At 37.8% G+C, this 72,089-nt stretch overlaps 2 non-coding genes across 2 annotated transcripts; both read right to left on the reverse strand.

Moving 5' to 3' along the window:
- Window positions 1-31,114: 31,114 nt before the first annotated feature.
- LOC112768741 (small nucleolar RNA R71) lies at window positions 31,115-31,222 on the reverse strand. The gene has a single exon (XR_003186135.1). It is a non-coding gene; the product is annotated as a small nucleolar RNA R71 (small nucleolar RNA).
- An 11,203-nt stretch (window positions 31,223-42,425) lies between these two features.
- On the reverse strand, window positions 42,426-42,529 carry LOC112768877 (small nucleolar RNA R71). The gene has a single exon (XR_003186257.1). It is a non-coding gene; the product is annotated as a small nucleolar RNA R71 (small nucleolar RNA).
- Between the last annotated feature and the right edge of the window lie 29,560 nt (window positions 42,530-72,089).

Here is a 72,089-nt window from a genome sequence, read left to right on the forward strand (position 1 = left end):
CCCAACCTTTGTGAGTTTGAAGCTCGTTACAGTCATTCAATCCCTGAATCCTACTCAGAATACCACAGACAAGGTTTAGACTTTCCGGATTATCACGAATGCTGCCAATGGATTCTTGCTTATACCACAAAGATTCTGATTAAGGAATCTAAGAGATACTTATTCAATCTAATGTAGAATGGAGGTGGTTGTCAGGCACGCGTTCATAGGTTGAGAATGATGATGAGTGTCACGGATCATCACATTCATCATATTGAAGTGCGAATAAATATCTTAGATAGAAACAAGCGTGTTTGAATGGAAAATAGAAATAATTGTATTAATTCATCGAGACACAGCAGAGCTCCTCACCCCCAACAATGGAGTTTAGAGACTCATGCCGTCAAAGAGTACAAAGTTCAGATCTAAAATGTCCTGAGATACAAAATAAATTTCTAAAAGTTGTTTAAATACTAAACTTGTATCCTAGGTTTACAGAAAATGAGTAAACTATGATAGATAGTGCAGGAATCCACTTCTGGGGCCTACTTGGTGTGTGCTGGGGCTGAGACTTAAGCTTCTCACGTGCCTGGGCTGTTTCTGGAGTTGAACGCCAGGTTGTAACCTGTTTTTGGCGTTGAACTCCAACTTGTAACCTGTTTCTGGCACTGAACGCCAGACTGTAACATGGAACTGGCGTTGAACGCCAGTTTACGTCATTTATCGTTGAGCAAAGTATGGATTATTATATATTGCTGGAAAGTCCTGGATGTCTATTTTCCAACGCAATTGGGAGCGCGCCAATTGGACTTCTGTAGCTCCAGAAAATCTATTCCGAGTGCAGAGAGGTCAGAATCCAACAGCATCAGCAGTCCTTTTTCAGCCTGAATCAGATTTTTGCTCAGCTCCCTCAATTTCAGTCAGAAAATACCTGAAATTACAGAAAAATACACAAACTCATAGTAAAGTCCAGAAATATGAATTTTGCCTAGAAACTAATGAAAATATACTAAAAACTAACTAAAACATACTAAAAACTACATGAAATTAACCCCAAAAAGCGTATAAAATATCCGCTCAACACTCACACATCGGCAACTAAAAGATAAAGCGTGAAGTCGAGGGCGATATATTGATAAAAGCATAAAGGAGAGTAAGAGAAGGACGAGATATAGATATATAATATAATTAAATAGCCACTAGTCGTGACCCACAAAGTTTAGGCCGGCTAGGATACAGTATGAAAGTAGTTGACAACGGTACCTCCAAATCTCTCCCAAATAAAACATGAAAGCCTCTATAGACAAGTTCAAAAGAGTTCAATACATAATATAAGCTTTCCAAAATAAAGGTGGAGAGATCCTAAGCAAAATATAAAGTAGATAATATAATGATCTTTGTCATCTCTCAAATGAACCACAGCTCACTTCTGAGCACCTGGACCTGTATCTGAAAAATAAGAGATATATATAGAATGAGAACCCCCGACCCATGGGTTCCCAGTACGGTAAAAGTGCCAAATAAATACAATGCATTGTAATAAAAACTCACTAAGCATCCTAAACTTTTTTTCACCAAATATCCATCCTAGGTTCTCGCTAATTCATGAATAGGCAACTGTCATAAGGGAATGCTAAATCTAATTCATATTTCTCATGCTTCCCGACTTTTTAACTCTCCAACAAACCAGGATCAGAATTATAAACAAAACCATTCCCAGCTATTCTGTCTCGATAATATCATATCATTACTTCATATCCTCACCTTGAGCAAGTGAAATCACTTCACTGCGTCTACCCAGGGAGCTCAAATTATCTCATTATCAACCTGGAGCAGTGAAATCACTTCACTGCGTCTACCAAGAGAACTTAATTTATCTCATTCAATAATCATCATTTCAAATTAATCATATCATTATTCTATTTCAATAAGAGCAGCCCTCAGCGTCAACCGACACCAACATGAGGGACCTCTCAGTTGTACAAACATAAACAATGCAGACAAGTAATACACAATTAAGGTACAAATAGAACAGATAGCATATAGTTAGGTAACATAGCATATATGATATAGCAATCTAAAACAAATAGGTAAACCCAAACAATTCAAACATATGCAAATGATGTATGCCTGGCCTATGGCTGATGAGTCTCATCTGTCGGTTATAAAGCCAACCCGACAAGTCTTGGTAGCTAACCATTGGACTGTCCCACTGTCGTGCATCCCTAACTCGAGTTATTCACAATCATAATCATAATCAAACAACACCCACATTAGTGTTTATCCACGGGGGCGAGCTAATCCGGAACTTTCACAGTGTCCGGCCACACTTACGACATAGGGTCAACAGAATCTCAGATCTCAACTTGGAGCAAGTGGAGCCGACCCACTGCATCTACCCAAGGAAATCCGAAACTCAGATAATTTCAATCTCAAATCATACTCGACTAGGAGCAAGTGGGGACTAACCACTGCATCTACCCCAGGAGTTGCAAACCAAACCCAGAACAAGTGGATCAATGCCACTGCATCTACCCAGGCAGGTATATCTCACCACATCCCGGAGCAAGTGGACCAATGCCACTGCATCTACCCAGGCAGGTATATCTCACCACATCCCGGAGCAAGTGGACCAAAGCCACTACATCTACCCAGGCAGGTATTTAAAAGCTCAACCTGGAGTGAGTGGAGTCACCACTACTGTCACTACTACCCAGGCATCACAATCTCTGAACCAGAGCAAGTGGGACGAACCACAACTTTTGCGTCTATCCGGGGAGCCTCTATACTAACCAACCTGGAGCAAGTAGGGCACAACCACAACCCTTGCATCTACCCAGGAGGTACGTTCTCATATGCCCAGGAGGAACCAAGGAAGGGATCCTAACCTCCCACCATCTTGTTAGGGGCAATTTTACAATACCAGGAGGAACAAAGAAGGGATCCTCACCTTCCTTCATCTCTCTCGGGTCGCACTTTCGAGAAAGAGAGCTTAAGATAACAATCATTCAAAGCCATATTTTCATCTCCAGCCATAAACCAATATTTATCATAGCCATCTGGCTCATAACATAACCCATGTCCAGCCAATAATCGTTATTAAATAAAGCCCTTCGGCTCACGGCATACACCGCACTTCCATCATCACACTCAGTAACTCATACAATCATCATTACTCATCATTCATCATTGACTCCCTCTTTACTTTATCCATAAGTTGCCACATTTCCTAGCTTCTTTTCATTACTAGACATACTATAAAGATTTAGGACTTAGAGGATAAAAATGGAGGCTTAGAAGTCTGAAATTCGTCTTTAAAAACTCAAAATCAACCTTTGCCAAAAATAGGGTCACGCGTGCACGTCGCCCACGCACACACGTGGAAGTCAGAAAAACAAAGTGATGCATGCGCGTCGCCCATACGCATGCGTGGTAATCAGAAAAGCAGAGCGACACGTATGTGTCAGCCACGCGTCTGCAAGGGTGCGTTTTATGCTCCTCGCACAAAACCGACATAGTACCCGATAACTCAAGATTTTCTATGGGGCATTCGCATCAGTGCAGCGACGCGTATGCGTCGGCAAGGCACACGCGTGAGTGAGTAAAAGTCGAGACTGACGTGTGTGCGTCGGCCACGCGTGCGCTTGGAAACACAATTTTCCAAAATTTTACTAAGTTAAAAAGCTGTAGAATTACATTTTCAAACCCCAAACTTCCAACACACATAACTTCTTCTACAAAATTCCTTTTTCAACCATTTCTGAACCGTTGGAAAGACCGTTGAATACACTTCCATAAAAATCTAATTTTGAAGAATTCCAAACTCCGTGGACCGAGTTACGGACTGCCAAAGTTGGTCAAAAATTAGTTTTTACACAAAACTAGAGATCACCAATTTTTCTAATGTTCACAAGCCAAATTTATTTTTCCTCATCTAAATGACCACAACCCAACCACATTGACATAATTACACTCAACCAGACCAAACCTACCTCCTCTACACAATTTCACCCAAAACTATTAAATTCCACACCTCAATTTCTCGAACCTTATTATTCAATAACCAAACCAATTATTCACACATTCAATATCTAAAATCCATCCAATCTCTTATATCATCACACAATACAGATATCAACTTACCTTTCTTGCCTCTTTTCGGCCTCCGGCCCAAATTCACAATTTAAATGCATATTCCACAAACCAATATTCATTATTCAATTCATCAAATTCTCAACACACCAAACATACAAATTCACACAATTCTCAACTCAATCATCAATTCTCATTACATAACAACTATACATATTAGTACCAACCATTTGCACAATCTAAACTTAATCCTAGGGGCATCTAGCCTAGGAATTCTCATCACACCATATGGTACTTAAATGAAAATTAAACCGTACCTCTTGTAGCCAAAATAATTGAGTTTCTTCTTGAGAGTCTCCACCAACCCTTAGCTCCAAGCCTCACTAAGGCCCCACAAGCAATATCAATCTTCCAATTGTGTACCAAAATCACCCAATACTCTAACATAATCAATTTTCACACTTATAATCAACCTAGGGTTCATGAAATTGATAAATCACAAGGGTTAGAAGGTTCCTTATCTTAAACCATGGAATTGGTTGATGGAACTCACCAATGGCTCATACTAGAACACTTCTAAACAACCAAAATCACAAAATTTTTTCAAAACCCAGAACAAATTCGAACTTAAAGAGAAAAATGAAAAATGGGCAGAGGACAGTGGATTACTCACTACAAAACTTAGATAGAATTGTAGAGGATGAGAAGAGCGATGCGTGGCCACAAACGTCTCATCAATCGGAGTTCCGGATCAAAAGTTATAGTGATTTGAAGTTTGATGGAGTTAGGATTTTCTCTCTTCTTCCTCCCTTCTCCATTTCAGCGCCCCAAGCCCCTTGCTTTAGGGTTAATGAACTGAAATACTCATAACTAATGTTTACATATGTTGGGTCTTGGGCCTACTTGGGCCCGGTTCGCTTATTTTTGCTTGTTGGCCCAATTTTCGGCCAAAACCTTTAAGGTTAGCGCTTTAAATCGCATTTTAAATATTTCTACCTTCTCTAATTATAAATCCTAAGTTCTTAACCTTATTTACTTGTAATCAATTTTCTCAGCTGCAGTACCAGACAAATCTCAGCCGATACTACCGGTCAAAATTCTAATGCGCGTTTTTACGCAGAAAACTATGTTTTCCGACTCAGAAAAATCTACTAAGTCCAAATATCATATTTAAATTATCAAATTCCTATTGCTAGATTTTCTAACCATATTCGATCCTATTTAGTTTATTATTTAATTAATTACGATTTGACCAGATTTTACAATATGAGTACGTAGACTAAAATTAAGAAGGAAGGCCTCCAACAAAAATCGTCGTGTGTTGTATGTCACATTACACAAATGATTAGGAGTTAGTAGTTTATTTCAAGTAAAGCATACTCATGTGTGCCCAAAAAATGCCCATGATAAAGAAATACCAACACAAATTGTGATTGAGATGGTAATTGAATGATAAAAGTAGGTAATGGGATAGACAAAACAAAATCAACCTGCTTTAATTCTTGCAGTCCAACATCCAAAACAAATTCTTACTTTTTATACTCATTATCTATTGGAGGCATCGCAGAATCTCTCACAATAGAGTCATCATGAAGCAAGTCTAAAACAAAACTACCATCCAAGGCAACAAAGGAATCTAGGGGCTCCATGTTTATTAATTCTATAACTATCACCACATTGTCTTCTATTTTACACTCATTATTTGACAAAAATCCTACATCATCACCATTCAAGCATGATTTTCTTTCAGTATAGAAGGTAACTCCATCATGGTCAACACAATCAAGAAGTGTTTCTTTCTTAGCATGGCTTTGATGATCATTAGGGTCTTCCATACTGATTATAACATCAGATGAAAAAGATTCTATATACGCTTTCTTGACATGGTCAGAAATAAAAATTTTATGCTTTATGGCATTTTCACTCTCTAATGTTACTTTTTTTAATCTGATCTATATTCCTTTGAACTTTAGATACCATTTTCCTGATGTTATGCAATGGTAGTTCAGATGTTGGAGGATTAGTTGGATATTAAAAAAATATGGTTCATGTTCATGAATTTGGTATGGCAAAGGTGGCACATTTATTGAATATTGGTTTGGGGTTTAAGGTGGATGTGTATAGTCTTGAGGTGGTGATAAGGGCTAATTTTGGTAGTATGATGAAGATTGTGGCTGGTAAGGTGTTTCAAATTGTTGGTCATGTAGTTGACAATGGTAAGGTAGATCATAATATTGGCTTGGTGGTTTGATGCCTTGGCATTTTTAGTAGGTTAATTTTTAGCATTTCTTTAGTAGTTTTTCTTAAGTTAATTAAGGTTTTCTTAGCTAATATATTTCATTTGGAGTTGTTTTAGAGCTGTTGTGTATTTAGGATATTTTTCAAGGAAACTTAGATGACGAAAAGAAAACTAGATGTAATCAGGAAAGGTGGGCGCCAAACGCTAACACACTAGTGGCCAGCGCCCAAGATGAAATAAGGTGGTCACCCAACGCCCAAAAGGAAGCAAGGTGGGCACCCAACGCCCAAGGAGAAGCTATGGTGACCCAGTGCCCATGAACTTAAGATAAGGGTTGCCCAGTTCCCAGCATCCAGTGCCCAGTGCCAAAGAATTCTTCACATCCAGAGCTCTAGCACCAAGCGCCCAACTTTGGAGCCCAACGCATTCGAAGAATAAAAAACACTAGCGCTTAATTCCCATAACTAGAAACACAACAAAATCCATGGTGCCTAGCGTTGCGGGCCGGCGCCTAGTGCCCATGCCTTAATTCAGGGCCTAGTTTTCCTTCAAGCTCAAGTGGACACTGACTCATCCCACAAGCTCTAAGAATTTAAGATTTGATTACAGTTAGTTTAAATTTAAGATATTGTTAGGTTTATCTTATTCTTCTATAAAAGATATGATTAGGTTTATTTAAATTTGAAATTTTGGTTAGGATTTAGATTATAAATAAGCTGGAGACGAACAGTCTCGGGATCATCAAGCATTCATTAGCATATTTGATCTTTTGTTTAGGCTTATAATAAATTCTTGAATGATACTTATAAAAATGATACTTATAATGAAATCCCATATGTGATCACATAAATTATTATAACCCCACTACAAACTTACTCATATATTAGAATTGAATTTCATGAAAAAAAATTTCAATTTTTATCACTAAAACAATCTCTGTGCATTCTTCTTTTTGCTTGGAGACAAACCAAGTTTTGAGTTTGGTGTTGTGATGCATTGACATCTTTAGTAGTTTTTAGCATTTCTTTATTATTTTTTCTTAGGTTAATTGAGGTTTTCACAATTCATTTGGAGTTGTTTTAGAGCTTTTGTGTATATACGATATTTTTCAAGGAAACTTAGATGACAAGAAGAAAAGTTAGAAGTAATCAAGGAAGGTGGGCACCAAGCGTCCATACACTGGTGCCCAGCACCCAAAAGGAAGCAAGGTGGGCACCCAGCGCCCAAGGAGAAGCAAGGGGCGCCCAGTGCCCAACAATTGGCACCCAATGCTCATGAACTTAAGAGAAGGGATGTCCAATGCCCAGCATCCAATGCACAGTGCCCAAGAATTCTTCACGTCTAGAGCTCTACTGCCAAGCGCCCAACTTTGGCATCCAACGCCTTCGAAGAATAAAAAAGACTAGCGTTCAACACCCATAACTAGAAACTCAACAAAAGCCCTGGCACCAAGCGCCACAAGCCAGTGCCCCAGCAGCCATACCTTTATTCAGGGCCCAATTTTTCTTCAAGCTCAAGTGGACATTAACTTGGCCCACACGCTCCAGGAATTTAAAATTTGATTGCAGTTAGTTTAAATTTAAGAAATTGTTAGGTTTATCTTATTATTCTTGAAAATATAAGATTAGGTTTAGTTTAAATTTGAAATTTAGGTTAGAATTTAGATTATAAATAAGTTGGAGATGAGCAGTCTCAAGATCATCGAGCATTCATTAGCATATTTCATCTTTTGTTATCTTTTGTTTCCATGAGTCACTAATTCTTTTATGTTAGGATTAGAAGCTCTATTTAATTTTATGGATTGGTAATTGATTGTTCTTTTATTTTAATTAATGTATTGATACTTTTGAAAATTTGGATTTTGTTTTATTCTTAATAATTAGAAGTATTGAAAAATATTCTAGTCTGTCTTGAATTCCTTTATTATCTTGGGAAAGTAAAAATTAGGATTAGCGCAAAATTCATTCTTGTAACTTTTCAATTGTCTATGAATAGCTTTGAATGTTATGTGACCTTAAATCAAAATTGTACTAAACCTCTTCTTGCTAACTAATTTTCCAAGGGATCAACTATTAGTTAGGATAAAGAGAAATCAAATCACCAAGGGATTGAGATTTTATACATACGATTTGTCGTGAAATTATCTTTGGATCAAGCAAGGTAATAAACGTGAATGTTTTCTTTCCTGAGAATTAAACATTTTTAAAACCTTAACATCTTCATTCATTATCCATTTATCTCATGATTCATCAGTTTTTAGTGTTATTATTTTAAGTTTGATTATCTCTCACAAAAGCTCGTGAATCTGATTAGTGTTTCAATTAGACATTGTCTGCTCAATCATTTAATCCTAGTAGAAATAATACCACATACGATGGTATTACTTGAATCAATTTGGTACACTTGTCAACGCCTCCATCATGGTTGTAATTGGAATGGTGGTTGCTATTGTGGGTCGAAAGGTTGGTAATATAGTTGATGTTGGTAAAACAGGTCATAAGGTTTATAAGGTGGTTGATATTGGTATGAGTGAGGTGAGTGTGATTCATATCCATAGCTAGCATTATCATGACAATTTGGCAGGTGTGTCTCAAAAGATAAGTCTTGTTCTCTTTAAGATTGTGAAACAAAATCTCCTCAATACTGCTACTCAAATTAGTAAGGTGTCTCTATTTGATTTCTTGTCTTTTGGTAGGGATCTTCCATAGTATCTCTTATTCCTACATTCCAAAAAGATTTAGTACTAAAGTATGAGCTAGAATACATGGAACTCATGTTGAAGAATAAAAGCAAAAAGGGAAGTAACAATATTCAAGATTTTTTTGTTTTTTTAAAGAAATAAAAAGCCAAGCAATTATTCATACATGTTTTACATATATCACAAAATCAACTGGTAATTGCCTTCCTCAACAATGGCACCAAAATTTGATGCAACGAAAACAACGACGTCGTATTCACCGTCCCACCAAATTAGTTTTGAAAACAAATTTATGAAAAATGCTGGTAGCATTCTATAAGCGTAGCTCTAATGGTATGCCTAGGTAATACCTTAAGAAAGAAAATCAATAGCTGATCAAAGGCTCAATAGAAAACAATCCTTCATAAGTAATCCGCGTCAAGTACGACACCCCACGCTGAAGGTCAGCCAAAAGGGATAGTGACCTTCTGTCAAGAAAACTTTGAAATACACCTCTTTGAAGCCATTGAAAGAGTCCTCGAACAGGCCAAAAATCTAGCGATTTGGATGAGTTCAGAATGAGACATAACCCTTCCGATGCTTTCCCTCCTTAATTGGGATAATGCAAAATGAAAAAGTACAAAAATACCTCGACCCAAGCAGGGATCTCCAGATATTCCCACACTAACTTGAAAGTCCAGATCGCCGCCTAGCTATTCGGATGCAACTGGGAAGGTGCCACCAAACAACTATTCAGCAAGGCTTGAACAAACTTAGAGAAGGAAGGCGCAACCACAGCTTCATAAACATGGTCTCGTAAACCCACATACAATCAATGACTCAGGGAGAATCTGGATTAATATAACAAACCTGTTCGTTAGTGTAACACCCTATTACCTAAGCCTTACCTCATGCCGTAAAACAAAGGATAACAAAGCGCCACGACAGTTCTAATGCTCACATAATAGTATATATAGAAGGAAGTAATAATACTAGAAGCCCGAAGAAGAAATAAAGCTCAAAATAGAGATACAAAAACACAAAGTGTTACACACGATAACTAAACGTGTAAAGGATAAGATACACAAGATGAAGATACAAGATCACAAGGTGTGTGTATGTGTGTGTATATATATGCATGTGTGTGCATGTGTATAATAGCCAAAAGAAATTAGAAAATTAAATTTTATAGTTTAATGAGGTAGAAATAATTAAAATATGAATTTTAATACTATTTTAAAAAGTTTTGGCTCAAAATTGGCCAACGAGCTAAATTGGATAAACCGGGTCCAAGTGGGCCCAAGCCCACCTACACACCCATATATATATATATATATATATATATATATATATATATATATATATATATATATATATATATATATATATATGAGGGTGGGACTCGTGGAACCCTAACTTCATATTCTTCCAAATCTTCAATCTCACATAACTTTCAATTCAGAGCTTCGATTGACGAGCTGTCAGCTGCCACGTATTTATCTCAGAATTCTCTACAAAACCCGCAAATAATTTGGTAAGAAAATCATGTTTTTTCACCCAAATATCCCCTTTCCCTTTTGACTCATGGGTAAGGTAAGAACCTTCAAATCCTTGTGCCCTATTCGAATTTATGAGCCTTATGTTAATTTTAGATATAATGTGTGGAATTAGATTGAATTTTATGATGATTAGAGTCATATTGATGAATTGGAACGAAGTTGTGGCGAATTGAAGCTTGTTATATTGGTCCGGAGACGTTGAGATTTGTGGAAAAGAGACTTTGGGGTGTTTTTGCATAGGGAGGAATCAACGAAGGTATAATTTTGGTTTCTCGTATATAATGTTTAATGTCACACGAAATATTAGGCTAGTTGACCGTAGGATAAGTTGAATTATATGAATGACTGGGGATTAGTGATTTTGTTGGAAATTGTTAAATGAGTTGGTTGATTTGATTGAGTATGTGTGGTGTATGTATATAACGAGAAAGTGTTAAGTTATTATGAAAATGTGATGATTATTGATGTTGGTGATGACTTAAGATTATTATGAGTTATGATGATGATGATATGTTGAAGAATATTGATTGTGTTATTTTGATCCTGGCTTATCTGGAATGAAATTTATAAAATGGGATGTTGGTGTATTGTGGAAGTGTAGGAATGTGGTTTGAATGCAGTTGGTGTTGTTTTGGGGTATGAACCCTGGTTTTAAAATTGAGAGTTCAGAAAATAGAGGTTTTAAACTCTTTTAGTAAAACTAGATTTTTAACAAACTTTGGCGGTCCATAACTTGAGCCTCAGATTTGGGATTTGAATGAAATTTTTCAAATTAAAGATAATTTCAAGAGCTTTAAAACGGTGTAAAGTTTGTGAAAATCAGAGTTTTGTAGAGGAAGTTATGAACGTCGATAGTTAGGTATAGAAAACTGATTTTTATTATTTAGCAGCTTTTTGAGAAAAAAGGAGGGGGCGCATATGCGAGCATGCACACGTGACGTGAGATTTACTCACTATCTTGATATCTCGTGTATGCGGACAGGGTCTCACATACGTGGACCTGAAAATTTGGACGCTCGCGTATGTAGTACACGCGACACGAGCCCCCTATTTTAGCCAAAAATGAGATTTTTGAATGTTAAGCAAATCCTCTATCTTTCTAAATTTCCCTTACACTTGTTTAAGGTCTGTTAGTAAGCCTTTAAGGCTTAGAATGAGGATGAGTCTGTTAAATACGAAGGAGGAGACATTTGGAAGGGTAGTGTGAAGTGTTAACTATAATAATGAAGGGTTGGTTGATTGAGGAAGTGCGGAATATTGAGACTATTATGAATGAAGGCTAACTTGATAATGATTGATTAATATTGAATAATAAATGAGATATATGTGACCGAATAAGATGTAATGGCATTGTCCACTTGCTCTGGGAAAGAGATGAGTAAAAAGAATGATGAAAACTGAGTTTGATTATGAAATTGACTGAATATGAAAGAATATGATAATTGAGGATGATTGATGATGAGTATATTTATGTTTTCTCTCTGTTATAAAGTGTGTCGGGCACTATATCACATGAGTGTGACGGGCACTATACTCCAAGAGTGTGACGGACACTATATCCTAAGAGTGTGAGAACACTTTACCCCGGAAAATGCCACGGGCATTATATCCCATGAGTGTGGCGGGTACTGTATCCCGAGAGTGTGACGGACACTATATCCCAAGAGTGTGGAGGCATGTCAGAGAGACGATATCCGGGTGTGTCGGGTTCTGGCAAAGTAACCTACATGTGAGCTCATAGCCAGTAGGAAAGGAATACATCACATGCATTTGTTTGTCTTGTTTGAGTTTGTATTACTTGGGTTTGTCTATCTGAATATCTATGCTTATTTGCTATATGTTCTACTTGCGGTAACTGCATTCTATCTGTATTTTCCTTGTTTGTATTGTATGTCTGTGCAACTTAGAAACCCCTTGCCTGGGCGGAGGAGTGATGAGGGTAGTTCCACCAGAGTTCGGAAGGTTAGAGGAAGCAGGATTTGAAGCATTAAGTTAGAATTTGAGTTATAATTTGGAAACCTTAGATTATATACCCAAAATCTTGTTAAGCTTATTCGTTAAGTTTAATTTTGAGTGTCGGAGTTCTAGGATCGCCTCTGGCTTTTCCGGAACCTTATATCTTATGTACGTGGGTACCTTTACCATGCTGAGAATTCCCAGTTCTCATTCCATACATATTTTGTTGTTTTTCAGATGCAGGTCGAGAGGCACCTCACTAGGCGTCTGGAGTTTCTGAGCAAGCAAAGTTTAGCTTTGGGATGTTATATTTCGGACTTTTGGTTATGTATTTATGTTTATAGACTCTCCTATGTGTGTATATATATATAACTTATGTTTAATCCTCTTAGAGGCATTTTGGAGAACTAGGTGTTTACTTTATGTATGTCAGGATGTTTTAGGATATACTTATATACATGTATGTATGTACATATTCTCTGATCGGCCTTGGCTTCGTAGGTCAAGCCTGGAGCTTGCTATTATGTATTTTGAATACTTTGCCCTATGTGTATATGTATAAGTATATATTCTTACTTTCTTCTTGTTCAAGTTTCTGATCGTGAGTAATGCGCTTTCTGTTTCGTTTTTGGTTAACTTCCTCTTCAAAGCTCCTAGTTAATTTCCTTTTTTCAATATATCTATATATGTATTTTATTTTTAGAGGTCATAGGGCCTTGCCACCTCTGATTTACGTCTTAGGCATAAAGCTCTATGTGGTAGGGTGTTACAACTTGCATCTAAAAAAAAAAACAACATATGGTATGAGAACTGGAGGTTCTTAGTATGGTAACAGTGCCCAAAATATAAGATATAAGGTTCTGGGACGCCAAAGGTAATCCTAGAACTTCACATTGATATAGAAATTTACAACTTAGCAACAACTTTAATAAAATCCTTAAAGGGTTGTCTACTCCTAAGAAATTTCTAACTAACAGTTCACTACTGTCCCACAACCTTCGCCAGCCTAACTTCCATGCGATCTCATCGCCACCTAAATCCCAGTAGAAACACAAGTAATTGCAAACAAGTAAAACATAGGTAATATACATATATAGCAAGTAATTCAGGAAGCAAGTAAGCATATTATACATATAAGTAAAAGATGCAATTAGGCAAAGCAAACAAACACATAGACGATGCAAATGATGAATGCCTGTCCTATTGGCCAAGATATCACGTGTCGGTTCAACTACCAACATGCACATCCCATGGGATGTCGCCTTCCGGTCACGAATAAAAATGTACCCCAGGGATATAGTGCCCGACTCACTATCCAGCAATATAGTGCCCAGCACACTCTTGTGACTCGAAAGAAGTGAGCAGGATACTTAGCCTCAGACCTCACATCTCAACGTAAGCGAGATTAACCACCATTCTTACGCCGATGCCGCGACCTCGACAAGCAGGATTAACCGCTGTCCTTGTCAGGTGCATAGCGACTCATCAATCTTAGTATATCAATCATATAAAATTAGTCTCAGTGATCTATGCTCATAGCCCAAGTTCATTATTACTCATCTCATTATAATCATTCATTTCCATTCCAAGTCTAAAACTCATCATCAGTTCTCAATATATTATCACATCAACTCTCCACCCATCCACTCAAGTCATTCCATCCACAGTTCATCCTAAGCCTAAGTCACCGTCTTCTAACTTACTTACAGAAAATCTTTAATTTGAATTACCAAAACTATTCTTACTAGTCCTAAGGCCTAGTCACTCATTATAAATGTTAAATAGTGGTTAAGAAAGTTTAGAAAGCTAGGAGAACCATTAAAGATGAAGAAAAACAAGCTTCCATCAAAACAGGGGGTCATGCGTACACATGCAACACTCGCGTATGCGAGACCTCAATATAGCAAAGGAGGCTCACGTCGCGTGCAACATGCTGCGTACACATGCCTTTAAAATACTACACACTAACGCGAGGGAAATTGTTGGTTAGCATTTTTACAAAATAATCTTGTCGATAGTATAGATTCAAACCAATAATCAACCCTCAATCAAAGTTTAATTTTATTTGTCAAAAGTGCAAATCCAATAAAAATCGAGAGTATTTAAACCTCGGGTCATCTCTCAAAGAATTACAGGACAGTGTGCATATTATTGGTTATGGGGTATATTTTGGGGGTTTTGTAATAAGAGGCAAGAAATGTAAATGACAATAAAATAAGCTAACAACTAAGAAAGCTCTTGGCAAGGAGTCAAAATTGAAAGTCTTATCCTCATTATCATCCTCAATTGTGATGGTAAGTGGAAATTGCTCTCACTTAGTTAACCTCTAACAATTGAAGGAAAGTCAAGTGAGTACAATTAACTTGAGTTCACAAGTCCTAGTCAACTCATAGTGACAGACTAGATTTAGTGAAATTCAAGCCTACTAGCAACCTTCAATTACCAATCTACAACAGAATTTGATAACACAAGAGTCTCCAATTACTCAATCACAAGCCAAGAGTATAAAAATCTACTCTAAAATCTAACCAAGCATTTTATCAAACACTTGGAAGGCATAAAAGGAAAGCAAGGTAAAATTACAAGAAATAATAAATTTTACAACTACCCAAGGCAAGAAATTAACAATAACAAGTCAATTAAACAATAAGAAACATCAAACATAAATTGCATTAATAGAAATTAAAACTAACAAGAGTCATGAACATAAAGGAACAAAATAAAGGAAATAGAAAATGAAAGTAAAAGAACAAAGATGTAGGAACAATAAATTGTAAAGAAACTAAATCAAAGCAATAATTAAAGCATAAACCTAAGAGAAATCTAACTTAATCTATCCTAATTCTAGAGAGAAAATAGAGCTTCTCTCTCTAGAATATGACCTAAAGCATGTTTCTATCTATACCTAATTGCTCTCCCCCCATCCTTCTAAAATTTGGCCTATAATAGTGACGATCGTATCTCTGTCGGTAGAGAATTTAACAAATAAATTCTCGTTGTAAGTATAGTTTCTAAACCAATAGAGAATCCTTTCGTACAAAAGTTTTGGTTGTCACTAAAGCAAACCCAATAAAACTGATAACCGAAGTATTTAAACCTCGGGTCATCTCTCAAGGAATTGTAGGGAAGTATGATTTATTATTGGTTATGGAGAAAGGTATATTTTTGGGTTTTTGAAATAAGGAACAGGAAAATAAATTGACAGGAAAGTAAATTAATTATCATGAAAACCATTGCAAGGTATAAGAACTGGAAATCCCATCCTATTTATCCTTATCAAGTGTGATGAGAATTGTTTATTGCTCCCACTTAGTTAACCCTTACTAAATAAAGGAAAGTCAAGTGGACTAATCAATTTGATTCCTCAAGTCCTAGTCAACTCCTATGGAAAGACTAGCTTTAGAGGGATCTAAATCAATCAGTAAATTCTAATTTTCAATCAACAGCTGAGTTTGATAACTCAAGTGTCACCAATTACTCAACCAAAGCAAAGCGGAGAAAATCTACTCGAATAAAAATTCCTTGAAAATAATAAAAGGGAACATGGTAATTAAAATTCAATTGGAAACAATTAAACAGATAATAGATTTAAAAGAAAAAGTACTCTTTGCATTAATAATTTAAATGAACATTGAACGTGGAATTAAGAAGAAGAAGAAATCCTAATCCTAAAACCTAAGAGAGAGGAGAGAGCCTCTCTCTCTCTCTCTCTCTAAAACTACATATAAAACCTAAAATTGTGAATTATGAATGTTGTATGAATGAATGAATAGATCGATTCCCGAACTTTCTAGCCTCTAATCTGTGTTTTCTAGGCCGCAAACTGGGTCAAAAATAGCCGAGAAATCGCCCCCAACAATTTCTGATATGTCCAGCACGCGGCAAAGTCACGCGTACGCGTCGTCCACGCGTACGCGTGGATTGAATTTTCTCCAGGTCATGCATGCGCGTCACCTATCTTCGGGGCAGCAATGGTAAATTATATATCGTTGTGAAGCCCCAGATGTTAGCTTTCCAACGCAACTCGAACTGCTTCATTTGGACCTCTGTAGCTCAAGTTATGGTCGATTTAGTACCAAGAGGTCAGGCTGGACAGCTTTAGCAGTTCCTTCAGTTTCTTGTATTCCTTCCACTTTTGCATGCTTTCTTTCCATCCTCCAAGCCCTTCCTGCCCTGTAATCCCTGAAATCACTTAACGCACATATCACGGCATCGAATGGTATAAAGGAGAATTAAAATATACAAATTAAAGATCTCTAGGAAGCAAGTTTTCAACCATAGAACAAAACTAGGAAGGAATTGTAAGATGATGCAAATCATATGAATAAGTGGGTAAAGACTTTATGAAAACCACTCAAAAGAGTACAAGATAAACCATAAAATAGTGGTTTATCAACCTCCCCACACTTAAACATTAGCATGTCCTCATGCTTAGCTCAAGAGAACTAAAAGAGTGAAGAGGAATAGTAGAGAGTATGAAATGCAACCTATCTTTGTGAATGCAACTACATGCAAAATGTTTCTACCTACTTGGTCAAAGTAAATAAATCTTCCATGAACAGACATGAACTGGATTTTACTAATTCAAATCATAAAATAAAGTACAAGTAAACTTGTAAGAAGAAAGCTCATGAAAGCTGGGAACAAGGAATCGAGCATCGAACCCTCACTGGAAGTGTATACACTCTAATCGCTCAGGTGTTTAAGGTTCGATTCTCTCAATTCTCTACTAATCTTGCTTTCTAAGACTTGCTCTTCTTCTACCAATCAACAAAGAATTTAATCCACAGATACACATATCAAGAGGTCTTTTAAGGGTTGTAATGGGGTTAGGGTCAACGTAGGATTGTATTTGGTCAAGTGGACTAAAATCTGAATCCTTAATTAACCTAAACTTCCCACCTAACTTAAGACAATCCATGTAATTACGATGCAAAATCTAACTGCCCATTAACTATGTTTACCACATATTCATGCATCCCAACTTTAGTACAACTCATATGCATTGCTACCAACATTCACTTTGGGGCATTTTGTCCTCTTTTTGTTATTTGCTCTTTTTCTTTTCTTTTCTTTTCTTTTTTTTTTTATTTTTTTTTTCATAATTTTTCTTTCTTTTGCTTTTCTCAAGGCATATGATTAAGGTATTGAATGCATGAACATATTCTCAACATTCTTTCACATTTTCAGAAAATTCTAACATGCTCAATTCTCAAACCAAATGTTTCCAAACCTAATTTCCCCACACTTAAATCATAAGCACTCTCACTAGTCTAAGCTAACCAAGGATTCAAATTAAGGACATTATTGTTTTCTGCTTAGAGTTAATGATGTGATAAAGTAAAGAATAAAAGGGGTAAAATAGGCTCAAATTGGTTTGCCAAGGATAATGAAAGGTTAAGGCCATATGGGTATGTAAGCTTAGTGAAACAAGGCCTCAATCACATAAGTGTATGCATACATTAAACAATGGAAATATAGAATCAAGCAAGACAAAGATCACAATTTTAGAGAGAACAATACACGCCAAAAAAATAAAATATTGGTTGATAAGATGCAGCCAATCAAGTAGGCTCAAAATCTCACTGATTTTGTGTGTTCGAGCTCTAAAACCATGTTCCAAATTAAAATTTCTTCAAATAAGTTTTTCAAAAAGTTTAATTCAAATTAGTGAAATGCTATAAAAAGTTTCTTGAAAAAGAAAATATTACTTCAACCAAGTGGTAAAATATGAACAAAATCAAACAAACATGCAAATACAACAACTAATTTAACAAAAAAAAGTTAAACATTGGTGTTGAGTCAGGAAGTACTAACCCGTAGAAGTCGGTATCGACCTCCCCACACTTAAAGATTGCACCGTCCTCGGTGCATGCAGAGATGTACAAGTGGATGGGTGGCTCCAACTGATGCTTTTTCTCCAAAGATTGTTGGCAGACTTGTTTATTCCTCCAGTTAGAAACTTTTCATTTTCCCTCGTGGTGGCCAGCCTGAAAAGGGAGAAAAGTAAGGTAACATGCAATTCAAAGGGATAGAGCAAGGAAGAGGGCAGTACAAGTGATAATCATGCTAAGGTAAAGAAGAATGTCATTAACACATGGTCGCGACTTCATGTAATTAGGACATCAACAAAAATATAGCAAGAAATATGAAGGCAATTAGATGCAAGATGTTTATTAGCAGGCCGGCAAAGGCATGAGTAGCATAGATCAAGCATTAATTGCTAAAATGTATTATCACTCGTAACAAACCAACAATCACGTTTGTATTGACAATTATAATTAATTAATAAAATATAAGAAGGGTTTTGTGAAAAGCAGGCATTAGAGTAGAAGAGTAGAAGAATTAAAAATGCACAATGCTATACGGGCTTATTCACAAACACTTGGTATGCATGTTTAATATGATAGGGAAAGTATTAAATTTAAACATGCAAATAACCCAAAAATAATAATTAGTGATAATTGTCAAATAACTCCCTAATAATCCACAAGCAAATATGGAAGAAAACAATCACCTAATTAGATTTCTAACACCAAGTAAAATAATGCAAAAATAGATAAATAATAAAAAGAAAAAGAAAAAGAAAATAGAAAGAAAGAACCTTGAGAAGAAGGTGATAAAGAGATGCAACGGAGAATGTGAGGTGAAGAAAATATGATGGAAGGGGGAAGAGAAAGAAAAGAATAAAGAAAGAAGTAGGGGAAAAGGAAGAAAGAGGAGAAAGAAAGAGGGAAGAAGAAAGAAATTAGGATTGGAAAAGAAAAGATAAGAAAAGTGGCAGCGCAGGGATCTGGTTGTGTTGCGCGAATGACGCGCACACGTGCTCCACGCGTTCGCGTGGATCGCGCAAATTGGAAGGTGATGCGTAGGCGTCGGTCACGCGTACGCGTGACCGTGTTTGTGCTACTCGCGCGAAGGCAGCCTTGCACGTGCACAACTCTCTGTTTGTCTTGGGATGTGTGCCAAAATAACATACGACACGTGCGTGTCATTGACGCGTACGCGTGAATGTGCAAAATTTGAAAATGACGCGCACGCGTCGGGGACGCGTTCGCGTGAGTGGCTTAGTGCCTTGGGCACAGTTCTCGCGCCAGGTCAGCACAACTTTCTGCCTGACACCTCTTTACGTCGATTTTCCTAGGTCACGCGTGCGAGTCATTGACGCGTATGCGTGAAGTGCCAAATGTTCAAAATGACGCGCACGCGTGAGGGACATATGCACATGGTAATGCTTGTGCGATTGGCACATTTTCTGCATTGTTCCCACGCAACTTGCTGCCACATTTTTTATGCAGAATGCATATGCAAATGCAGACTATATGCATGAACACTAAGAAAAATAGAATAACATAAAACTAACAATAAAACAAAATATAATAAAATAAAACTAAGACTGAAAAAGAACGATCATACCATGGTGGGTTGTCTCCCACCTAGCACTTTTAGTTATAGTCCTTAAGTTGGACATTCGGTGAGCCCCTTGTTATGGTGGCTTGTGCTTGAACTCATCCAGGAATCCCCACCAATGTTTGTAATTCCAATGGCTTCCGGGATCCCAAATTAGGCGCAAAGAGCCTTCAAGCAAGATTAAGCAAGTGATAAGACCCCAAGAGTGTTGATTGCTAGACTGAATTTCGGGGTCCCAAACCTTGCTTTTGCACCCGTCTTCTTGTTGACCATCTTTGTTCCAACCGGGTTGTAAGCAATCCGAATTCTCACTAAGGCATCCAAACAGCTTCCTAGACCCATACAATTTAGTATTCTTCCAACCATGATAATTCAGCCGTGAGCTCCCTACCACAATGAACATAGGATTGTGCTGCCAACCACTGACCATCTCCCTCTTACTCTTATAGCCACAAAGAGCTCTAAGTTGGCCATCTGTCTCAAGTAACCCATATTCAAGCGGGAAGGTAAAGGTTAAGGATAAGTATTTTACCCACTTGAATGTTGTATTGGATGGTAATGGCTTTGAGGGAGAGGTCTCCAACAATTTTGGCAAGGTGATTTCAAGCTCCATTCCCTTGTGCTCTTCCTTGATAACTTCCACCTCTTTGCAAGCTTCTTCAATTTCAACCTCTTCCTCTTGGTAGCTTTCTTCCAATTCAATCTCTTCTTCATTACTCACCAAGGGCATGGGAGGTTGTGCTTCTTCTTCTTTAATCTCCATCTCTTAATCAACCTCTTCAAAGTCTTTAGCCATGATATGCCTTGGAGGTTGTACACCCTCTTCAACATCAAATTCAAACGTCTTGGAAGGAGGTTCTATGACTGGACTTTCCCATGGAGGTTCTGCATCTCCTAAGTCTTCAACCACTTCTTCCTCTTGAATAATTACTGCTTTGTCCAGTTGTTTTAGTATAAAATCGTACTCATCCTTGATGATTTCCTTTCCATGACAACTCCTTTCAACTATTCTTTCATCTTCAAGTACAAAATCCAGCTCCTCCTTGTTGACTTCCACCTCTTGACAACTTCCTTCAAGGGTCTCTCCTACCTCTACCTTTAGGGCCTCCTCTAGCTTCTTATGAAGTATGAATTCGCGAAGATGAATGGTGGAAAGGGGCTTGTGAGTATGGTGGAAAGGGGCTTGTGAGTATGGTGGATCAGAGTTATGTTGAGGAGGGGGTTCATAAGCATATGGTGGGGCTTGTTGGTAACTACAAGGGGGTCCACCATATTCATCATCTTGATATGCACCCTGGAATGGCTCTTGACCACAGTAATTTGGTGGAGGTTGGTTGTCACGAAAAGGTCCACCATAACTATTGTCTTGGTATGCATCATATAATGGTTGTTGGTTATAGCGCATTGGAAGGGGTTGTTGCCAAGAGGGTTGATCAAATCCTTGTGGCTCCTCCCATCTTTGATTCTTCCAAACTTGATGCCTATTTTCATTGTAGTTTCCATTCCTTACAACAACATTGGAACCAAACTTAAAGCCAGAGGGGTGAGAATTCATAGTAGCTAAAGAAAATAAAAATTAATAAAAATTAATGAAAATAAACTCCTAAAACTAGAAACACTAACAAAGAAACGAAAAAGCAAATATTTACAATAACCAATAATAAGGCACACGTTTGTAATTCCCCGGCAACGACGCCATTATGATGAGAGGACTTTTGCTAGTAAAGAATTTTATAAAAATAATCACGTTGTAGGTATAGTTTCTAAACCAACAGAGAATCTTTTCGTACAAAAGTTTTGGTTGTCACTAAAGCAAACCCAATAAAATTGATAACCGAAGTATTTAAACCTCGGGTCATCTCTCAAGGAATTGCAGGGAAGTATGATTTATTATTGGTTATGGAGAAAGGTATATTTTTGGGTTTTTGAAATAAGGAACAGGAAAGTAAATTGACAGGACAGTAAATTAATTATCATGAAAACCATTGCAAGGTATAACAACTGGAAATCCCATCCTAGTTATCCTTATCAAGTGTGATGAGAATTGTTTATTGCTCCCACTTAGTTAACCCTTACTAAATAAAGGAAAGTCAAGTGGACTAATCAATTTGATTCCTCAAGTCCTAGTCAACTCCTATTGAAAAACTAGCTTTAGAGGGATCCAAATCAATCAGCAAATTCCAATTTTCAATCAACAACTGAGTTTGATAACTCAAGTGTCACCAATTACTCAACCAAAGCAAAGGAGAGAAAATCTACTCGAATAAAAATGCTTTGAAAATAATAAAAGGGAACATGGAAATTAAAATTCAATTGGAAACAATTAAACATATAATAGATTTAAATGGAAAAGTACTCTTTGCTTTAATAATTTAAATGAACATTGAACCTGAAATTGAGAAAAAGAAGAAATCCTAATCCTAAAACCTAAGAGAGAGGAGAGAGCCCCTCTCTCTCTCTCTCTAAAACTATATCTAAAACCTAAAATTGTGAATTATGAATGTTGTATGAATGAATGGATCGATTCCCCCACTTTATAGCCTCTAATCTATGTTTTCTGGGCCGCAAACTGGGTTGAATTTTCTCCAGGTCATGTGTGCGTGTCACCTATCTTCAGGGCAGCTATGGCAAATTATATATCATTGTAAAGCCCCAGATGTTAGCTTTCCAATGCAACTGGATCCACTTCATTTGAACATTTGTAGCTCAAGTTATGGTCGATTTAGTACCAAGAGGTCAAGCTGGACAGCTTTAGCAGTTCCTTCAGTTTCTTGTATTCCTTCCACTTTTGCATGCTTCCTTTCCATCCTCCAAGCCATTCCTGCCCTGTAATCCCTGAAATCACTTAACGCACATATCACGGCACCGAATGGTATAAAGGAGAATTAAAATATACAAATTAAAGATCTCTAGGAAGCAAGTTTTCAACCATAGAACAAAACTAGGAACGAATTGTAAAATCATGCAAATCATATGAATAAGTGGGTAAAGACTTGATGAAAACCACTCAAATGAGCACAAGATAAACCATAAAATAGTGGTTTATCGAACAGCTTCAGAAATGATTTGGATTGGGCTTCAGCAAGTCCAGAAATCGCCCCCAACGTGTTTCCTTTAATGAAGTCACGTGATGCTTGTCACGATCCCACGCGTACGCGCCATATTGCAATTTTCCAAGTCACGTGTACGCATGGGTCATGCGTACGCGTCGCATGGAAGATTTCCAAAACATCATTTCTTCATGAATTCTTCACTTTGCATGCTTTTTCTTCACTTCTTTAATCCAATCCTTGCCTCTTAAACCTGAAATCACTAAACAAACATATCAAGGTATCGAATGGAATTAAAGAGAATTAAAATTAGCAAATTAAGAGCCTAAAAAGCATGTTTTTACTCTTAAACACAATTTAGGGAGAATTTACAAAATCATGCTATTTTGTTGAATAAATGTAGGAAAAGTTGATAAAATCCGCCAAATTCAATATAAGATGAACCATAAAATTATGGTTTATCAATTTTCCCACACTTAAACAATAGCATGTCCTCATGCTAAACTCAAGAAAGACAAGAAAGGGGTATCATTATTTATTGAAGGTAAACTATCTATATGCAACCTATCTACATGAAATCTATCTAAATGCATGCAACTACTTGGTTAAAATATATCAATTCCCAAGAATTAATATATGAACATAAGGGATAAAGCAATCACAATAAAATCAAATCCACAATTGAATTGAGTTATTGAAAATAATTTATAAACTTGCACGATACGGGATGATCATAGGTGAAAACATGTAATTGAGCAATCGAACCCCTCACCGGATGTGTGTCCGCTCTAATTGTTCAATTGTATAGGGTTCATTCTTTCAATTATCTTCTAATCTTGCTTTTTAAGATTTGTTTTTCATCTAACAATTAATAATTATTCAATGCATTCATACAAGTATCATGAGGAATTTTCCAAAGGTTTTAATAGGGCTAGGATCAAGGTAAGGATATATATGGCTAAGTGAGCTTGAAATTTGAATCTTTGATTAACTTAAACTCTCACCTAACCTACAACCTATTCAATTCAAAGCAAACCTAACTATCCATTCTTCACTTTTTCACACACTCATGCATTCTTCTTTTTTATCACAACACATATGCATCGTTATTATTTCTTTACTTTGGGGCATTTTGTCCCCTTTTTATTGCTTTTTTTCTCTTTTTCTTTTTCTTTTCCTTATTTTTATTCTCTTTCTTTTTCTTTTTTTTCAAATTAAAATATATACAAGAGCAGCAATGCATATGGTTTAAACATTTAATGTATGAGTATGTACCCAATTCCCAAGATTTTCAACAAAATACAAAAATAAACTTTTATCTCTACCAATGTTCCCAAACATCCCCACACTTAAATGATACAAACTCTCACTAGCCTAAGCTAATCAAAGATCTAAATGAAGGGCATTTATTGTTTTTCACTTAAGGGCAGTGATGTGCTAAAATTAAGAATAAAAAGGGATTAAAATAGGCTCAAAATTGGCTAACAAATGTAGATAAAAGGGTAAGGCCATTTGAGTAAGTGAGCTCAATGAAATGATGGCATCAATCATATAAATACATTCATACATCAAACAATGGACATAAAGAATCAAACAAATCAAAGATTACAATCATAGAAAGAGAATAACACACACAAGAATGAAATAGTGGTTATATGATGTAACCACACATTAAGGCTCAAAACTCACATGGTTGTGTGTTCTTAGCTCAAAAACCATGTTCCACAATATATAATTCAAGCAAGTTTCAATGAAAAGTATTTTAACTCAAATCAATTGGGATGCCAATGTCTTATATAGGTAAATCCCTTGAAAAATTTTATTATTTTGACTAAGCTTATTATATATATGAAAAGAAATGCAGTAAACTAAGAAAAATGCAACTAATAATTCTAAATGACCTAGTAATAGAAGAAAAAGAAAAGATGAAATATGAAAGTATTTGGATTAGAAATTTTCACCCAAAAAATTAGCCGATTGGTCGGACGACCTCCCCACACTTAAAAGTTTGCAGCGTCCTTGGTGCATTTAAAGATGAGCAAGAGGGTACGACGACTTTCCGAATTGCCACCTTCAGCTGGTGGATTAACCGGTTGCTGCGTGTTCTTTCTTCTCCTTCCCTTGTTGCTTATGACAACTTGTCCTGAAGATAGAAAACAGGATAGTAAAGTGAGTAAATGCAAAAGCAAGGAAGCATAGTTGTTGGAATGAGGTGATGATCACTAAAATGAAGCGAGTTAATAAAATTGTGATATTTATGAAATTAGATGTGTGAATTATAAGATTGTGCACGGTTTAGAACTCACACACTAGCATTAAAAGCTATGTCATAATTACACCAAGGAAGTATGCACTTCATTCATTCTAGTGTGCTTGAGATACTTTAAAGGACTTGTAGGTCAAGAGAAACAAACAGGTAATAAAGAAACATAAAAGCATTCAAGCAAAAATCAAGTACATGTGAAATACAGAAATAGATGATGAATGGACATTGATTGATGTGTAAGCAAACTTAATGAACAAAATGAAATATAAAACTTACACATCAATCAATGACACACTTTGAATTTTGCTTGCATCACCTAATTGACATAAAGTGGGACACATGGGTGCTATGCAACTTATTAAAAGAGAGATATAAGTTAAAAATCAATCACATAGCAAGCATGGTCCATATAGCTTGAGAATTTCAAAAAAAATGTCCATAGGGGAGCTTATAATCCAATTTTACAAATGAAGCATTATGCCAAAATGACTAATTTTAAATGTGTGTAGAGCACAAAGTTAAACAATTGAGGGTCAACATGTCATTAAGGCACAAGCATAACATATGGATACATATGATCAAGCAACACAATGCATTAAGATAAATGCACATCATCCAACATCAAAAATTGCCTAGTCAAGGTAAAGAATTCAAATCACATGGTGGCCAAATCATGCAATTCAAAAGATTTAGAATGCTTGGAAGGCAATTCACAAGTACTTGGTATTCACAAATGTTAAGCATGAAGAATTCAATACCAAGCAACAAAGTATAATCTCAATAAAAGAATTCAACAATGAATATTCATAACAATGATGCTAAAATAGCATCCTATCAGTAATCAGCAGCAATAACAGTAAACCAGCAAATTAAATCAATAATCCAATACTTATTACCTAAAATAGAAAATTAAACTAACAAACTAACTAACTAACTAAAGAAAATGATGGTGGATGATAAATGGTGGTGGTGTATGATGGTTAGAGAGGGAGAGAAGAGAGGAGAAGATAAAAGAAGAAAAGAAATGGAGAGAAGAGAAGAAAAGAAGTGTGTGAAACAGGGGTGGTCATGCGTACGCGGAAGGTCACGTGTACACGTGAATTGAGAAAATAGGGTGCGACGCGTATGTCTGGGTCACGCGTACACGGGACAGGAAAAAATAGAAAGTGACGCGTACGGGTGGGTCACGCGTACGCATGGGGCTTATCGTGCCCTCCATACAGTTCTTGCATGGCCCCAGCACAACTCTCTGTTCAGATCATGTGGTAGCACAACTCCAGCACAAAAATTTTACAATCCAGGAACACAGGGGGACGCATACGCGTCGGTCATGCGTACACATGAGGAAGGTTGTGCACCTCGCACTCCACCAGCACGGTCCTAGCACAACTCACTGTCTAGGTCGTGCTGTTGCACAATTTCAGCACCCTTTACGCATGGTTGTTTTTCGATGGTCACGCGTACGCGTGGGTCAGGCGTACGCGTGACAAGCTCTTTTTTTATAAGAAGCATAAAATAGGAACAGGGCACTCCCATCCACTATATACATTCTTAAGACCAACCAAAATTCAAATATAACAAAATTCTTATCTTTTGAAAAATGTTTCAAATTCTCTATTATGCAATTCAAACAAAATCTCAATTTAAACAAAAAAGAAATTCAAAACAACTAACCTACTACTTAAGGCATGAATGTAACCAAACAAACTAACAACCAAGGCAATATATACAAGAGTGATATAAAGAGAGAAAAATACCTAACAATGGCAACTCAATTCATTCATCGACTATATATACAAGAGAATAGAAAGAGGTTACCATGGGGGTGTCTCCCACCTAGCACTTTTATTTAAAGTCCTTAATGGCACCAAAAACTTGACGTGAGGGAAATCGTCGGTCAGAATTTTCACAAAATAATCTCGTTGATAGTATAGATCCAAACCAACAATCAACCCTCAACCAAAGTTTAATTTTGTTTGTCACAAGTGCAAACCCAATAAAACCCAAGAGTATTTAAACCTCGGGTCGTCTTTCAAGGAATTGCAAGGAAGTGTGCATATTATTGGTTATGGGGTATATTTTCGGGGTTTTGTAATAAGAGGCAAGAAATATAAATGACAAGAAAATAAGCTAACAACTAAGAATTGAAAGTCCTATCCTCATTATCATCCTCAATTGTGATGGTAAGTGAAAATTACTCTCACTTAGTTAACCTCTAACAATTAAAGGAAAGTCAAGTGAGCACAATTAACTTGAGTTTGCAAGTCCTAGTCAACTCAGAGTGAAAGACTAGATTTAGTAAAATTCAAGCCAACTAGCAACCTTCAATTACCAATCTACAACAGAATTTGATAACTCAAGAGTCTCCAATTACTCAATCACAATCCAAGAGTATAAAAATCTACTCTAAAATTCAACCAAGCATTTAATCAAACACTTGGAAGGTATAAAAGGAAAGCAAGGTAAAATTGTAAGAAAAAATAAATTCTACAACTACTCAAGGCAAGAAAATAACAATAACAAGTCAATTAAAGAATAAGAAACATCAAACATAAATTGGATTAACGAAAATTTAAACTAACAAGAGTCATGAACATAAAGGAACAAAATAAAGGAAATAGCAAATGAAATTAAAAGAACAAAGATGTAGGGACAATAAATTGCAAAGAAACTAAATCAAAGCAACAATTAAAGCATAAACCTAGAGAAATCTAACATAATCTACCCTAATTCTAGAGAGAATAGAGAGCTTCTCTCTCTAGAATATGACCTAAAGTATGTTTCTATCTAAACCTAATTGCTCTCCCCCCATCCTTCTTGTATTTGACCTCTAATAGCTTTAGAAATGAGTTGGATTGGGCTTCAACAAGTCCAGAAATCACCCCCAGCGTGTTTTCTTTAATGAAGTCATGTGCTACTTGTCATGCGTACTCATGGGTCACGTTTACACGCCATATTGTGATTTTCCAGGTCATGCGTATGCATGGGTCACGCGTATGCGTCGCATGGCAGATTTTCAAAATATCATTTCTTCATGAATTATTCACTTTGCATGCTTTTTCTTCACTTCTTTGATCTAATCCTTGCCTCCTAAGCCTGAAATCACTAAACAAACACATCAAGGCATCAAATGGAATTAAAGAGAATTAAAATTAGCAAATTAAGAGCCTAAAAAAGCATGTTTTTACTCTTAAGTACAATTTAAGGAGAATTTACAAAAAACATCCTATTTCATTGAATAAATATAGGAAAAGTTGATAAAATCCACCAAATTCAATACAAGATAAACCATTAGATTGTGATTTATCATACACCCGTGTATGCATGCCGGTGCCGCGTACGCATGGGTGCTTGGCAGCAGCCAGTCCCCGTGTCGCGTGCAACAGTCGTATATGCATGCCCTGAAAACTTAGAAATTTCAAAAGCTGTAGAATTTGAATTTTCATACCGAACTTTAAAAGCGCATAACTTTTTTGTTTTAAAACATTTTTCCTCTATTATTCAAATGTCTTAAATCTCTCAGACCCAACTTTCATTTAAATTAAGTTTCATCCAAAATGAGGGTTCGGAGGCCAAGTTATACCTCACGAAAGTTCATTAAAAACAAAGTTTTATAAAAACATATAAGGTTCTCTAGTTTTCCAAAATTTCTAAACTAAATGATAAACCACTATTTTATGGTTTATCATGTGTTCAATTGAGTGGTTTCATCAAGTCCTTGCCCACTTATTCATATGATTTGTATGACTTTACAATTTCTTCCTAGTTTTGTTCCATAATTGAAAACTTGCTTCCTAGAGTCTTTAGTTTGTGTATTTTAATTCTCCTTTATACCATTCGATGCCGTGATCCATGTGTTAAGTGTTTTAGGCTGTATATGGAAGGAATGGCTTAGAGAATAGAGAGGAAGCTTGCAAAAATAGAAAGAACACAAGAAACTAAGGAGATAACCAGTGAGCATCAACGCGCAGGCATAGCTCACGCGTGCGCGCGACATGGAGAAATTTGCAGCGACACATGCGCATGCCTGACGCATACGCGTGGAGTGGAGTTTTGCTAGAAAACGCGTGCGCATGGATGACGTGCACGCGTGACACGCCAAGACGACCAGCGAAGCGTACGCGTGACTGACGCATACGCGTGAGATGCGCGATCTGCAGAAATAACAAAAAATGCTGGGGGCGATTTCGGGCCGAGTTTTGACCCAGTTTCCGTTCCAGAAACACAGACTAGAGTCAGTGAACATGCAGACACTCAACACACATTCTCATTAGCATAGTTTTAGTTTTTAGATCTGAATCTATAGAAAAATTACTTTTCCTCTAGGTTTTCGTTACATTCATAGTTTATTTGTTTTATGCTTTTGCTTTTGGATATTGAAGAGTCATCACCTCTGTTGAAGACATTATTCTAGTTTGTTTTCTTACTCCTTTATTATTCCATATTCTTAATTCTTGTTTAGAGTGACAATTGGATTACTTTTAGAATTTATTAATGCAAGCAGTATTTTTCCATTCTAATTTTATTATTTGTTTAATTGCTTCCAATTAATTTGATTATCATGTCTCTTTTCTATTCCCTACTCCCAACAACGAAGATGGTATCCATGTTGATGGAGTAGACTCCCAACTTGACATGGGGGTTGATTAAAAGGAGACACTTGAGTTGGAATGCTCAAGTGATTAGTTAAATTGGAAGTTCTTGGCTAATTCTCTATTTACTAATGCTAGACCTTCCCAAGGGAGAGTACTAGGATATGCGAATAAGAGTTAGCTCAATCACTTGACTTTCCTTTATTTAGTAAGGGTTAACTAAGTGAAAATAACAACCTCTTTATACTACACTTGAGAAAATTCCAACAAGGATAGAACTTCCAATTAATCATTCCCCAGTCAAGGCTTTTTAATTAGAATATATAATTTCCTTTTAATTTACGATTATTTATTTTCTGTCATTCAACTCTCAAATTTCTCGAAAAACCCCTGATTAATAAGATAGCACCCTTTTTGTCAACTCGTTGGGAGATGACCTGGGATTCATACTCCCAGTATTTTTATTCTAATTTTGTGACAACCTTTCTAAATTGATGAGCGGATTTAGCTGGTTGAGAACTATACTTGCAACGTATTTCTATATTGATTTCTTAATTGGCTGACTTCCGCCTCCCATCAATTTTTGGCGCCTTTGCCGGGGAGTTACAATTGTGTGCTAAATTATTAATTAGTGTAAATATTTTTAATTTTCTCGTATTTTATTTTATTTTATTACCATGAGCTGTATGTTTCTTTCATTGAATGACGGGTTCACTGCCTGATCCGAGCTTAGCCGCATTTGATCCTAAAATTGAAAGAACTCTTTCACGTATTAGGTGGGCTCGGCGTAGGTTAGCCTCTGAGGGTGGTAAAGTGATTGTTATCGATTCACCAGTCTCATCTGAGGGCGAATCTGAACCGCCATCTGAGGAAGAAACAAGCTCCTCTACTACTAATTCAGTTGATTTATGCGCAGATAACATGGCGGCACCCAGGAGGCTCACTCTCCAAGAGGCAGGAGGCCCAGATTTTACACTGCAACCGTATCAAGTGCGTCATCCAAATCTGGCTGCAGATATTGAACTGAAGACTACACTAATCAACTTGATGCCCAAGTTTCATGGCTTACCTGCTCAGGAGCCTATCAAGCACCTAAGGGAATTTTAGACAGCCTGTTCTACTGTAAGGCGTCATGGTGCAGATGAAACTTCTATTTTGCTGACCGCCTTCCCGTTTTCTCTTGAGGGAAAGGTGAGGGAGTGGTACTACACTCAACCTGAAGCAACCGTTATTAACTGGGATACACTCAGGAGAGAATTCCTGGAAAAAATATTTTCCAGCTGAAGTTACAGATAGACTGAGAAAAGAGATCTCTTGCATTATTCAAAGTGAATCAGAGACTCTTTATGAGTACTGGGAGCGCTTCAAGAATCTTCTGGATGCATGCCCCCATCACATGATTGAAAAGTTAGTGTTGATCAGCTACTTCACTCAAGGCATGAAGCCTCGGGATAAGACTACACTAGATGGTGCAAGTAATGGTTCTCTAAAAAAGTACAAGACCGCAAATGAAGTGTGGTAACTGATCAGTGACCTAGCTGAGTCCACTCGGAATCACAAGCACAGGAACAGCCACTCAAAGGTTGTTACAGAGGTTTCCTCTAGCATTGAGACTTCTGCTCTTACACAAAGTATATGTGAGATGACCAACCTACTGAAGCAAATACAGCTAAATCAACAACAACCTCAGCCTCCCTCACCACAAAAAAGTCAACAGTTAGTCCCTCAGAGAGAATGCAGAATATATGCTAATTATAGTCATTATACTGATGAGTGTCCGTAGCTCCAACAAGAGGACAACACCATAGCAGCCACTCATAATTTCTATGACCGCCCGAATCAAGGGTACAATCAACAAGGCGGCAATTACAACCAAGGTTGGCAAGACAACTCCAACCAGGGATGGAGAGACCATTCCAACCAGGGATGGAGGGATAATTCCAACCAAGGTTGGAGGGACAACTACAACAGAGGAGGCAGAGACAACAATGGAAATCAGAGGTGGAATAACAACAACAAACAGCAGAACCAAAACTAACCATACAGAGCACCTCACTTAAGGCAGTCCCAAGCACCTCAGAATAACCAACAGCAGGCCCCTCAGATCACTTACCCTTCTTCTTCTCCTCATGATGAAATGCTTCAGTCTATTGAGCAAAGACAAAAGGACGTGGAGAACACACTTAGCTCCACCTTGAACGGTCTGACCTCTGCTGTACAAGCTCTTGCCTCACAGATTAGATCAATGAATAGTTCCAATAATCAGCCTTCAAGCTCAAATGGAATTCCTTCTCAACCCTTACCTAACCCCAAGGGTGGCATCAATGCCATTACTTTGAGGTCCGGATCCATACTGTAAGAGAGGAATTAGGAGGAGCCAAGTCCACACGAATACGCCCCAGTTGAAGACATAGTTGAAGTGGAAGATGCTGAAGAGGAAGAGGAAGTACAAGACATGGTTGAACAAGAAGAAGGACAACCAAGGAATGGAGCACCAAAGGACACAAAAGCTACAAGTGGCGCCATCTCTGTTCCATTTCCACACCTTGCAAGGAAGTCCAGGAAGCAGATGGAACTTGATCCCAAAATGGTAGAAATTTTCAAAAAGGTTGAGGTAAATGTTCCCCTTTTTGATGTTATTCAACAAGCACCTAAATATGCAAAGTTTCTAAAAGATTTATGCATACATAAGGATAAAATTAATGAATTAGAAACTATTCCTTTAGGTAGTTCTATATCTACTTTAATGGGAGGTATACCTGAAAAATGTAGTGACCTAGGTCCATGCATGGTTAACTGTACCATTGGGGGTGTAATATTTTCTGACTGCATGTATGATTTAGGAGCGTACATGAGTATTATGCCTTTGTCTATATATGATGCTTTGAGCATCCCTCCCTTAAAAAGGTCGACAACTCGTTTTGTGTTAGCAGATAAAAGCATTATTACTGTGGTTGGAATCGTTGAAGACGTGCTGGTAAGCATTAAAGGGCTCATATTTCCCATTGACTTCTATATCTTGGAAATGCCCCCTAATGACTCAGGAAGACCATCATCAATCCTACTTGGAAGGCCATTCCTGAAGACTTCGAAGTTCAAGCTGGATGCCTTCTCAGGAACTTACTCCTTTGAGATAGATGGCAGAGCAGTGAGTTTCAGTTTAAATGAAGCTATGAAGCACCCTCCAGAAGATCATTCTATCTTCCAGTGCGACATCATTGATGAAACTGTAGCTGAAGTTCACCAAGAAGAAGTAAAAGAGAAGTACATGGAGCAAGGTCCAAGTGTGGGGACACCCTCTGAACACAATGAGGATACTTTGCCATTATCACTAGCTCCAGATGACCCAGAGCCCAGCCATGAGTAGACATTGGAATTAAAGCCCCTTCCACCCCACCTCAAGTATACTTACCTTGAGGATAATAAGAAGCTCCCAGTTATCATTGCAAGGGAACTCACTTCCCAACAGGAGGAGCAGCTGCTCAGTGTGCTAAGAAGACACAAGAAAGCAATTGGGTGGAGCTTGGCGGATATAGTAGGCATCAGCCCTCAAGTTTGTGAGCACAGAATATTCTTAGAAGAGGGAGCAAGACCTATCCGTCAACCCCAAAGAAGATTGAATTCCACCATCTTAGAAGTTGTCAAGAAAGAAGTGACCAGGCTACTTGAAGCAGATATCATTTACCCCATCTCAGACAGTGAATGGGTTAGCCCAATACAAGTGGTGCCCAAGAAATCTGGAGTCACAACAGTAAAGAATGAGCATGGAGAGCTCCTGACAACTAGAGTGCAGAATTCATGGAGAGTTTGCATTGATTACAGGTGTCTCAACCAAGCTACTCGCAAGGATCATTACCCCTTACCCTTTATTGATCAGATGCTTGATCGCCTGTCAGGTAAATCACATTACTGCTTTTTAGATGGTTATACAGGCTATTTTCAAATTCATATAGCTCCTGAAGATCAGGAGAAGACTACTTTTACATGTTCCTTTGGAACGTATGCATATAAGAGGATGCTTTTTGGCCTATGTAATGCACCGGCTACTTTCCAAAGATGCATGATGAGTATCTTTTCAGATCTTATCGAGAGCTGTATGGACATTTTTATGGATGATTTTAGCATATATGGTGATTCCTTTAACCTTTGCTTGGATAGTTTAGCTAGAGTATTAGACAGGTGTGTTAGTTCAAACCTTGTTTTAAATTTTGAAAAATGTCACTTTATGGTAAAACAAGGTAATGTACTAGGACATATTGTTTCTAATACTGGTATTTCTGTAGATCCAGCAAAGGTAGATGTCATTTCTAGTTTACCTTACCCCTCCTCCGTGAGGGAAGTGCGTTCTTCCTTAGCCATGCAGGTTTCTACAGGAGATTTATCAAGGACTTCAGTAAGGTAGCATTGCCTTTATCCAGACTGCTGCAGAAAGATGTTGAGTTTGAGTTCAGTGAGGATTGCATGCAAGCATTTGATAAGCTGAAAATCGCCTTGACTCAAGCTCCGACTGTGAGAGGACCAGACTGGCGCCAGCCTTTTGAGATTATGTGTGATGCCTCCAACCATGCAGTAGGAGCGGCGCTGGCTCAGTGCGAAGGTAAGGATCCTTTCGTAATTGCTTATGCTTCTAAGACCTTAGACGCTGCTCAGTCTAATTACACCACCACTGAAAAAGAGCTTCTAGCTATTGTTTTTGCTCTGGATAAATTTCGAACCTATTTACTTGGTACTAAGGTGTAGTGTGCTCAGACCATGCAGCTCTAAAATATTTTTTAGCTAAAAAAGAGTCCAAACCAAGGTTGATACGTTGGATACTGTTGCTGCAAGAATTTGATTTAGAAATTAAGGATATGAGTGGTAACCAGAATTTAGTGGCAGACCACTTAAGTCGCCTTGAGAACATTAAGGATGACTCCACTCCTATCAATGATGCTTTTCCATTTGATAGCTTGCACGCAGTATCCGAAGTAGTTCCTTGGTATGCACCTGTAGCTAATTATCTAGTTAGCCATACTTTTCCTCCTAATTTTACTAAGCATCAGAGAGACAAGATGAAAAGTGAATCCAAATATTATATATGGGATGACCCATATTTTTGGAGGTACGGTGCTAACCAGGTAATTAGAAGGTGTGTGCCTCAATCAGAATTCCAGTCCATTTTAGAGGCCTGCCACTCTTCTGAGAGTGGAGGACATTTTGGCCCTCAAAGAACAGCTAGAAAAATCTTAGACTGTGGATTCTGGTGGCCCACTCTTTTTAAGGATGTTGCTAACTTTTGTAAATCATGTCCCCCATGCCAAAGGTTTGGGAATATATCCAAGAGGGATGAGATGCCCCAACAGATTATGCTTTTCTGTGAAATTTTTTATGTTTGGGGTATTGACTTCATGGGTCCATTTCCAAACTCTAGTGGTTACCTTTATATACTATTAGCTGTAGATTATGTTTCTAAATGGGTGGAAGCAATTTCTATCCGTACTGATGATGCTAACACTGTTGTTTCCTTTGTTAGAAACTATATTATATGTCGCTTTGGATCACCACAAGCAATCGTGAGTGATCAAGGCACTCACTTCTGTAAGAGGAGGTTAGCAGGATTACTGAAAAAACATGGGATAGTTCACAAAGTGGCAATAGCATACCATCCCCAGACCAATGGACAAGCAGAGGTATCTAACAGAGAAATAAAGCATATTCTAGAGAAGATAGTAAAGCCTCATAGGAAGGACTGGAGCACCAGACTTGTTGATGCGCTCTGGGCATATCGGACAGCGTACAAGACACTCATTGGGATGAGTCCCTTCCACTTAGTGTACGGAAAGGCTTGCCACCTTCCAGTAGAGGTAGAACACAAGGCTTTCTGGGCTGTGCGGGAGTGCAACATGGGATTCGAGCAAGCTGGTGCTGAAAGGAAGCTGCAACTAGCAGAACTAGAGACCCTTCAACTCGAAGCTTATGATAACTCCAAATTATACAAAGAGAAGATGAAGGTTGTGCATTACAAGCATATCAAGAGAAGAGAGTTCAGACCAGGAAATCTGGTTCTCCTTTACAACTCCAGGCTGAGACTCATGCCAGGTAAGCTGAGATCCAGATGGGAAGGTCCCTACAGGGTGGAGAAAGCAGAGCCATATGGAGTTTTCCACATGCGTCATCCTTCAAGTTCCAATTGCATCAAGGTCAATGGACATCGCCTAAAGCTTTATCATGGTGAGAAGATGAAGGAACACAAAGAGCTAGAGGTCTTCCTCTTGGAGGACCCACCAACAGAAGCAGAATGAGCTTGAAGACCGTCCAACTTAAGGACGTAAAAGCAAAGTGCTAGGTGGGAGACAACCCACCATGGTATGATCGTTTCGTTTCAATCTTAGTTTTATTTTATTTTATTCTACTTTATTTTTCTTAGTGACTCTTCTCATAATCTTTGCATATAGTCTACATTTGCATTTGTATTCTGCATAAAAAAGAGAGAGAGAGAGAGGAGCACACGACGCGCAAGCGTCACTGACGCATACGCGTCATGTGTGCATGCGAAACAAAGAAGAATGAAACAGAGAGTTACGCGGGAGCATGGTTGCAGGCGTGCCTTATGCACAAACAGGCACGTGCGTACGCATCTCTGACGCGTACGCGTTGCTTACAAAATCATCCCTCCACGCGTACGCGGGGCCCTGTAAATCGGCGTAAATGAGTCTATGGCTAGATAGTTATGATGGTGTAGGGCTGGAATTATGCTAGAAGCATAAACCCCACGCGTACGCATCATTTTTCCAATTCAAGCCATTCACGCGTGCGCGTCCATGAGGTGCACGCGTCGCCCTAAATTTTGGCAATGTGCGTATTGAAATAGAGAGTTGTGCGTGCGCGAGACTGCCTCCGCGCCAAACGCACAACCCATGTCACACGTACGCGTCCCTGACGTGCACGCGTCGGTTGAAATTAGCGCGATCCACGTGACCGCGTGCCCCACACGCACGCGTCATTTGCGACGCATAGTTTACCTAGATCAGCGCCAGAATTCTTATCTTTTCTTCCCCAATCCTACTTATCTTTCTCTTATCATTCTTTCTTCTTTCTTCTTCCCTCTTTCTTCTTTATTGTTTCTTACTTTCTACTACTTTCTCCCTCCCTCTTCATCTTCTTCATCAAGGTTTGTTTCTTCTTTCCCTTTTTACTCTTCCAATATTACTTTAATTTTTATTCCCTTCTTCCTTTTCTTCTTAATTTCATAATCTATGTTTTCTTAGTCTTTCTTTTTCTTTTTACATCCTTTTAATTGGTGTTAGAAATTTAATTGGGTGATTATTTTCTTCTATATTTTGCTTGTGATTACATTGAGGCATTGTTTGACAATTAATATTAATTCTTAGGGTTGCTTGCATGTTCAAATTCAATACTTTCAATAACATATTTACCATGCATGCTAAGTGTTTGTGAAAAAGTCCATATGGCATTGTGCATTTTAATTATTCTATCATTCTACTCTAATGCCTGTTTTTCACAAAACCCCTTAAATATTTTATTAATTGAATATGATTGTCAATACAAACGTGATGGCTAGTTTGTTACGAGTGATAATACATTTAAGTTATTGATGCTTGATATATGCCACTCATGCCTTTGCCGGCATGCTAATAAACATCTTGCATCTACTTGCCATAACATGCACTTGCTATATTCCCATTGATGAACTTAGAACATGTAGTCGCGACCATGTGTTAACGACATCCTTCTTTACCTTGGCATTGATTATCACTTGTACCGTCCCTTCCTTGCTCTAACCCTTAGCTTTAAATGTTACTTTCCTTTTCCCTTTTCAGGATGGCCACCAAGAAAGGTAAAGAGAAAGCTACTCCCAAACCACTGGCAAGGAAAAGAACAAAAAGAGCACTAACTGCGGAATCATCTTCAACAGTAGTCAAGCCATCAACAAAGCCAGTCAAGAGGGTCATCAAGGTTGATGAAAAAGAGAAAGCCTTTCCAGCAAAGGACACTTCGCGGTTCACTAACTGCTACTGTGAGCAGATGTTCCCCATCCTGGCTGAGCAGAACTATAACAATGAGCACCTACTAATCCTCCCGACCCACATTCTTGAGTTTGTTGAGCCCCGCATTGAGAGCAGACAATGGAGATTCTTACGGAAACAGCCACGACAGGTTAATCTTTCATGGGTAGTTGAATTTTACTAAGGGAATATTGGCTTCAGCACTCACCTTGGAGGCTCGAGTGTGGGCACAGATTATGTCCCACTACGTCTTTCCGAGCACTCATGAGTCCTCATTCGCTGCAGATATGGCTGTTCTTCTCTGGTGTGTCCTAACAGACCAGCCTCTCAACCTACCAAGACACCTCCGAGACGTCATGGGACATATACAGATTGCGGACAACCTACCCTTTCCCGCCTTGGTTACAGATCTAGTCTCAGCAGCCGGAGTCTCCTACAGAGCTGGGGACACTGATGAGCGGATAATTTATACGCTTTTTGGCATTGTTTTTAGTATGTTTTTAGTAGGATCTAGTTACTTTTAGGGATGTTTTTATTAGTTTTTATGTTAAATTCACATTTCTGGACTTTACTATGAGTTTGTGTGTTTTTCTATGATTTAAGGTAATTTCTGGCTGAAATTGAGGGACTTGAGCAAAAATCATATTCAGAGGTGGAAGAAGGACTGTTGATGTTGTTGGATTCTGACCTCCCTGTACTCAAAGTGAATTTTCTGAAGCTACAGAATTCAAAATGGTGCGCTTCCAAATGCGTTGGAAAGTAGACATCCAGGGCTTTCCAGAAATATATAATAGTCTATACTTTGGTTGAGTTTAGATGATGCAAAAGGGCGTTGAACGCCAGTTCTATGCTGTAGTCTGGAGTTAAACGCCAGAAATACATCACGAACCAGAGTTGAACGCCAAAAACACGTTATAACTTGGCGTTCAACTCCAAAAGAAGCCTCTGCATGTGTAAACTTCAAGCTCAGCCCAAGCACACACCAAGTGGCCCCCGGAAGTGGATTTATGCATCAATTACTTACTTCTGTAAACCCTAGTAGCTAGTTTAGTATAAATAGGACTTTTTACTATTGTATTTACATCTTTGATCAGTTTTATGCTATCTTAGACTCTCATGGGGGCTGGCCATTTGGCCATGCCTGGACCATTATCACTTATGTATTTTCAAACGGTAGAGTTTCTACACTCCATAGATTAAGGTGTGGAGCTCTGCTGTTCCTCATGATTTAATGCAAAGTACTACTGTTTTTCTATTCAATTCAACTTATTCCGCTTCTAAGATATCCATTCGTTCCCAAGAACATGATGAATGTGATGATTATGTGACGCTCATCATCATTCTCACTTATGAACGCGTGCTTGACAAACACTTCCGTTCTACATGCAAACAAGCTAGAATGAATATCTCTTAGATATCTAATACAGAGGACCGAGTCCGAGATATTAGAATCTTCTAGGTATAAGTTAGAACCCATGGATGGCCATTCCTGAGATCCGGAAAGTCTAAACCTTGTCTGTGGTATTCCGAGTAGGATCTGGGAAGGGATGGCTGTGACAAACTTCAAACTCGCGAGTACTGGGCGTCGCAAAAGGAGGGTGAACCCTATTCCAGTATGATCGAGAACCTCCAGATGATTAGCCGTGCCGTGATAGAGCATTTGGACCTTTTTCACAGAGAGGATGGGAAGTAGCCATTGACAACGGTGATGCCCTTACAGAAAGCTTGCTATGGAAAAGAGTAAGACTGATTGGATGAAGACAGCAGGAAAGCAGAGATCAGAGGCACGAAAGCATCTCTATACGCTTATCTGAAATTCTCACCAATGTTACACATAAGTATCTTTACCTTTATTTTTTGTTTATTTATTATTATTATTCGAAAACTCCATAACCATTTAATATCCGCCTGACTGAGATTTACAAGATGAGCATAGCTTGCTTCATACCAACAATCTCCGTGGGATCAACCCTTACTCACGTAAGGTTTTATTACTTGGATGACCCAATGCACTTGCTGGTTAGTTGTGCAAAGTTGTGAAGTTATGTTTGGACCATGGTATTGTGCACCAGTTTGTTGGCGCCATTGCCAGGGAGAGAATGAACAACAAATTTTACAACCTGAGTAACAATTTCACATACCAAGTTTTTGGCGCCGTTGCGGGGGATTGTTCGAGTTTGGACAACTGACGGTTCATATTGTTGCTCAGATCAGGTAACTTTATTTTAATTTTAAGTTTTTGTTTTTATTCCTTTAATTTTCGAAAAACTTTTCCAAAAAAAAAAATAATTCTATGGCTTTAAAATTTTAAGAATGAATTCTAGTGTTTCATGAAAAATGTTGAAGCCTGGCTGGCTGTAAAGCCATGTCTAAATTCTTTTGGACTGAGGCTTCCAAACCATCAGCATAGAGGCAAGTTAATTTGATGACTTAGCTGATGAATGTCTGATTTACATGCTAAACCATGTCTAGTATTTTGAACCGGAGCTTTCATTGAAAGCTTGGCTGGCTAGTGAGCCATGTCTAATTCCTGGACTGAAGCTTTAGACTAAGAGGACAAGATTCCTGGAATTCATATTAAAAATTTTGGAATCCTTATTTTTCTTTTTCAAATAATTTTCAAAAAATACAAAAAAATTATAAAATCATAAAATCAAAAATATTTTTTAGTGTTTCTTGTTTCAGTCTTGAGTCAGATTTTAAGTTTGGTGTCAATTGCATGTTTTAAATTTTGCATAAAAAATTTTTCGAAAAATTCATGCATTCATAGTGTTCTTCATGATCTTCAAGTTGTTCTTGGTAAGTCTTCTTGTTTGATCTTGATGTTTTCTTGTTTTGTGTCTTTTCTTGTTTTTCATGTGCATTTTTCAATTGTTAGAGTCCAAACATTAAAGATTTCTAAGTTTGGTGTCTTGCATGTTTTCTTTGCCTAGAAAAATTTACAAAAATATGTTCTTGATGTTCATCATAATCTTCAAAGTGTTCTTGGTGTTCATCTTGACATTCATAGTGTTCTTGCATGCATTGAGTGTTTTGATTCATAATTTTTATGTTATGAGTCTTTTTCATGTTTTTCTCTTTTTTCATTAAAAAAATTCAAAAATCAAAAAAATTATCTTTCCCTTTTTCACTCATAAATTTCAAAAATTTGAGTTGACTTTTTCAAAACTTTTTAAAATTTAGTTGTTTCTTATGAGTCAAATCAAATTTTCAATTTAAAAATCTCATCTTTTTCAAAATCTTTTTCAAAAAATCAAATCTTTTTCATTTTTTTTATTTATTTTCGAAAATTTTAAAAATATTTTTCAAAAATCTTTTTCTTAATTTTATATCATATTTTCGAAAATATCATCAACAATTAATGTTTTGATTCAAAAATTTCAACTTTGTTACTTACTTGTTAAGAAAGATTCAAACTTTAAGTTCTAGAATCATATCTTGTGATTACTTGTAAGTCAAGTCATTAATTGTGATTTTAAAAATCAAATATTTTTTCAAAACTAATTTCAATCATATCTTTTCAAAAATATCTTTTTATCTTATTTTTTTTCAAAATCATATCTTTTTAATCATACCTTTTCATATCATATCTTTTTCAAATATCTTTTCTAACTTCTTATCTTCTTATCTTTTAAAAATTGATTTTCAAAATTTGTTTCAACTAACTAATTAACTTTTTGTTTGTTTCTTATCTTTTTCAAAACTACCTAACTAACTACCCCTCTCTAATTTTCGAAAATACCTCCCTCTTTTTCAAAAATTCTTTTTAATTAATTAATTGTTTAAATTTTAATTTTAATTTTAATTTTAATTTTATCTTAATTTTCGAAAATCATTAACTCTTTTTCAAAATTTATTTTTCGAAATTCCCTCTCTCTCATCTTCTTCTATTTATTTATTCATCTACTAACACTTCTCTTCATCTCACATCTCTGCTCTCCTCACCCTTCTGTTTGGATTCTCCTTTCTTTTCTCTTCTACTCTTCTTTTCTTCTACTCACACAAGGGAACCTCTATACTCTGGTGAAGAGGATCCCCGGTATCTTTAGTCCTCTTCTTTTTCACATGAGCAGGAGCAAGGACAAGAACATTCTTATTGAAGCAGATCTAGAACCTGAAAGGACTCTGAAGAGGAAATTAAGAAAAGCTAAAATACAACAATCCAGAGACAACCTTACAGGAATTTTCGAACAGGAAGAGGAGATGGTAGCCAAAAATAATAATAATACAAGGAGGATGCTTGGTGACTTCACTGCACCTAATTCCAATTTACATGGAAGAAGCATCTCCATCCCTGCCATTGGAGCAAACAATTTTGAGCTGAAACCTCAATTAGTTTCTCTGAGGCAACAGAACTGCAAGTTTCATGGACTTCCATCTGAAGATCCTTTTCAGTTCTTAACTGAATTCTTGCAGATATGTGACACTGTTAAGATTAATGGAGTAGATTCTGAAGTCTACAGGCTCATGCTTTTCCCTTTTGTTGTGAGAGACAGAGCTAAAATATGGTTGGATTCTCAACCTAAGGATAGCCTGAACTCTTGGGATAAGCTGGTCAAGGCTTTCTTAGCCAAGTTCTTTCCTCCTCAAAAGCTGAGTAAGTTTAGAGTGGATGTTCAAACCTTCAGACAAAAAGAAGGTGAATCCCTCTATGAAGCTTGGGAGAGATACAATGAACTGACCAAAAAGTGTCCTTCTGACATGCTTTCAGAATGGACCATCCTGGATATATTCTATGATGGTCTGTCTGAATTAGCTAAAATGTCATTGGATACCTCTGCAGGTGGATCCATTCACCTAAAGAAAATGCCTGCAGAAGCTCAAGAACTCATTGACATGGTTGCTAACAACCAGTTTATGTACACTTCTGAGAGGAATCCTGTGAGTAATGGGACGCCTCAGAAGAAGGGAGTTCTTGAAATTGATACTCTGAATGCCATATTGGCTCAGAATAAAATATTGACTCAGCAAGTCAATATGATTTCTCAGAGCCTGAATGAAATGCAAGCTGCATCCAACAATACTCAAGAGGCATCTTCTGAAGAAGAAGCTTATGATCCTGAAAACCCTGCAATAGCAGAGGTGAATTACATGGGTGAACCATATGGAAACACCTATAATCCCTCATGGAGAAATCACCCAAATTTCTTATGGAAGGATCAACAAAAGCCTCAACAAGGCTTTAATAATGGTGGAAAAAATAGGTTTAACAGTAGTAAACCTTTTCCATCATCCACTCAGCAACAGACAGAGAATTCTAAGCAGAATCCATCTAGCTTAGCAAATTTAGTCTCTGATCTATCTATGGCCACTCTGAGTTTCATGAATGAAACATGGTCATCCATTAGAAATTTGGAGGCACAAGTGGGCCAGCTGAGTAAGAAGATCACTGAAACCCTTCCTAGTACTCTCCCAAGCAATACAGAAAAAAATCCAAAAGGAGAGTGCAAGGCCATTGAAATGATCATCATGGCCGAATCTAAGGAGGAAGGGGAGGACGTGAATCCCAAGGAGGAAGACCTCCTGGGATTTCCAGTGATCAATAAGGAGTTCCCCCCTGAGGAACCAAAGGAATCTGAGACTCATCTAGAGACCATGGGAATTCTATTGAACCTCCTTATGCCCTTCATGAGCTCTGATGAGTATTCTTCTTCTGAAGAGAATGAGGATGTTACTGAAGAGCAAGTTGCCAAGTACCTTGGTGCAATCGTGAAGCTGAATGCCAATTTATTTGGTAATGAGACTTGGGGAGATGAACCTCCCCTGTTCACCAATGAACTAAATGCATTGGATCAACTGAGATTGCCTCAGAAGAAACAGGATCCTGGAAAGTTCCTAATACCTTGCACCATAGGCACCATGACCTTTGAGAAGGATCTATGTGACCTTGGGTCAGGGATAAACTCATGCCACTCTCTGTAATGGAGAAACTGGGAATCTTTGAGGTACAAGCTGCTAAAAGCTCATTAGAGATGGAAGACAATTCCAGAAAACAGGCTTATGGATAAGTAGAGGACATATTAGTAAAGGTTGAAGGCCTTTACATCCCTGCTGATTTTATAATCCTAGATACTGGGAAGGATGAGGATGAATCCATCATCCTTGGAAGACCCTTCCTAGCCACAGCAAGAGCTGTGATTGATGTTGACAGAGGTGAACTAGTCCTTCAATTGAATGAGGACTCCCTTGTGTTTAAAACTCAAGGACATCCTTCTGTAAACATGGAAAAGAGGCACAGTAAGCTTCTCGCAGTACAGAGTCAACTAAAGCCCCCACAGTCAAACTATAAGTTTGGTGTTGGGATTCTATAAAATTGACCTGATCACCTGTGTGGCTCCATGAGAGCCCATTGTCAAGCTATTGACATTAAAGAAGCGCTTGTTGGGAGGCAACCCAATTTTTATTTATCTAATTTTATTTTTATTTTTATTATCATTTTATATTTTATTAGGTTCATGATCATGTGGAGTCACAAAATAAATAAAAAAATTAAAAACAGAATCAAAAACAGCAGAAGAAAAATCACACCCTAGAGGAAGGACTTACTGGCGTTTAAACGCCAGTAAGGAGCATCTGGCTGGCATTCAACGCCAGAACAGAGCATGGATCTGGCGTTGAACACCCAAAATAAGTAGCACCCTGGCGTTCAGACGCCAGAAATGCACACTGAGGAAAGCTGGCGCTGAACGCCAGAAACAAGAACCAATTCGGCGTTTAAACGCCATAATTGCATGCAAAGGCATTTTACATGCCTAATTGGTGCAGGAATGCAATTCCTTGACACCTTAGGATCTGTGGACCCCACATGATCATCTCAGAATCTGTGGACCCCACAGGATCCCCATTTACCTCCACTCATACTCGACCCCATTCTCAATGTTCATCCTCTCTTCCCAATAAACACCTTTCCCCAAAACCCTTCACCAATCACATCAAGCTCTCTTCCCTACTACTCCTTCACCACTCACATCCATCCACTTTTCCCCATAAACCTACCTCATAAATCCCACCTACCTTCAAAATTTAAAATCACTTTCCCACCCAAACCCACCCTAAATGGCCGAACCTAACCCCTCTCCCTCCACTATATAAACCACTCCATTCTTCTTCATTTTTCACACAACAAAACCCTCTCATCCCCTTTGGTGCACAAAATTGTTACTCTCTTACAATTTCGCACACATGACCAGCAAGTGCACTGGGTCGTCCAAGTAATACCTTACGTGAGTAAGGGTCGAATCCCACGGAGATTGTTGGTTTGAAGCAATCTATGGTTATCTTGTAAATCTTAGTCAGGAAGTCAATTATGTTTATCAGTTGAATTGTGAATAACCAGTAGAGCATAAATTAAAAGTTACTTGTTGTGCAGTAATGGAGAATATGTTGGAGTTTTGGAGATGCTTTGTCTTTTGAATCTCTGCTTTCCTCTGTCTTCTTGTTCAAGCACGCACGTCCTCCTATGGCAAGCTGTGTGTTGGTGGATCACCGTTGTCAATGGCTGTCTTCCATCCTTCCAGTGAAAACTACGCTCACGCACTCTGTCACAGCACGGCTAATCACCGGTTGGTTCTCGATCCGGTTGGAATAGGATTTACTATCCTTTTGCGTCTATCACTAACGCGCAGCCTTCAGGAGTTTGAAGCTCGTCACAGTCATTCAATCCTTGAATCCTACTCGGAATACCACAGACAAGGTTTAGACTTTCCGGATTCTCATGAATGCCGCCATCAGTTCTGGCTTATACCACGGAGATGCTGATTAAGAGATCTCAGAGATACTCATTCAATCGGATATAGAACGGAGGTGGTTGTCAGGCACACGTTCATGGGTTGAGGAAGGTGATGAATGTCACTAATCATCACCTTCATCACAGTTAAGCGCGAATGAACATCTTAGATAGGAACAAGCGTGTTTGAATAGAAAACAGAAATACTTGCATTAATTCATCGAGACACAGCAGAGCTCCTCACCCCCAACAATGGGGTTTAGAGACTCATGCCGTCAGAGAATACAAAGTTTAGATCTGAAATGTCATGAGATACAAAATAAGTCTCTAAAAGTTGTTTAAATACTAAACTTGTAGCCTAGGTTTACAAAAATTGGATAAACTATGATGGATGATGCAGAGATCCACTTCTGGGGCCCACTTGGTGTGTGCTAGGGCCCACTTGGTGTGTGCTGGGGCTGAGACTTAAGCAATTCACGTGCAGAGGTCATTTGTGGAGTTGAACGCCAGTTTTTATGCCAGTTTGGGCGTTCAACTCCAGCTTTTGATCCTTTTCTGGCGCTGGACGCCAGAATTGGGCAGAGAACTGGCGTTGAACGCCAGTTTACATTGTCTATCCTTGTGCCAAGTATGGACTATTATATATTGCTGGAAAGCCCTGGATGTCTAATTTCCAATGCAATTGGAAGCATTCCATTTCGAGTTCTGTAGCTCCAGAAAATCCAATTTGAGTGCAGGGAGGTCAGAATCCAACAGCATTAGCAGTCCTTTTTCAGCCTGAATCAGATTTTTGCTCAGCTCCTTCAATTTCAGCCAGAAAAATACCTGAAATTACAGAAAAACACACAACTCATAGTAAAGTCCAGAAATATGAATTTTTCCTAAAAACTACTAGAAATAGACTAAAAACTAACTAAAACATACTCTAAACTATATGAAATTATCCCCAAAAAGCGTATAAAATATCCGCTCATCACAACACCAAACTTAAACTGTTGCTTGTCCTCAAGCAACTAGACAAATAAAATAGAAGACTAATAGGTTGAGAAGCAATAATATCTCAGAGTTTTTGAATGAAGCTCAGATTCTAATTAGATGAGCGGGACTAGTAGCTTTTTGCTTCTGAACAGTTTTGGCATCTCACTTTATCCATTGAAGCTCAGAGTGATTGGCATCTATAGGAACTCAGAATTCAGATAGTGTTATTGATTCTCTTAGTTCAGTGTGATGATTCTTGAACACAGCTTCTTTATGAGTCTTGGCCGTGGCCCTAAGCACTTTGTTTTCCAATATCACTACCGGATACATAAATGCCACAGACACATAACTGGGTGAACCTTTTCAGATTGTGACTCAGCTTTGCTAAAGTCCCCAATTAGAGGTGTCCAGAGTTCTTAAGCACACTCTTCTTTTTGCTTTGGACCTTGACTTTAACCGCTCAGTCTCAAGTTTTCACTTGACACCTGCACGCCACAAGCACGTGGTTAGGGACAGCTTGGTTTAGCCGCTTAGACCAGGATTTCAGTCCTTTAGGCCCTCCTATCCACTGATGCTCAAAGCCTTGGGATCTTTTTTATTTGCCCTTGCCTTTTGGTTTTAAGGGTTATTGGCTTTTTCTGCTTGCTTTTTTTTTTTTTCTGCAACCTTTGTTCTTTGCTGCTTTTTCTTGCTTCAAGAATCATTTTTATGATTTTCAGATTATCAATAACATGTCTCATGTTCATCATTATTTCAAGAACCAACATATTTAACAGTCTTAAACAACAAATTCAAAAGACATATGCACTGTTCAAGCATTCATTCAGAAGACAGAAAGCATTGTCACCACATTTAATCAATTAGAATTTGTTTTATTTAAACTCGAGATTTTATTGCTTCTTATTCAAAAGATCTACTATTTTATTCATGTTTAATGATGATGAGAAAAATAAACTATAGCTTAATTAGAGATAAAATCAAATAGATACTAATTACTATTATATGACTTCTAAGGTAGACTTTTTATAAGGACACTGTCACAGAGTTAAGGCAGAAATTGGAAATTAACAACCTTTATTCTGGGGGTATGGGGGTTCCTCTGATCCTTGGGAGGCTTGGTATTACAGAAGACTTTTGGCGCTTCAGTTCCCTTAAGTCACGTCCCTGCTCCTCTTGTTCTTTAAACATCTGGGTCAGCATTTGACTGTGTTCCTTCTGTTGTTTTATTATTTGCTCCATAGCTTCCTGTATCTTGGTGACAGACTTCTCAAGATATTCCCAATATTCCGCTTGAGGAATCTCTGGGAGGAATTCCTGTGCTCTCTTCTTGATAAGATCCTCCTGTACTTGTTGTCTCTCCATTGATGCTTTGGTGATTGACTTTTCAATTAGGATATATTCAGTTATTCCCATCTTGACTCCAGCGTCCTTGCAGAGCAGAGAAATCACGCTTGGATAAGCCAACCTGGCCTCTCTTGAATTTTTGTTAGCAATCTTATAGAGCTCTGCTGAAATCAGCTGATGAACCTCCACTTCCTTTCCCATCATGATGCAATGAATCATCACTGCTCTTTTAACTGTGACTTCAGAACGGTTGCTGGTGGGCAACAGAGAATGCCCAATGAAGTCCAGCCATCCTCTGGCAACTGGTTTGAGATCCTCCCTCTTGAGTTGATTTGGGACGCCCTTTTTGTTGGTGGTCCACCTGGCTCCAGGGATACAGATGTCCTCTAGAATCTTATCCAGGCCAATGTCTGCTCTCATCATCCTCCTGTTGAAGGAGTCTAGATCATCCTTTAGCTGAGGTAGCTTTAGTATCTCTCTGATCTTGTCAGGGGTGGTATGAACAATTTTTCCCTTGACCATGGTCCGAAATTCGTAGCAGGTAGTTCCAGATAGTCTTTGCTTGTCAGTCTGCCACATATTAGCATAGAACTCCTGGACCATGTTCCTTCCTACTTTCGTTTCAGGATTAGCTAGGACTTCCCAGTTCCTGATTCGAATTTGCTCCTGGATCTCCGGATATTCATCTTCTTTCAGATCGAATCTCACTTCCGGGATCACTGATCTCAGACCCATTACTTTAAGATAATGGTCTGAATGTTCTTTAGATAAGAACTTCCCTTGATTCTAAAGTGGTTTTGGAATGCTCTCTTTCTTGCCCCTTGGAGTGTATTGTTTCCCTTTGAGAGCCATAATCTTAGTAGTGAGCTCGGATAAACACACCAAACTTAGAGGTTTGCTTGTCCTCAAGCAAAAGAAAAGAAAGGAGAGGGATAGAAGGAGATTGAGTAGCACTTGTTGATGAAGGAGGGGGGAGGCCGAACCCAATTTAAAGGGGTGGGGGGGTGTTTTTTCGAAAAATTGGAAGAGATAAGATAAAAAGATTGAGTTGAAAAAGATAAGATAGAAGATATAGTGTAAATTTGAAAAGATAAGATAGATTTTTGAAAAAGATAAATTTGGATTTTGAAAAAGATAATATGAAGATTTGAAAAAGATATGGATTAGTTGAAAAGATTTTTGAGTGAAAAAGATAGATTTGTTTTCAGAAAAGATTTTGAAAAGAGTTGGATTGAATTTGGAAAGATGGATTTTTAGAAATTAAGGATTTTAGAAATCAGGGTTCTTGATATGTTCATGTAAAAATCATGCATTGAAGCATAGAACTATAAATTAGAATGGAAATACGTGTGGGATAAATGGATTTGGCTCCACCCTGGCTTCCTGGCGTTTGAACGCCCAAACACTGCTTGTTTTGGGCGTTCAGCGCCCAAATGCTGATCTCCTGGGCGTTCAGCGCCCATTTGCTGCCATTCCTGGCGTTCAACGCCCAGTGGGTGGCCATTTCTGGCGTTGAACGCCCAAATGCTGCCATTACTGGCGTTCAGCGCCCAGTGGATGCCCATTTTGGGCGCTGAACGCCCAAAATGCCCCTTTACTGGCGTTTTCTTGCCATTGAGCTCTTTTACTCTGTTTTGTGTGCAAATTCCTTCTGTAACCCTGTAAACTTATGCAATTGATTCTTTACCTTAGTGTCAGTAAACTTTATATAAACAAATAAAAAAGAAAAATAGGGCAAAATGCTTAGAGGATTGTTGCCCAATGGCTGGGTTGCCTCCCAGCAAGCGCTTCTTTATTGTCTTTAGCTGGACCTTGCTGAGCTTTTTAATCTAGCTTCAGCCTTGAGCATTCATGCTCAATGTTGCCTTCAAGATAATGCTTGATTCTCTGTCCATTGACAATGAACTTCTTATCAGAATCAATATCTTGAAGCTCCACATAACCATATGGTGACACACTTGTAATCACGTATGGTCCCCTCCACCGGGATTTTAGTTTCCCGGGGAATAGCCTGAGTCTAGAGTTAAACAACAGGACCTTCTGTCCTGGTTCAAAGATTCTAGATGACAGCTTCTTGTCATGCCATTTTTTTTATTTTTCTTTATAAAGCTTGGCATTTTCGAAAGCTGTGAATCTGAATTCCTCTAGCTCATTTAGCTGGAGCAATCGTTTTTCTCCTGCTAATTTGGCATCAAATTTAGGAATCTGGTTGCCCAGTAGGCCTTATGTTCCAGTTCCACGGGCAGGTGACATGCCTTACCATACACCAGTTGGTATGGAGAGGTCCCTATAGGGGTCTTGAATGCTGTTCTGTAGGCCCACAGTGCATCATCCAAGCTCTGTGCCCAATCCTTTCTACGGGTATTTACTGTCCATTCCAGGATTCTCTTTAATTCTCGATTAGAGACTTCAGCTTGCCCATTGGTTTGTGGATGATATGGAGTGGCCACCTTGTGGCGAATTCCATACCGAACCATGGCAGAGTAAAGCTGTTTATTGCAGAAGTGAGTGCCCCCATCACTGATTAGTACTCTAGGGACACCAAACCTACTGAAAATATGTTTCTGGAGGAACTTCAGCACTGTTTTAGTATCATTGTTGGGTGTGGCAATAGCCTCAACCCATTTTGATACATAATCCACTGCCACCAGAATATAAGTGTTTGAGTATGATGGTGGGAAAGGTCCCATGAAGTCAATTCCCCATACATCAAACAACTCTATTTCCAAAATCCCTTGTTGAGGCATGGCGTAACCATGAGGCAGGTTACCAGCTCTTTGGCAACTGTCACAATTACGTACAAACTCTCGGGAATCTTTATAGAGTGTGGGCCAATAGAAGCCACATTGGAGGACCTTGGTGGCTGTTCGCTCACCTCCGAAATGGCCTCCATATTGAGATCCGTGGCAATGCCATAGGATTCTCTGTGCTTCCTCTCTGGGGACACACCTACGGATAATTCCGTCTGCACATCTCTTAAAGAGATAGGGTTCATCCCACAAGTAGTACTTTGCATCAGTAACTAATTTCTTTTTTGTATTCTATTGTACTCCTTGGGTATGAACCTTGCAGCTTTATAGTTTGCAATATCGGCAAACCATGGTGCTTCCTGAATGGCAAATAGATGCTCATCAGGGAACGTCTCAGAGATCTCAAGAAAGGGGAGGGACGTCCCTTCCACTGGCCCTATCCGGGACAGATGATCAGCTACTTGGTTCTCTGTCCCTTTTCTGTCTCTTATTTCTATATCAAACTCTTGCAGGAGCAATACCCATCTAATGAGCCTGGGTTTTGAATCGTGCTTTGTGAGTAGATACTTAAGAGCAGCATGGTCAGTGTACACAATCACCTTTGATCCTACTAAGTAGGATCTGAACTTGTCAATGGCGTAAACTACTGCAAGTAATTCCTTTTCTGTGGTTGTGTAATTTTTCTGGGCATCATTTAAAACGCGACTGGCATAATAAATGACATGCAGAAGCTTGTCATGCCTCTGTCCCAATACTGCACCAATGGCATGATCACTGGCATCACACCTTAACTCAAATGGCAATGTCCAGTCTGGTGCAGAAATGACTGGTGCTGTGACCAGCTTAGCTTTCAGCATTTCAAACGCCTGCAGGCATGCTGTGTCAAACACAAATGGCGTGTCAGCAGCTAGCAGGTTGCTTAGAGGTTTTGCCATTTTTGAAAAATCCTTTATAAACCTCCTATAGAATCCTGCATGCCCCAGAAAGCTTCTGATTGCCTTAACATTGGCAGGTGGTGGTAATTTTTCAATTACCTCTACTTTTGCTTGATCCACCTCTATTCCCTTGTTTGAGATTTTATGCCCAAGAACAATTCCTTCAGTCACCATGAAGTGACACTTTTCCCAGTTTAAAACTAGGTTGGTTTCTTGGCATCTTTTCAGAACAAGTTTCAGGTGATCAAGACAGGAGCTGAATGAGTCTCCATATACTGAGAAGTCATCCATGAAGACTTCCAGAAATTTTTCCACCATATCAGAGAAAATAGAGAGCATGCATCTCTGGAAGGTTGCAGGTGCATTGCATAGCCCAAAGGGCATCCTTCTATAAGCAAACACTCCGGATGGACATGTGAATGCTGTTTTCTCTTGATCCTGGGGATCTACTGCAATCTGGTTATAGCCTGAGTAGCCATCCAAAAAGCAGTAGTAATCATGACCTGCTAGTCTCTCTAGCATCTGGTCTATGAATGGTAAAGGAAAATGATCCTTTCTGGTGGCTGTATTGAGCCTTCTGTAGTCAATACACATGCGCCACCCTGTAACTGTTCTTCTAGGAACCAGTTCATTTTTTTCATTATGAATCACTGTCATGCCTCCCTTTTTTGGGACGACTTGAACAGGGCTCACCCAGGGGCTATCAGAAATGGGATAAATAATCCCAGCCTCTAGTAATTTGGTGACCTCTTTCTGCACCACTTCCTTCATGGCTGGATTTAGCCGCCTCTATGGTTGAACCACTGGTTTGGCATTATCCTCCAGTAGGATTTTGTGCATGCATCTAGCTGGGCTTATGCCCTTAAGGTCACCTATGGACCACCCAAGAGCTGTCTTGTGTGTCCTTAGCACTTGAATAAGTGCTTCCTCTTCCTGTGAATTTAAAGCAGAGCTTATGATCACTGGAAAGGTGTCACCTTCTCCTAGAAATGCATATTTCAAGGATGGTGGCAGTGGCTTGAGCTCTGGTTTAGGAGGTTTTTCCTCTTTCAGAAGAAAGTTCAGAGGCTCTTTCATGTCCCCTGAATCCTCCAAATCAGGCTGAACATCTTTAAAGATGTCTTCCAACTCTGATTCGAGACTCTCAGCCATGTTGATCTCTTCTACCAAAGAGTCAATAAGGTCAACTTTCATGCAGTCTGTTGATGTGTCTGGATGCTGCATGGCTTTGACAGCGTTTAATTTGAACTCGTCATCGTTGACTCTCAGGGTTATTTCCCCCTGTTGGACGTCAATGAGGGATCGTCCAGTTGTTAGGAAGGGTCTTCCTAGAATGAGAGTGGCACTCTTGTGCTCCTCTATTTCCAGCACAACAAAGTCAGTGGGAAAGGTGAATGGCCCAACTCTGACAATCATGTCCTCAATCACGCCTGATGGGTATTTAGTGGAACCATCAGCAAGTTGGAGACATATCCGGGTTGGTTTAACTTCTTCAGTTAAGCCAAGCTTCCTGATAGTGGATGCAGGTATTAGGTTGATGCTTGCCCCAAGATCGCATAAGGCTGTTTTGGTGCAATCACCTTCCAACATGCATGGTATCAGAAAACTCCCAGGGTCTTTAAGCTTTTCAGGAAAGCTTTTCAGAATGACTGCACTGCATTCTTCAGTGAGGAGAACTCTTTCTGTTTCTCTCCACTCCTTTTTATGACTCAAGATCTCTTTCATGAACTTGGCATAAGAAGGTATTTGCTCAAGTGCCTCTGCAAAAGGAATCTTTATTTCAAGAGTCCTTAGATAATCTGCAAAGCGAGCAAATTGCTTATCCTGCTCCTCTTTCCGGAGTTTTTGAGGATAAGGTATCTTGGCTTTATATTCCTCAACCTTAGTGGTTAAAGAAGCCTTTTTAGAGGGGTTGTTATCAGCACTTGTGTGTGTCTGATCCCTCACTGGCGATTGAGTACCAGAGTCAGAAGCTGGAGTGACGTTAGACGCCAACTCACTGTCTGTTCCTGGCGCCTGAACGCCAGAAATGTGCCCATTTTGGGCGTTCAACGCCAGATTCTTGCCCATTTCTGGCGTTGAACGCCAATCCTGCCTTGTTTCTGGCGCTGAACGCCAGTTTTGGGCATGGTCTGGGCGCTCAGCGCCAGCCTTCCACCCATTTTCTGGCGTTTTAGTGCCAGAATTATTTTTCCCTAGGCTCTTACTGTCCTCAGGGGAATCTTTGGTGGGTCGCTCATTTCTTGAATTTTTGATGCCTTGAGGTGGGGTATTTAATGTTTTTCCACTTCTTAATTGAACTGCTTGGCATTCTTCTGCTATTTGCTTTGATAGCTGCTGCTTTGTTTGCTTAAACTGTTCGTCCATATGTATATTAGCTATCCTTGTCTCCTGTAACCTGTCTTTGAATTCAGCTAGCTGTTTTGTTAGAAAATCTAATTGCTGATTGAATTCAGCAGCTTGTTTTACAGTACTGAATTCAGCAGTTACTGTTTTAACCTCTTCATTCATGGAAGGGTTGCTGCTTAGATACAGATGCTGATTCTTGGCAACTGTATCAATGAGCTCTTGAGCTTCTTCAATTGTCTTTCTCATATGGATAGATCCACCAGCTGAGTAATCTAAAGACATCTGAGCTCCTTCTGCAAGCCCATAGTAGAAGATGTCTAACTGAACCCACTCTGAAAACATTTCAGAGGGGCATTTTCGTAGCATCTCTCTGTATCTCTCCCAGGCATCATAAAGAGATTCATTATCTCCTTGTTTAAAGCCTTGGATGTCCAGCCTTAGCTGTGTCATCCTTTTTGGAGGGAAATATTGATTCAGGAATTTTTCTGTCAGCTGTTTCCATGTTCTTATGCTGGCCTTAGGTTGGTTATTTAACCACCTCTTGGCCTGATCTTTGACAGCAAATGGAAACAGTAATAGTCTGTAGACATCCTGATCTATTTCCTTATCATGTACTGTGTCAGCAATTTGTAAAAATTGTGCCAGAAACTCTGTAGGTTCTTCCTGTGGAAGACCGGAATACTGGCAACTTTGCTGCACCATGATAATGAGCTGAGGATTCAACTCAAAGCTACTAACTCCAATGGAGGGTATGCATATGCTACTCCCATATGAAGCAGTAGAGGGGTTAGAATATGACCCCAAAGTCCTCCTGGACTGTTCAATTCCACTTATGTCCATGATGGATCTATGGATATAACTTGGACTGATTTATCTTTTTATTTATTTTATTTTATAAGAAGTAAATTCTTAAATAAAATAAAATAACTAAAAAGAATTTAATTTTTTTTTTCGTAAAAATAAAAATTAATTAGTTAAAAATTTAAAAAAAAAGAAATTTTTGAAAAAGATGGAGGATATTTTCGAAAATTAGGGGGAGAGAGAGTTAGTTAGGTAGTTTTGAAAAAGTTAAGAAACAAACACAAAGTTAGTTAGTTAGTTGAAACAAATTTTGAAAAGATAAGAAGTTAGGAAGTTAGAAGAGATATTTTGAAAAGATATTTTTGAATTTAGTGAGGAGAGAGAAAAATAATAAGATAGTACAAGATTTAAAATTTTTAGATCTAATGCTCCTTGTTTTCGAAAAATTTGGAGGGAAAACACCAAGGAACACCAAACTTAAAAATTTTAAGATCAAGACACAAGGAAAACTCAAGATCACTTTGAAGACTCACAAGAACACAGATTGACGCTCTAGCCAAATGAGTTATGGGACCTTTAAAAATTTTGAGAAAGATTATTTTTGAAAACACCAAACTTAAAGTTTGGCACAGGATTTAATAGAAAAATTATTTTTGAAAAAGGTTTTTTTTTTTTTTTTAAAAAAAATATGATAGCCAATTATCATGAACATAAACACCACGTTCTAAATAACTGAGCTATAAGTTTAAAGTATTTTAACAAGGGATAAATAATAAAAGACTCTAAACCAAAAAAAGAAAGATTTTTCCTAATCTAAGCAACAAAATAATCCGTCAGTTGTTCAAACACGAACAATTCCCCGGCAACGGCGCCAAAAACTTGGTGCACAAAATTATTACTCTCTTACAATTTCGCACACATGACCAGCAAGTGCACTGGGTCGTCCAAGTAATACCTTACGTGAGTAAGGGTCGAATCCCACGGAGATTGTTGGTTTGAAGCAATCTATGGTTATCTTGTAAATCTTAGTCAGGAAGTCAATTATGTTTATCAGTTGAATTGTGAATAACCAGTAGAGCATAAATTAAAAGTTACTTGTTGTGCAGTAATGGAGAATATGTTGGAGTTTTGGAGATGCTTTGTCTTTTGAATCTCTGCTTTCCTCTGTCTTCTTGTTCAAGCACGCACGTCCTCCTATGGCAAGCTGTGTGTTGGTGGATCACCGTTGTCAATGGCTACCTTCCATCCTTCCAGTGAAAACTACGCTCACGCACTCTGTCACAGCACGGCTAATCACCGGTTGGTTCTCGATCCGGTTGGAATAGGATTTACTATCCTTTTGCGTCTGTCACTAACGCCCAGCCTTCAGGAGTTTGAAGCTCGTCACAGTCATTCAATCCTTGAATCCTACTCGGAATACCACATACAAGGTTTAGACTTTCCGGATTCTCATGAATGCCGCCATCAGTTCTGGCTTATACCACGGAGATGCTGATTAAGAGATCTCAGAGATACTCATTCAATCGGATATAGAACGGAGGTGGTTGTCAGGCACACGTTCATGGGTTGAGGAAGGTGATAAATGTCACTGATCATCACCTTCATCACAGTTAAGCGCGAATGAACATCTTAGATAGGAACAAGCGTGTTTGAATAGAAAACAGAAATACTTGCATTAATTCATCGAGACACAGCAGAGCTCCTCACCCCCAACAATGGGGTTTAGAGACTCATGCCGTCAGAGAATACAAAGTTTAGATCTGAAATGTCATGAGATACAAAATAAGTCTCTAAAAGTTATTTAAATACTAAACTAGTAGCCTAGGTTTACAAAAATTGGATAAACTATGATGGATGATGCAGAGATCCACTTCTGGGGCCCACTTGGTGTGTGCTAGGGCCCACTTGGTGTGTGCTGGGGCTGAGACTTAAGCAATTCACGTGCAGAGGCCATTTGTGGAGTTGAACGCCAGTTTTTATGCCAGTTTGGGCGTTCAACTCCAGCTTTTGATCCTTTTCTGGCGCTGGACGCCAGAATTGGGCAGAGAACTGGCGTTGAACGCCAGTTTACGTCGTCTATCCTTGTGCAAAGTATGGACTATTATATATTGCTGGAAAGCCCTGGATGTCTACTTTCCAATGAAAATGGAAGCATGCCATTTCGAGTTCTGTAGCTCCAGAAAATCCAATTTGAGTGCAGGGAGGTCAGAATCCAACAGCATTAGCAGTCCTTTTTCAGCCTGAATCAGATTTTTGCTCAGCTCCTTCAATTTCAGCCAGAAAAATACCTGAAATTACAGAAAAACACACAACTCATAGTAAAGTCCAGAAATATGAATTTTTCCTAAAAACTACTAAAAATAGACTAAAAACTAACTAAAACATACTCTAAACTATATGAAATTATCCCCAAAAAGCGTATAAAATATCCGCTCATCACCCTTCTTGGCCGAGACACAACCCTCTCTCCCTCTCTTCCATTTCTTCTTCTTCTTCTTCTTATTCTTCTTCTTCTTCTTCTTCTTCTTCTTCTTCTTCTTCTTCTTCTTCTTCTTCTTCTTCTTCTTCTTCTTCTTCTTCTTTTCTTTCATCTCTTGCTTGAGGGCGAGCAATATTCTAAGTTTGGTGTGGTAAAAGCATAAGCTTTTTGTTTTTCCATTACCATTGATGGCACCTAAGACCGGAGAATCCTCTAGAAAAGGGAAAGGAAAGACAAAAGCTTCCACCTCCGAGTCATGGGAGATGGAAAGATTCATCTCTAAAGCCCATCAAGACCACTTCTATGATGTTGTGGCCAAGAAGAAGGTGATCCCCAAGGTCCCTTTCAAACTCAAGAGAAATGAGTATCCGGAAATCTGACATGAAATCCAAAGAAGAGGTTGGGAAGTTCTAACAAACCCCATCCAAAAAGTCGGAATTCTAATGGTTCAAGAGTTCTATGCTAATGCATGGATCACCAGGAACCATGATCAACGTAAGAACCCGAACCTAAAGAATTATCTTACCATGGTCCGGGAGAACTACTTAGATTTCAGTCCGGAAAATGTGAGGTTGGCGTTCAACTTGCCAATGATGGAAGAGAACGCATGCCCCTACATAAGAAGAGTCAACTTTGATCAAAGGTTGGACCAAGTCCTCATGGACATATGTGTAGAAGGAGCTCAATGGAAGATTGACTCAAAAGGCAAACCGGTTCAACTGAGAAGACTGGACCTTAAGCCTGTAGCTAGAGGATGGTTGGAGTTCATTCAACGCTCAATCATCCCCACTAACAACCGGTCTGAAGTTACTATAGACCGGGCCATCATGATCCATAGCATCATGATTGGAGAAGAGGTGGAGGTTCATGAGATCATACCTCAAGAACTCTACAAGGTGGCTGACAAGTCCTACACTATGGCAAGGTTAGCCTTTCCTCACCTTATTTGCCACCTATGCAATTCGGCTGGGATTGACATAGAAGGAGACATCCTCATTGATGAGGAAAAGCCCATCACTAAGAAAAGGATGGAGCAAGCAAGAGAGCATATTCATGGATCTCAAGAGACGCACGAAGAAGCTCATCACCAAGAAAACCCTGAGATTCCTCAGGGGATGCACTTTCCTCCACAGAATTTTTGGGAGCAAATCAATAACTCCCTAGGAGAATTAAGTTCCAACATGGGACAATTAAGGGTGGAACATCAAGAGCACTCCATCATCCTTCATGAAATTAGAGAAGATCAAAGAGCAATGAGGGAGGAGCAACAAAGACAAGGAAGAGACATAGAAGAGATCAAGGACATCATTGGTTCCTCAAGAAGGAAATGCTACCATCACTAAGGTGGACTCATTCCTTGTTCTCAAATTTTCTGTTTTTCGTTTTCTTTATGTTAAGTGCTTATCTATGTTAGTGTCTTATTACATGATCATTAGTATTTAGTAACTTTGTCTTAAAGCTATGAATGTCCTATGAATCCATCACCTCTCTTAAATAAAAAAATATTTTTAATTCAAAAGAACAAGAAGTACATGAGTTTCGAATTTATCCTTGAACTTAGTTTAATTATATTGATGTGGTGACAATACTTTTTATTTTCTGAATGAATGCTTGAACAGTGCATATGTCTTTTGAAGTTGTTGTTTAAGAATGTTAAATATTTTGGCTCTTGAAATAATGATGACAAGGAGACATGTTATTTGATAATCTGAAAAATCATAAAACTGGCTCTTGAAGCAAGAAAAAGCAGTGAATTCAAAGCTTGCAGAAAAAAAAATGGCGAAAAAAAAAAGAAGAAAAAGCAAGCAAAAGAACCCAAAAGCTCTTAAAACCAAAAGGCAAGAGCAAAAAGCCAATAACCCTTAAAACCAAAAGGCAAGGGTAAATAAAAAGGATCCCAAGGCTTTGAACATCAGTGGATAGGAGGGCCTAAAGGAATAAAATCCTGGTCTAAGCGGCTAAACCAAGCTGCCCCTAACCATGTGCTTCTGGCGTGAAGGTGTCAAGTGAAAACTTGAGACTGAGCAGTTGAAGTCAAGGTCCAAAGCAAAAGAAGAGTGTGCTTAAGAACCCTGGACACCTCTAATTGGGGACTTTAGCAAAGCTGAGTCACAATCTGAAAAGGTTCACCCAATTATGTGTCTGTGGCATTTATGTATCCGGTGGTAATACTGGAAAACAAAGTGCTTAGGGCCACGGCCAAGACTCATAAAGTAGCTGTGTTCAAGAATCAACATACTGAACTAGGAGAATCACTAACACTATCTGAACTCTGAGTTCCTATAGATGCCAATCATTCTGAACTTCAATGGATAAAGTGAGATGCCAAAAGTATTCAAGAGGCAAAAAGCTACAAGTCCCGCTCATCTGATTGGAGCTATGTTTCATTGATAGTTTGGAATTTATAGTATATTCTCTTCTTTTTATCCTATTTGATTTTCAGTTGCTTGGGGACAAGCAACAATTTAAGTTTGGTGTTGTGATGAGCGGATAATTTATACGCTTTTTAGCATTGTTTTTAGTATGTTTTTAGTAGGATCTAGTTACTTTTAGGGATGTTTTTATTAGTTTTTATGTTAAATTCACATTTCTGGACTTTACTATGAGTTTGTGTGTTTTTCTGTGATTTCAGGTAATTTCTGGCTGAAATTGAAGGACTTGAGCAAAAACCAGATTCAGAGGTTGAAGAAGGACTGTTGATGCTGTTGGATTCTGACCTCCCTGCACTCAAAGTGGATTTTCTAGAGCTACAAAATTTAAAATGGTGCGCTTCCAATTGCTTTAGAAAGTAGACATCCAGGACTTTCCAGCAATATATAATAGTCCATATTTTGGCCGCGTTTAGATGACGCAAAAGGGCGTTGAACGCCAGTTCTACGCTGCAGTCTGGAGTTAAACGCCAGAAACACGTCACGAACCAGAGTTGAACGCCAAAAACACGTTATAACTTGGTGTTCAACTCCAAAAGAAGCCTCTGCACGTGTAAACTTTAAGCTCAGCCCAAGCACACACCAAGTGGGCCCCGGAAGTGGATTTATGCATCAATTACTTACTTCTGTAAACCCTAGTAGCTAGTTTAGTATAAATAGGACTTTTTACTATTGTATTTACATCTTTGATCAGTTTTATGCTATCTTAGACTCTCATGGGGGCTGGCCATTCAGCCATGCCTGGACCATTATCACTTATGTATTTTCAAATGGTAGAGTTTCTACACTCCATAGATTAAGGTGTGGAGCTCTGCTGTTCCTCATGATTTAATCCAAAATACTACTGTTTTTCTATTCAATTCAACTTATTCTGCTTCTAAGATATCCATTTGTTCCCAAGAACATGATGAATGTGATGATTATGTGACGCTCATCATCATTCTCACTTATGAACACGTGCCTGACAAACACTTCCGTTCTACATGCAAACAAGCTAGAATGAATATCTCTTAGATATCTAATACAGAGGACCGAGTCCGAGATATTAGAATCTTCGTGGTATAAGTTAGAACCCATGGATGGCCATTCCTGAGATCCGGAAAGTCTAAACCTTGTCTGTGGTATTCCGAGTAGGATCTGGGAAGGGATGGCTGTGACGAACTTCAAACTCGCGAGTACTGGGCGTCGCAAAAGGAGGGTGAACCCTATTCCAGTATGATCGAGAACCTCCAGATGATTAGCCGTGCCGTGACAGAGCATTTGGACCTTTTTCACAGAGAGGATGGGAAGTAGCCATTGACAACGGTGATGCCCTTACAGAAAGCTTGCCATGGAAAGGAGTAAGACTGATTGGATGAAGACAGTAGGAAAGCAGAGATCAGAGGCACGAAAGCATCTCTATACGCTTATCTGAAATTCTCACCAATGATATACATAAGTATCTTTATCTTTATTTTCTGTTTATTTATTATTATTATTCGAAAACTCCATAACCATTTAATATCCGCCTGACTGAGATTTACAAGATGACCATAGCTTGCTTCATACCAACAATCTCCGTGGGATCGACCCTTACTCACGTAAGGTTTTATTACTTGGACGACCCAGTGCACTTGCTGGTTAGTTGTGCGAAGTTGTGAAGTTATGTTTGGACCATGGTATTGTGCACCAGTTTGTTGGCGCCATTGCCAGGGAGAGAATGAACAACAAATTTTACAACCTGAGTAACAATTTTGCATACCAGACACCAAGACCATACTTCCGCGGGATGATCAGATTGTCCCCAATGGGAAGTACATCAGACCTCCAGCAGCCACTATTAGCCGGACCGCAGACCCGGCCGGAGACACGCCTTCTCCTTCCACATGACAAGCACCTTCAACAAATTAGCTGCTCCTACAGATACTTCAGAGGTTGGACTGGCTTGACCAGCAGGCAAAGCGAATAGTGCGTCGTAACAAGCACCAATTTACATACCTCAAGGAGCTGATTATTGGCAACCACCCACCTGAAGAAGAACCAGACACTCTGGACTCCACTCCATCCACCAGCACAGGAAGCCATGACAACCCCGACTGTGGAGATGCTGTTACCAGCCTCCCTTTGTTCCTGACTGATGGCACCGAGGACGGTGCCAAGCTTTAAGTGTGGGGAGGTCAGTCAGTACCTAACTTCTGGAGGTAACTGCTCTTTCTTAGCACCAATAAGTTATTTTTCTTTTGTTAGGATAGGATAGTTTGCATAGTAATAGGTGTTTGCATGCATGTTCTATTTGGTTGAAAAATAACAAGTTTCTTTTCAAGACTCTATTTTGAAAATTTCACTAATTTAATAAAAATTAAAAAATTTGTGTTAAACTTGTTTGAAGACTGTAAATTGGAACATGGTTTTTGAGTTAAAGAACACACAACCTGTGAGAATTGAGCTTAATTGCATGGTTACATTATTTAACCATAATATTCTATTATTGTGTGTTTTCTTCTCTATGATTGTAATTTTTATTTTGTTCCACTCTATATGTCCAATGTTTAATGTGTTATATGCATACATATGAATGAGGCCATTATTCTATTAGCTCACTTATCCCAAATAGCCTACCCTTTAAATTACCCTTGTTAGCCACTTTGAGCCTTTTTATCCCCAATTGTTCTATATTTTACCACATCACTAGCCTTAAGCGGAAAAACAATTAAATACCCCAAATTAAATCTTTGGTTAGCTTAAGATAGAGATTGTGTGTCAATTAAGTGTGGGAAAACTGTGGGAACATGGGTTAATAAGAGAATATGTTATGTTTTTACTCTGATAAAATATTAGAAATTTGGGTACCTACTCATGTGAGACCAGAAAAAAATTAAAAATCCATGAGCATTGATAATGTTATGTTTACTTTTATGCTTTCAAAAAAAACCAAAAAAAAATAATAAATAAATTAAATAAATAAATAAGGGGACAAAATTACCCAAATTGCTAAGTTTAATAAAAGATCAATGCACATGTGATGAAAATTAAAAGAAAAGTTGATGCATGAGTATGTGAAATATGCAAAAGTGGGAATTTTGGGTGGCTAGGCATGAATTTCAAAGTATATAGAGTGTGTGTATAGGTGAAAGCTTGGGCTATTCAAAGATTCAATTTATAGCTCACTTAGCCATATATATATCCTCACATTTACCTTAGCCCTATTACAACCTTGAAAAGACCTCATGATGTTTGCATTGGTACATTAAATACTTGTTGATTGGTTAGGTGAAGAACAAAGTTTAAAAAGCATGACTAGAGAAGAGTAGAGTGATTACCCCATACACTTGAGTGATTAGAGTGCACATATACTATCAGTGAGGGTTCAATGCTTGATTCTGTGTTCCCTGCATTCATGAGCTGTCTTCTTACAAGTTTACTTGTCTTTACTGTATGATTTTAATTAGTGATATCTGATTTATGTTTGTCTTGAAGAACTTATTTACTTTTAACCAAATAGTTGCATTTATACACATAGGTTGCATTGCATTGCATGAGTCTTACTTTCCCTTATTTAGTCTTTTAATCTCCTTAAGCTAAGCATGAGGACATGCTAATGTTTAAGTGTGGGGAGGTTGATAAACCACTATTTTATGGTTTATCTTGTGTTCAATTGAGTGGTTTCATCAAGTCCTTGCCCACTTATTCATATGATTTGCATGATTTTACAATTCCTTCCTAGTTCTATTCCATAATTGAAAACTTGCTTTCTAGAGTCTTTAATTTATGTATTTTAATTTTCCTTTATACCATTCGATGCCGTGATCCGTGTGTTAAGTGTTTCAGGCTTTATAGGGCAGGAATGGCTTAGAGAATGGAGAGAAAGCTTACAAAAATGGAAGGAATACAAGAAACTAAGGAGATAACCAGCGAGCATCGACGCGCATGCATGGCTCACGCATGCGCGCGACATGGAGAAATTTGCAGCGACGTGTGCGCATGCCTGACGCGTACGCATGGAGTGGAGTTCTGCTAGAAGACACGTGCGCATGGATGACGCGCACGCGTGACACGCCAAGACGACCAGCGACGCGTACGCGTGACTGATGCGTACACGTGACATGCGCGATCTGTACAAATAACAGAAAACGCTGGGGGCGATTTCGGGCTGAGTTTTGACCCAGTTTCTGGTCCAGAAACACAGACTAGAGTCAGGGAACATGCAGAGACTCAACACACATTCTCATTAGCATAGTTTTAGTTTTTAGATCTAAATCTAGAGAAAATTACTTTTCCTCTAGGTTTTCGTTACATTCATAGTTTATTAATTTTATGCTTTTGCTTTTGGATATTGAAGAGTCATCACCTCCGCTGAAGACACTATTCTAGTTTGTTTTCTTACTCCTTTATTATTCCATATTCTTAATTCTTGTTTAGAGTGACAATTGGATTACTTTTAGAATTTATTAATGCAAGCAGTATTTTTCCATTTTAATTTTATTATTTGTTTAATTGCTTCCAATTAATTTGATTATCATGTCTCTTTTCTATTCCCTACTCCCAACAATGAAGATGGTATCCATGTTGATGGAGTAGACTCCCAACTTGACATGGGAGTTGATTAAAAGGATACACTTGAGTTGGAATACTCAAGTGATTAGTTAAATTGGAAGTTGTTGGCTAATTCTCTATTTACTAACGCTAGACCTTCCCAAGGGAGAGGACTAGGATTTGCGAATAAGAGTTAGCTCAATCACTTGACTTTCCTTTATTTAGTAAGGGTTAACTAAGTGAAAATAACAACCTCTTTATACTACACTTGAAAAAATTCCAACAAGGATAGAACTTTCAATTAATCATTCCCCCAGTCAGGGCTTTTTAATTAGAATATATAATTCCCTTTTAATTTACGATTATTTATTTTCTGTCATTCAACTCTCAAATTTCTCGGAAAACCCTTGATTAATAGGATAGCACCCTTTTGTCAACTCGTTGGGAGATGGCCTGGGATTCATACTCCCAGTATTTTTATTCTACTTTTGTGACAACCTTTCTAAATTGATGAGCGGATTTAGCTGGTTGAGAACTATACTCGCAACGCATTTCTATATTGATTTCTTAATTGGCTGACTTCACCTCCTATCACTAAACTAAATCCAACATTCTTCATTTCAATCCTGGACCCTCTTACACATTACCAATTACAATTCTATCATTATTCAACCACACATCAATTAATCATATAGTTCCAAAGTCAACCAGTAGTTCTATAATTTTCATTCATAAACCACCACTCTCACTTTTATCAATTCCAAACCATCACAATTTATTATTTACCACTTCATTATTGTCAAAACCCTTAATCTACATCATTTATTAACGACAATCAACCTTCATCATCAATTATCAACCTCATCATCATTCATTACGAATCATCAACACATCATCGATAATCATCGTAAATCATCAACAATTCAAACTTATCCTAAGGTCTACTAGCCTAAGTTTTACGAAACATTACATATTACATAAAGAAAACCAAAACCTTACCTTGGTGAATTTTCACACAACCCAAAATCACCAAAATTGACTCCAACTAAGCTTCCAAGTCCAAAGAAGCCACCAAACTCAATCTCAATGTTCCGAATAGCCAAAAACCACTCCAACAATCACCAATGCTCAAGCTAATATCACATAATTCATCATAATAAGCAACTAGGGTTCACAATTTCCCTAAATCACAAAGATTAAAAGAAGGCTTACCTTTCCCACAGCCAATGGGGATGAAACCCAATAAATTCCCACTATTGGTTGGCACCTAGACAATCAAATCACAAAAATCTACTCAAAACTAAAACCTAAATTTTGAAATTTATTAGGGATAAAGAAAGGAGTGTGAAATGTGAGTTCTTAGCAGCAATTCCTAGCTAGAACTGATGAGCTCGGTAAGAGATTCGTGTAGCCGCAGACGGAATACGAATCGGAGCACCGAAACTCAAGTTACAAGCAAAAGAAGAAGAATGTGAATAGTGTTCTTCTTCCTCAAGCTCAGCTGCATGTGTTTGTGTTTTGGGGTGAAAATGAGGCTGAAAGCCTTCATTTAGTGTGTTATATATGTTGGGCTTGGGCCCACTTTGGACCCGATCCAACCGCTTAGCGTTTTTGGTTCGTTTGACCCAACTTTAGGCCAAAATCTTTAGAATTAGTGCCTGGTTTTTAATTCTAAATAATTTTCTAAGTTTCTCTATAGTTTATTTTCTCTCTCGCAGTATTGGACAGACTTAAGCCGGTACTGCCAACTAATTTATCGGTATATATTTTTATGCAATTTTCACAAAAAATTATATTTTTCCACTCAAAAAAATTCACTAAATTTAAATCTCACTTTTAAATATTCAAATTAAGACTTCTAAATTTTTGAACCTATTTTTGACAATTAAATTATTATTTTATTTTAATTAATATGGTTATTAGCTTTCGATTCTAACAATTAACCCCGGAGAGCACAAACTCATACTAATGCTCCGCTTCCCCGTTCCCACATATCGCGCCTTCATCGCATAATTTCTGTAGATCCTCCTCCATGAGCTACGACGGCGTCCCCGACACACCAGATGTAACCCAATGATAGGTTGGGGACGACCCCCGCCTGGAAGATGAGCAACCTAGCATCCTGGTCAGGCCTCCCTCTCGCCATACCTATAATAAAGAAGGCACCACCGTCAACTTACTCCCCAAAAATTCGAAAACATATAAAACTTAACCGCTCGAAAACCAATCACACAAACAATGGCACCCCCACCTAACACCTACCATTATCTGAATGAAAACCTAAGAACCAATCAAAGAAAAACTAAATGCAACAATAACTAAGGGAATGACCAATTAGAGAGCAAAAAATAAAAATTGATAGCAGAACACATCAAAGCAATAAACAGGATGACAAAAGTAGGAAGAAGGGCTCACCTTTTTCTGGAGAAATCAAATTTAATGACAAATTGAAGAAACTTCAAACATTGAGAGAGCACTGTGACTGAGCCAAACAAAGCCTGGAAGGAAGAAATGCAACTCAAAGAAAATACTGGAAAAACATAAAAAAAATAGAAAGAAATATCCAAAAACTAAATACGACCCCCCCTCCGGGGAAAAATACGAAAGGACAGGGGCAAAAGAGAAAAGTCACAAGCGAAGGGTAAAAATGAAAAAGGCACAGAAAGTCTCTCTCTCCACTACGCGCATTTAATGGTGCCTTAAAAATTACAAAACTATCACTTCATCGAAAAACGCACCAGACAGGCATGATTCTTACTCTCCTAACAGGCCTCGCCGAACTCAAGACCTCACAGGTTCAAAACAAGCCAAACCAACAAGCATCGAAGGCTCTACCAACGAGCCTTTGTGCGTAGGGGCAACTACTATTACAAACCCGACCTCCCGGGTCCCATGGGCACCCAGCTACCCGGCCCATCCAAAGCAATCCTCAAATTCTAACAAACTTGCTAAACTCTCGAATAGCAGAACCTTATCTCGAGATAAGATAACTTACACCTTCTATAAAAGGAGAGCTTAGTTGCTCTTCCAGGTATGATCACTTTCACCCTACCTCTATAGCTTTCTGTTTAGGCGTTGGAATGTCTTTTCAAGTACCACCCCCCACTCCAAGAACCAATCTCATCATCCTATCGGACCAACGGGTACCCGATCCACCCTCGTCAAGAAAAGCAACGAGAACCTTCAGGTTACATCTTGTACAGGCCCAAAATAAAGCCTTAACAAAATATAATCTAAATTTATATAATTTAAAAAAAATAATATTTCACAATTCTAAGGACTCTAGAAAATATTCATACAATATGTATATATTTATGCACAAGTAAATACTAAATTCTAAATATTTAGGATAAAATATATGAATATTTTTGCTGTTTTCAATAACCAACTCCATGAAGAGAATCAACAAAATTGTTGATTTTAGCAATGTATTCAATAGCTGAAAGATTGAGTTTCTTGACTCCTTTTAATTGAGATCGCAGTTGTTTGATGATGGTTTTGGTGTAGGAGACGAAATGTTGCTGAAATCTGTCCCAGATTTCATATGTTGGGTTACACTAAAATAATAAATTCTTGAAATTTTCATCAACTGTGGTCAATATCTAAGAACTCAAACTCTTGGAGCATTCATTCTGAACATGTGGAAGAAACTGTCCCATTTGTTTTGGCTTCAGGAGTTGCAAATTCTTAAGGTGCTTTAATTTGTTAGGGAGTATATGATCTTGCAGGATCAGGCCTCTGATTGTGAACAAAGCAATCTACTGCTATATCTTGAAGTTCTTTTTTGTGAGTTTATCAGAAATGGGATTGAAAAGCATTTTTTAATTTATTACAGAAATAGTGGTGATGAGAGCCATGGATAAATGTGAGACTATAATATGATTGTAACTGTATGTGTTTAAGAGAGATATAAGATATGGTTTTTATCCTGCATTTTCTATACCAGCTTAAGACTATTAAGTGATTGCTTGTTGCTAAGTAAACCTGATTTAGGCAATTCTATTGTGACAGTTATAACAGAATTTATAAATTCTGATTTTCTATTATCACTACTACTCTGATCTTCACGTTATGAAAGGCTTCGGAAAACGAATCATATTCTCGAATCTCGACGAGCCACACGTTGGAGAATGTTATCAACACCGGAACAATAAGTATTTTTAGTGTAGTATGTGCGTACATAATGATGTTCAGAATCGAACAATTCAAGAACATGGTTCACATTTTTATTTCAATAATAACAAACCCTCCGCGCATGAAACGTAAATAACTAAATATCACAAGAGATTAATAATAAATTAATTTTTCTTTGTTTATTTATAAAAACCTATTTTAATTTAAGTTCCATTGACGTTATTATGTATCTATCCGCCTCTAACACGCATTCCTTAATTAGTGCATGTTATAGGCACGTGCTATTCATTTTTGTTAAATCATATGCCAACATTATAATGCAAAGAAGAGAATTGAATTGAAAACACGTATGGGCATATATATTAATATAGGACTATATTATGTGTATATTAAAATTAGCTATTAAAATTGTTATTATTATAAAATATATATTAAGATATAAATACATATTAAAAATAAATTAAATTATATATTTATTTATATATTAATAATTAATTTGAGTGATTAATTTTAGTGTACGAATAATATTTAATTATTCATACCAATCATTATATTTATATTGCACACTTATAGTGGGTTCAATTAGGCCGTGGAATTTGGCACCTTCTACCTAGGAATTTAAAGAGAGAGAGATAGGTAACGATTATAAGGAGAGAGCAAAGAACCCATCCAATCGCATTATGATTGAATCAACTAATTAATTTGATTGGTTCAATGGCCTTTTTTTATTCTATTTTTAACAGACATGAACGGGGACCAAATAAAAAAGATCCTTCATCACCGATTCGCATTATTCAAATATGTCTTTTTCTCTTCACCCAACATATTAACTTCTTTTTTATTTTGTACACTTTGAATTATTAGGTTCACCAACTAATTATTATTATTATTATTATTATTACGGCCCAACTCGGGAGTTGGACTAAGCCATGCATAAAATGTAGGCACTCAAATCAAAAGTAGTGCATATCTCATCTTTATACTAATATAATGGGAATTTTTTTATCCTAACGTAGTGTTTATACCTTGAGTTTTAAAATTTATTTATTTAGATATTATAATTAAAATTTTTAGAATTTTATTTATAAATTATAAATTATTATTTATTTAAGTAGTTATTTTTAAATTATAAATTATATTTTTTAAATTGTTAAATATTTAATTTTTAGTTATTTTTATATTATTTTTTTAAATTTTTAAAATTTTATTTATAAATTATAAATTATTATTTATTTACGTTATTACTTTTAAAATTTAAATTATTTGTTTAGGTTATTATTTTTTAAATTTTAAGTTATTTTGTTTAGATGATTACTTTTTAAATTTTAAATTATTTACAAATTACTCTTTTAAATTATAAATTATTAATATTTGTTTAAGTTGATATTTTTAATTTTAAATTATTTTTTTATACATTAAAATTAAAAAAAACTAATTTAAATTTATTTTAATTTAAATTTATTCCTAAACTAATAAATTCACGTAATTATTGTATGAGTCAACTCGAATTAATTCAAATTTATTCCTAACTTAATAACGATAATAATTAATAATTATTCAATTAGTTTTTGTGTAACAATAATAATTTTGTTTACATTATATCATCTTTTAGTTAGTTGTTAGGATTTTTATTTCAAATTTAAATCAGAGTCAATTAAGTTTTAGAAAATCTTAGCTATGTGTCAACTATAAAAGTACAAATTAGAGATGCATAGCACCGCACCTCTGATCCTTTTCTTAGTACAATTAATTATTCCTTTTAAAATTTTTCTAGCTTTTAACAATGGCAGTTCATGTTCACAAAATTGTTGAGATCAATCCCACAACTGATAATTTGTGCGTACGTATATAAGTGATAAGATTATGGACACTATCGCATTACAAAAATTCTCTGATGAGTTTGGAAAACTCCAAATTAATATGATGATGATCAAATATTATTAAAATAATTAATTACAAAATTATTAATTTGAATTTTGATTCACATATGTTGATTAATAATTTTATTGCTTGCAGACTTTGGTAATTGTCCATAAAGTAATTTGGAGCCCAAAATGTTGGCAAAATATTCAGCCTTGTACAAAAATCCTATCTAATATGTGGCTGAATTATTTTATTAGGCAACATCAATTGGGCCAAAAAATTTTTGGTATAGCCCAAAATCATTGTGATTGAAAGACCAACATTATGGTCCGAATTGAAAGAAGAAAAAGTGGAGCATGTGGTTGATGCACGAAAACTTGTCTCTCAACAAATCTCCCTCGGCAAGTATACCGAATTGTCGTCAAGTAAAAACTCCCAATAGAGTGAGGTCGAATCTCACAGGGATTGATTGGTCAAGCAACTTTAATTAGAGGAATGTTCTAGTTGAGCTAAGCAGAATTTGAGTTGAGAATTGCAGGAAATTAAATGGCGGGAAAGTAAATAGCAGAAAATGTAAATACTGGAAATAAAGAGCAAAATAATGTAAATGGCGGAAAGTAAATTGCATAATCTTAAATGGGGAATTGGGAATATGAGCATAAAAGTAAATGACAAATGATAGAGAGAATGGGTAAGATCAGAAATGGGGGATTCATTGGGCTTAGGAGATGTTGTATTCTCTGGATCAAGTTCATTCTCATCTCTTCCTCAATCAATGCGTTCATTGATCTCCTTGGCAATCTTAAGTGATTGAATTCCAATTCCTTGGTAATTCAATCTCTCAAATCTTGATCAATAGCTAATTTCTTGGTCTAATTGCTCATGAGAACAGATGAAGTATGGTCACTGATTATACCACATGTATTCCCAAATCAAAGTGTTGGTAGGATTATATGTCACTATATCCATCCAAACCCCAATTTGGTCCAACATGAGAAAGCATTTCTAGCATGATCTCTTCATTCCTCTTCCAAGGTTCCGAAGAGATCCAAGCATGAATAGCTTATTTTCCAAGACAACTACCCAATTGGATGAAGATTGAAAGCTTTCTAGTAAAATCAAGAGAAAAGAAAGAAGAAGAATAATGAAAACTATTATTGATCCATCAAATTACAACAGAGCTACCTAACCCAATAAAAAGGGGTTTAGTTGTTCATAGCTCTGGGAATGGAAAGCATAGATGAAAAGTACATTATGAAAACTAAAACTAGAAGTTGCAGAGAAAGTAAAATATACAGAGTGTAGTTCTCCAAAATGCCAAAAGCTCCCTTTCTAGTTCAAAACTACTCCTATATACTACTCTTCTGATCTTCTAGTTGGCTCTTCAAGTCTTGGATATGGGTCTTTGGATCTTTGAGTTGAAGCAGTTATCATCTTCAGTGGGCTTAGATTTGCTTGCAGAAAAAGTGTGAGTTAGGCATGAACGTTAGTTAGGACGTTAGTGGTGTTTACGTTAAGGGAAAATGTGGGTTCGAGAACGTTAGTGACGATCACCTTTTTCACTAACGTTCCTAACCCAAAATGGTCCACGTTAACTTCAACGTTAGTGGCACTAACGTGACCACTAACTTTGCCTCTTGGTCCTTCGCAAACGTTATTGGCATTCACCTTTTCCAATAACGTTTGCTTGTTGCCCTTCCTCCCTATGTTAGAGTCCACGTTAGTGTAGCTAACGTAACCCTTAACGTGGGCATACCTCATCTTCGAGAGAGTTAGTGACACTTACCTTTGTCACTAACGCTCCAAACGCCCCTTCCCACGTTAGTGCCTCACGTTAATTGTATTAACGTGACCACTAACATGGTGGTGATTTCCATCTCCAACGTTAGTGACAAAGGTGAGTGTCACTAACGTTGGCTCATTATTTTTTTCCTCCACGTTAGCTTCCACGTTAATGTAATTA

The sequence above is a fragment of the Arachis hypogaea genome, chromosome 17 (genome assembly GCF_003086295.3).
Source record: "Arachis hypogaea cultivar Tifrunner chromosome 17, arahy.Tifrunner.gnm2.J5K5, whole genome shotgun sequence".
Lineage (NCBI taxonomy): Eukaryota > Viridiplantae > Streptophyta > Magnoliopsida > Fabales > Fabaceae > Arachis > Arachis hypogaea.